General features: G+C 34.5%; 8 protein-coding genes and 1 long non-coding RNA gene across 9 annotated transcripts; 4 read left to right on the plus strand and 5 right to left on the minus strand.

Moving 5' to 3' along the window:
* The first annotated feature begins 1,927 nt into the window (after positions 1–1,927).
* On the plus strand, positions 1,928–3,115 carry LOC133309038 (F-box/kelch-repeat protein At3g06240-like). Its single transcript, XM_061509777.1, has one exon. The coding sequence runs from the start codon at positions 1,928–1,930 to the stop codon at positions 3,113–3,115; it is 1,188 nt and encodes a 395-aa protein (XP_061365761.1).
* Positions 3,116–9,874: 6,759 nt separating this feature from the next.
* On the plus strand, positions 9,875–10,785 carry LOC133309032 (uncharacterized). The gene is made up of 3 exons (XR_009751264.1): positions 9,875–10,151; positions 10,241–10,391; positions 10,511–10,785. It is a non-coding gene; the product is annotated as an uncharacterized LOC133309032 (long non-coding RNA).
* A 369-nt stretch (positions 10,786–11,154) lies between these two features.
* LOC133309031 (probable receptor-like protein kinase At1g11050) lies at positions 11,155–13,441 on the minus strand. Its single transcript, XM_061509772.1, has one exon. It carries the CDS (start codon positions 13,351–13,353, stop codon positions 11,440–11,442), a length of 1,914 nt encoding a protein of 637 aa, XP_061365756.1. The 5' UTR covers positions 13,354–13,441; the 3' UTR covers positions 11,155–11,439.
* Positions 13,442–16,219: 2,778 nt separating this feature from the next.
* On the minus strand, positions 16,220–18,100 carry LOC133308994 (probable receptor-like protein kinase At1g11050). The gene has a single exon (XM_061509730.1). It carries the CDS (start codon positions 18,098–18,100, stop codon positions 16,220–16,222), a length of 1,881 nt encoding a protein of 626 aa, XP_061365714.1.
* Positions 18,101–20,419: 2,319 nt separating this feature from the next.
* Positions 20,420–26,098, minus strand: LOC133308995 (putative transferase At1g60990, chloroplastic). Its single transcript, XM_061509731.1, has 12 exons — positions 25,793–26,098; positions 25,485–25,586; positions 25,011–25,044; positions 23,662–23,735; positions 23,471–23,536; positions 23,293–23,357; positions 23,056–23,143; positions 22,916–22,981; positions 22,211–22,376; positions 21,227–21,310; positions 21,017–21,144; positions 20,420–20,829 (listed from the first exon to the last, which is right to left on the minus strand). The coding sequence occupies exons 1-12, from the start codon at positions 25,997–25,999 to the stop codon at positions 20,644–20,646; spliced, it is 1,266 nt and encodes a 421-aa protein (XP_061365715.1). The 5' UTR covers positions 26,000–26,098; the 3' UTR covers positions 20,420–20,643.
* A 1,580-nt stretch (positions 26,099–27,678) lies between these two features.
* On the minus strand, positions 27,679–32,233 carry LOC133309085 (kinetochore protein NUF2 homolog). The gene is made up of 9 exons (XM_061509828.1): positions 31,813–32,233; positions 31,398–31,671; positions 30,813–30,902; positions 29,676–29,783; positions 29,080–29,133; positions 28,715–28,829; positions 28,254–28,411; positions 28,077–28,172; positions 27,679–27,753 (listed from the first exon to the last, which is right to left on the minus strand). Exons 1-9 carry the CDS (start codon positions 32,199–32,201, stop codon positions 27,688–27,690), a joined length of 1,350 nt encoding a protein of 449 aa, XP_061365812.1. The 5' UTR covers positions 32,202–32,233; the 3' UTR covers positions 27,679–27,687.
* Positions 32,234–41,757: 9,524 nt separating this feature from the next.
* On the plus strand, positions 41,758–47,254 carry LOC133309087 (legumin J-like). The gene is made up of 3 exons (XM_061509830.1): positions 41,758–41,953; positions 45,024–45,753; positions 47,042–47,254. Exons 1-3 carry the CDS (start codon positions 41,758–41,760, stop codon positions 47,196–47,198), a joined length of 1,083 nt encoding a protein of 360 aa, XP_061365814.1. The 3' UTR covers positions 47,199–47,254.
* A 9,133-nt stretch (positions 47,255–56,387) lies between these two features.
* Positions 56,388–57,105, plus strand: LOC133309039 (glutelin type-A 2-like; the record flags this gene model as incomplete). Its single annotated transcript, XM_061509778.1, has 2 exons — positions 56,388–56,800; positions 56,949–57,105. Coding segments are annotated over 2 exons (570 nt in total), but the record flags the coding sequence as incomplete, so codon positions are not given.
* A 7,878-nt stretch (positions 57,106–64,983) lies between these two features.
* LOC133309018 (probable 3-hydroxyisobutyrate dehydrogenase-like 2, mitochondrial) lies at positions 64,984–66,191 on the minus strand. Its single transcript, XM_061509761.1, has one exon. The coding sequence runs from the start codon at positions 66,148–66,150 to the stop codon at positions 65,215–65,217; it is 936 nt and encodes a 311-aa protein (XP_061365745.1). The 5' UTR covers positions 66,151–66,191; the 3' UTR covers positions 64,984–65,214.
* Between the last annotated feature and the right edge of the window lie 5,898 nt (positions 66,192–72,089).

The following is a 72,089-nucleotide window of genomic DNA, read 5'->3' on the forward strand; positions in this document are numbered from 1 at the left end:
TTTTTTTCCTTTCAGATCTTATAGTACAGTTGTTTCCTCTTATCTCGGAAATTTTACATCTTATATCAGATAAAATGATAGGTTCTATTACTGCAGATATTAGATAAACATGCTTATAAATAAAATTCTGAGACTAAATCAAATGTCATGTTTTTTTTTTTTTTTTTTGGTAAACATCAAATGTCATGCTTTACTAATATAAATCATGCTTACAACTTTATGAATTTATTGACATAAAACTTACTTGTGGGCTAAAGTTTTTACTCGGTTAGATATTATATTCCGAGGGCTAATTCAATAACTATTTAATTAAAAATGAATCCTTTGGCCTTTACCCCCAATATGGGGGGGGGGGGGGGGGGGGGGGGGGGGGGTTGTGTGACTTTTGGGTTTTGAAGGAGGATAAGAGGAAGTATTCCATCCTTTCCCTTCGTTAAAAATCTTACACTATGGGTCATTTTCCCCTTCCATTCCTCTTCTCATCTTCATCCAATCAGTACATTGTGATTAGGGCTCACTAGTTATAAATTAACTTTGAGACTACTTGGGGACGGGGACGTTTGGTAAAGGAGAATTTTTTTTTTGTCTGAGAATTTCGATTTTCAAAAAAATAATTTTTACATTCAGTTTACGATAATATTTAAAATTTTAAAATTTAAAAAAAATCAATTTTCCGAAAACCCTGCCAAAAGCCACGTACCAAACCGCCCTCAGTTTACTTGTGGCATTTACCTCAATGACATGAAATGCAACGATTGTCATTTTCGAAGTGGTTGGTTTGTTTAGGCTTTCTAACATTTTTATAGTAGTTTCCGTTGTATATTGACTCTCAAATTATCTTCAAATGAGTTAAGGAGTTTGTGAATTATTTAACTTGTTAAATGTTTAATTAAACTTATTTATCTAACTAAACAAACAAGTTTAGATTTGAATTTAAACTTGTATATATAAATGAGTTAAGAAGTTTTATAAATTTGAGATCAAAAGTTTGTAAATAAAATGATCAACTTACTCGGAATTTTATTAGATGCAACAGTTAAGAATGGGTACAGTGGTGTAACTGTGTAAGTTAGATATTTTCCTCTTCAATTACAAAATTTGTAACTGTGTAACAGTGGCATCACTTATTTCCCTCCTGCAAGTTTCCTTTATTTGACTTTGGGTGTTATCATTTCCTATTGTCCTCAATTCCTTTACCTACCGCGGTGACGTCGATTTGGGCATGAATTAAATTTTTTTTACAATTAATTAGGATAAAATATTTCTCTGAAATAAATTTATCATGAAAAAATTATGGATATTTTAAAACTTTTGCATTTAGATTCGAGTCATAAAAATGTAAATGAATTGAGCCGAGTTAAGTTTCACTATAAATTTAATCTGACTTATATTTAAAAATTAATATGTTTGACTTATGACTATTAATTTATTTAAGCCCATTAAGTTTTATTAATTATAAAAAAATATTTTATATATATATATAAAGTAATTATTTTATTAATTCATATTATATAATTATTTATTTTATTTTAACTAAAATAAATAATATGATAAATCAAGGTGTAGTTTGTAGACCAAATTTTATTAAAATAAGTTATGACTTATTTTTTTAAACAAATTTTTTTTTTAAAGTCCAAGCTTATTCGTTAGTTCTGGAATTTAACTATTGTTCCTGGCTAACTTTGTTGCTGTAAACAGACATCAGACATCGTACATTAGTTGTTCAAATAGTTGTTGGTTTTTTTTTATAAATATATTCAATTTTATTAAATATATTAAATGATGTCAGACCTTATATTATATTATACGCTCTATATATAACGAGATCTTAACATTATAACCAACCGCCTAACCCATCCTCTCTCTCTCTGTCTCTCTCACTGTCTCTATTTAGCTCGTTATATTCGCCGTAGTTGCTAGCTAAACAATGGACATACGTTCCGGTACATGCGAAGAAGAAATGCAGAGTGAGAGAGGAACAAGAAGCATTGAAAACAATACTCTCTTTCTGTTTCTGTTTCTGCCGAAGGATTTGTTAATTCAAATCCTGCTGAGGTTGCCCGTTAAGTCTCTGCTACGTTTTAAGTCTGTTTCTAAGTCATGGTTTTCTCTCATCTCTGATCCTCACTTTGCAACTACTCATTTTGAATTATCTGCTTCATGCACCCAAAGACTTGTCTTCTTACCGTCTTCTTCTGCTTCTGAAAGTCTATCCACGATGGACTTAGATGCATCGCTTCTCGACGATTCTTCTTCTGCTTCAGTAAACCTTAGTTTTTTCCCTCTCCAACCTTCTTGTTTTTTTCCTATTCTCATTTTGGGTTCCTGCAGAGGGTTTCTACTTTTGGTTTGTGATCAATTTTTCTATCTATGGAACCCATCCACCGGTGTCAATAAACGAATATGTTTTCCTCCTTTTACACCCACTTTGAATTATTCTGTGTGTGTCAAATGTTTCTATGGTTTTGGGTTTGATCCATCAACTGATGACTACTTGGTGGTTCTTGCTTCCTTTGACCCAATTGATGTGTCAACCCACTTTGAGTTTTTCTCATTGAGAACTGATACCTGGACAAGAATTGAGGCTACTTTTCCCTATATGAACCCCTCTATTAATAAACCTGGGTCAGGCTCACTCTTGAATGGCGCTATTCATTGGTTGTCTCTTCGTTATGATGCATCAGTGATTGCTATTTTTGCCTTTGATTTGATGGAGAGGAGTGTTTATGAGATACCTCTACCAAACGATATTGACATCTGCTTTGCATCTTGTGATTTGCTGGTACTTGGAGGATTTCTCAGTTTGTGTGTTAAGGGGAATCGTACAACTGATATATGGGTGATGCAAGAATACAAAGTGAAGTCATCTTGGACTAAGTCTATTGTTGTGCCTATTGGCACTCCTAATCAATACTTTTCTCCGATATGCTCTACAAAGAGTGGTGATATTGTTGGAACAGATGGTGGAATTGCATTCGTGAAATATAATGACAAGGGACAGCTTCAAGAGCGTCGCTTGTATTCTGTTAATCCACGAGGATGCGATGCAGCTATGTATACAGAATCTCTGCTTTCACTCCCTGGAGACAATGACCAAGCTGAAGAAGATGAATGACAATAACAAATTAAACAAGAAGAATTAGGTTGTGAAATATTCCCCTATATACCTTTGTCATTTTATTGATACCCGTCTTGTATTGTGAACTCTTATGGTATTATGGTAATAGGCAGAGAGTGATGAGACTACTTGGAGACATAATATAGTATGCACTTAGGTTTTGGATTAGTACATGAACTTTTAGCATCTTTATCTTATTTCATCTTGATTTGTATTTTTTGCGTTGTTTGGACGAGTATTTCATCATTATGTTATTACTGTGTTAATGTTTGCAATTTGTTTCCTTCCACTCTTCTACAGTTTTTTGTAGCTTGAAGCCTTAATACTGAATTTATTGCATTGCTATTGCTAGCATGACATGAAGTCAAGTTGTAAATTGTGAGGTTTATTAAATATCAAACTAAGCCTTAATTCTTGTTTATTGTGCATGTTAAGGTTTTTAGATAGGAGTAATCATGCGTCAGAATGAACCCCTTCCCTTCTCTGTTGAAGAAATCATGCCAAAAAATGCTTTACAATTCTGTTTCCCCCTATTTAACCACCTAGCGCTTGATTGATTCACGAGACGGCTCCTAACTGACCCATGTGAATGCTTCTAATCATACTAACCCATTTCTTCATCAATATTGTACTATTTCAGATTCAAAATTCTGGATGGTTTAACCGACACTACTCTGTCTCTCATCAATTTTCTTATATCGAAAACATGTTCCCACTTACCCATACTTGCATGCATTTTTGTCAGGAGAACATGCCTTCCACTTCGTTCAGGCTCAAATTCTATCAATTATTTCCAAACTTTTGTCCAATTCAACATGACCATGCATTTAGACACCCATTGAGCAAAGACCCATATGGCTCCATCTGGTCCATTGTGCAAATTTCAATCCAAATTATTAGGTGATAGTCTTTTTAATGATCTATTATTCTCTAACATATCCCAAAAGTTCTTTAAATTTGAAGCGTGGATATTGTATAGGTTTAATTTTTTTTACGTTATGCTTATTTAATTTCACTTGAAAGTGAGAGCAGTAAGATCAAAATCATGACCTTATGGTCATTAAGGTTTTGATATAATGTAAAGAATCATGGCCTTGAAGGTCGTAGCATGTGAGAGGAAAAAACAAAATTTTTCATATGCGGAATTACACATGCAATCAAGAATCATGCTTTATGGCATGTGATGTTACCTTTGTTTGTGAGTTCAAAACTCCAAGACGATCAGTGTTAGGTTTGAAGGGTTCAAACCCTCTAACGTTGATCCACACCACCCACGTCAAGATGCAAGAACCCTTTCTTGAAAGCCACCAATTGACCACCACAGAGAGGCTTGGTATGCGCTCAATAGGTGAAGAAGGAGGCTAGGTATATGTGTTTAGAAGAGTGAAGTCTCCATCATGAAAACTTCACAAGAGTGAGAACGATATATAGAAGAATTGGCTAGGTTTTTTTGAAAAACCTTAAGGAGGAACTCAGCAACTTCAACCCAAAACCTTAAGATATCGGGTGAAATTTTTTTTAATGATTTATATTATTCTCTAACATTTAAGGTTTTGGGTTAAAATGGTTCTTTACATGATATTTAGTGACAATAAGGTCACGAGTTCGATATTCACCGCTCTTACTTGTGGAATTAAATAAGCATAAGGTAAAATAAAATAAAAAATTGAGCTTATGCAATATCCACGTTTCAAGTTCAAAGGACTCTTAGGCGATGAAGTGTGTTAGAGAAAAATATAAACCACTGAAAAGATTTTCACCCGACATGTTAAGATTTTTGGTTGAATTAATTTTTTATTAATAAACGCTAATGCTTTTTTTTATATATATATAAACCATGTGTACCCTCTACACAGTCAATTTTGTTCGAACAGAAAACAATCTTGAACCCAAAATTTTACGGAATCCTCGTATGTTCAAAATCACTAACTGCATGATTTTTTTATTTTTTTGGTGAACTGCCTCTTTATTTTAATTATTTGTTAACAAATGGCCTTTGTCACGAATCTCATCCACGTTACCGCTGCCTGTTTGAATATGTAAATTGAATTTGAACTTAAAGGATAATAAACTTTTAAACTAGATTAAGGGTAGCCGAACAAAATGCAATGGTGAATAAAAATTTAAAATTTAATTCTTAAAAAAAGTGATAAATTATAATATTTGTTTAACTTATAATATATTTTGTATAACTTAATAATTTTGGTGTTAGTATAATTTTTAAAATTTATATTGTGAAACACCAATGATTGTTAAAATCTCGATTTATTAATGTGATTTTACTTTTTTATAATTTTTTTATCAAAATGATTTTACCAATATTTCAAATGTTTTTACGATTTTATGATTTTTTTACATTATAATTTTACATTTTACGATTTTTTAGTCCCTTTCTGATTTTATTTAAAATTTTGATTTTAACAATATTGGAAACACCTTATTGAAAGTAGATTGGAACTGTGAAACAGAATTAGCAATATGGACTCCAGTATTTTACGTTTTGGCCATGGTAGGCATTCCTAGTAAACATGCTACTAAATTTACAGAGTTATCTGTTGCTATTAAAAATCATAATGGTTTGCAAAACATAACTGCATTTGGTCATCTCCTGTGATAAAGACAACCCAAATTCAATTTGATTCACGTCTTTGCTTTTTTTTATTATGGTTGTACATGTCCCAGTATTGGTATATAAGTCTCAATTGTTACTCATTTTCTGCTGAATCTTCATGCACACAATAAAGGGCACTCCTATGCATAAGAAGATTCTGCAATGCAAAAAAAAGTTACCCATGTTTTGTCTTTTTTTTTCCCCCTCCTACGGGCTCGTATAGTCCTCATACACTGTCATATATGTGTAGAATATAAATTTATATTCTATAATATGTGTTATGGAATATTTTCATATCCTAACCACCTACTCAAGGATCCCTTAAAAGATAACTACCCAATTATCTTATTAATGTAAAACAGTAAGGCTCCCAACAGAAAGGAAGTTAAATCCTACTACAACTCGGATATCTACACCAACCCAAGAGGTAAGCTTTATAAATAAGAGGTTAAAGACCCCATTACATACTCTGAACTCATTTACTACTTCTGCCCACACTGTGCATACACTCACGTCTCGGCTATAAGCCTATTGCTTGTGCGCAGTGACGGGGATATTGGCTATAAGCCAACCAAGATACCTATCCATAGGATATCTCTGAGCGCATACCATTGAGGTATCATTATACGGTTTAATAGAACCGAACATTGGCGCCGTCTGTGGGAAACCGTAAAGTTCGATTCCCACTCAACTATAGTGAGCACGCAGAGCACAAGCGTAAAGCCACGGATAATCACCGCGGTAGCAAGAGAAGCGCTGCCACAATCAAATCTTAATACAATGGGGCTCACCATGAAATAAAAAAGCATGAAAGGCGATTGTCGTGCAAGAAGCTCAAGAACCCTAATGCCAACGAGAATCTCCGTCTCTACAAGACCACGGCATAAAAAGTCGGGTTCAGATTAAAAAAGCCTCCGCGAAAGAAGCGGGGCTTAAATTAAAAGATCACGGCGTAAAAAGTCGGGATCAGATAAAAAAGCCTCTGCGAAAGAAGCGGGGCTCAAATTAAATGACCACGGCATAAAAAGACTTTGTTCTCCTAATGGGCAATACTGTAAACCAAGCTAGAATCCAAATAAAAATGAGAAATGGACAATGAGATTGAAAATTCCGAAAGTTGGGGGAAAAAAAACGAAACGGAAATTGAAGAAACGCGTGTCACTCTAAAGAATATAGTGTTTGGGGTTTCATCATCACGTTCCCAGAAACCCCAAAGAAACGCGCCGTTTCGTCAACACGTTTTGCTTCACGAAATTATCTGCTAAGGTAAATTTCCCTCTCTCGAAATACATCGTTTTGATTCCATAATTCAGTTTCAGCTGGAATTGTTCACAAGCTATGAATAATAGTAATTTCTAACATAAATGTAGAGTTTCAGTACCCAATGTCTGTGTTAACGTTGTCACCCTGTTATGTTCATATTCACGGTTTGTTCTGTTTTCCCAACGTTTTCAAAAAACCTAGTCCACAAACCCAAATGGGGTTCGAATGTATGTGGATGATCTTGTCGTAGCACGAAAACCCAGTTCATAGTTAACTAATTTAGGGTCTGTTTGGTTGTCTTCTGTTTTTAAAACTGTTTTGTAAAATAATTATGGAAATAATTAATTTCTATATTTATTTAATTTTAAAAATTAAGAATCAAAACAGAAAACAAAAACAACTACATGTTCTCTAAATTTGATTCTAAAAACAAAAAAATAATTATAGTTTTCAAAACATTTTTTTTTTACAAAACAGACCTTACCAAACGAGTTTTTAGTTTTTTTGTTCTGAAAATTAAAAAACCATTTTTCAAAACAACAATCAAACAGAGCCTTAGATTCGAAATTTTTTGGTGGAAGAAGGGGGGCAACAAAATGTTTATGTTGTTTCGAATATGAAACCACTCTCGTATGTGTTGCACATGATCATATCATGTTTTGTTGGCACATGAGAGGATCCATTTTCTGACGGAGATCTGGATCCTCTTATGTGAAAATTCACATGTCATGTAGAGAATCATAACCATACAAAGGTGGATCATTGGTGAAAAAGGAAGAGAGAAAAAAAGAAGATAAAATAAGTAGTTATGAAATCATAACCGTTGATTTACCTTTGTATGTATGGTTGTGATCTTTTCACATGATCATATCATGTTTTTTTGGCACATGAGAAGATCCATTTCCTGACGGGGAGGATCCAACCTACATGGCAGCTTAATAATTAAATGTTAGTGTGTAAAATAAAATCAGATCAAAACTTAAATATGCTAAATATGGTTAATATTAAACAATGATATTGATAAGTTTCAAGAGCTGGCATCTTGAGTTCTTGTAATGATCCAGTACCTGAATATTTTATCTTCAAGGGAGTTTGGCTTGGTACACAAAATTGCAATCTCATGCTATGCTAGTGGAATAATGTATTTTAATATAAATAGTTTTGTCTTTCCATTACGCAATTGGTGTGTATATGTGAAAAATAAGACTTTAGAATGATGCTACGTTGTTTCCCATGTCAATGAAAATCAGCTTTTACATAATTCGAAATACATGGGTTAATATAATAAGGATTTTAGGCTGTTTGTAGCAGAGCATTCATGTGCAATTGGTTTATCTTCTTCTTCTTTAATTTGGATTTAGAATCAGATTTTATTCAAGAACACTCGTGCCTTGCTTTGTGTTCTGTTCAAAAACGAGTGTCTATTCTCAATGGTTTAGTAATATTATTTAGGTTTTTAGATTATCATGTTACATGAACACTATTCATCATTCTTGTTGATACATCGAAAATCTCAATTTTCTTTATTTTTTTTTTCTTTTTCTTCTTTTAAAGTGGGCCACCAAAATCTCTTCTCTGCGGTATTACTATTTATTTTTCCGATAACATAACAAACTAAAAGCCCATATTATTTTAGAAAAAAATATTTATGACAATCATTTTAGTAAAAATTCGTGTTTTTATTTAAAATTTAAATTAAAAATTAACTTCACAATTTTTCCCATCATGATTTCTGTTTCTCTCACCATAAAATACAGTAATTTTGACTAAAATGACATAATTTTATGTCATTTAAAAGGACAAACACTAATTCCATTATTTTAATTATTGAATATCTAATAGACTTAAATGAGCTAACAAGTTTAGGATAAGATCTTCGGTATTTTAAATATGGGAAATCATACTCTTATGTTGCATGAGATTGATCTCTCATGTTACTCTCACTTCAAAAAATGTACCTCTCTTTTTATTTTTTATTTTTTCTAAAAATTAGTGAGGCCCACTTTATTTGTCTCTTCACATGAGAGAACTTCACTCATACTACATGAGAGAAGTAATCCCCTTTAAATATAGACCAAACTAGATTTATAATTTGGGCCGATATAAGGCTAACAAACCAGGTCAGACACAAAATATTTTACACTGAAGTAGAGGTATTTAAGTCAAAGTCGAGCTAAGACCAACTCATTTACACCTCTACTTAACACCGCTAGAAACTTAACTAATATTTTTGTTTTATCCTTCTTAGAAAAAAATAATAAACTGATGACAAAAATAAAACAAAATATGTTGAAAGTTTACAACACTTACATAAACAACTAAAAAGAAAAAAGGAAATTTTTTTTTTACTATCACAGTGGATAAAATTACCACAAACAACCCGAAGACTACGTGGTGTTTGAAAGAAATAATGAAAGGTATTTTAGTTATTTTATTTGTTTTTTTATTATATGAATTTTACAAAACACCATTTATTAATTTCATCAACCCTCAAAATGACATAGTTTTAAGATTGTTGGAGATAATTTTATTTCCTATAATAAAAATGATAAACCAAAAAAAAAAATAGAAGATAAAAAGATCAAATATGTCTAAATCCAAAAGAAAATTGACCAATGAGTCAATGACAAAAGAATAAAAGACAAAATATGTCTCTAATCTATTTTCTTTTTATTTATTTATATATATTTAGTTTTTTTTTCTTTTAATCTTTTCTGTAAATTTTGAACATATTTTTTTTCTTTTTTTGTTGTGATCGGTTTATTTTCTTTTTCTAAGAAAGTAAAATCGGCAGAGATTGGTTAAGTTTTCAACTGTATAAGGATGACTTCGGATGGAAAATATAATCGCCACGCAACCGGTTCAGGTAAGACACTTGCTGAAAAACCGGTTGAACCGGCCGAATTTTGTTAATCAAAAAACGGTGACCCGCTCTGAAGTGGAGGAAGAAAGCGTCGATGGTAGAAGAAGAAGACGACGGAAATGTTGTCGTCGTCGTCGAACACACAATATGGTGAGTTTAGGGCATCGCACATATTGATAAAGCACGAAGGTTCTAGAAGGAAGGCTTCGAGTTCGAGGAAGGATCCAGAACACCACCAGAGAAAGTGCCGTTTCTCCACGACGACATCGTTTTGTTGAACTGCATTGAGCTAAAAGGTCTTTGAAAACTAGTGATTATGGTGGATCATGGCTCTAATTATTTATTATTATTATTATTTAATGAAAACATGTTATGTTTTGTGTAGTATATATATTTGAATCTGTGGGAGAAAATGTTAATGGTTGAAATTTTCTGGAGGTGATGAAAGAGGCTTTTATCAAACAAGTGATAGACATGGCCCATCAGCTACATGTTTATGCTAGTACTACAGGCCATTGGGATGAGCATATCTGGAGGTCTGGCCAGCTGATTCAATACTTTATTATTATTATTATATTATTATTATTTTTATTTTGTGATGAACTTTTGTTTCTGATTGCTGACGCCTTAGATACATGTTTTTTTTATCTTGTAGAAGGAATGCAAGCAGCTGGTTTTTGACACTATTTGATCTTGAGTTGTAAGTATTTGATATGTTTTCATCTAAATTTTAAAAATTGGACCAAATCAACTTGAAAGGTTGAACAAATCAAGTCTTAAAATCTTTACACGTCAAGCAAGTTTAAGGGTAGCTAGCTCAGTATGCTTTTAACTGTCCCAAGTCACATGGAAGAGAGAGGGTGTTTGTGAGCTTAATTCGTGAATTTTATCGTTAAATGTATTTTACACTTGTGTTATTTATGTTAAAAGTGTGCTAAATATTTGTGTAATGATCTTGTGTAATTGAAAATATGGATTTGTTAAATTTTGTTATGATATTTTTAGGATTTTGAGTATGAATTATGGATTAATTAGCTTAACCAATAACTTACTAGTTTAACCAGTCATTTCATACCCTGATTGAGCCAGGTTTTATAACATTACTATTATTGTTATTAACATAAATGTGTTACACAATTTCCTTTAATCATATACTTTGTTACATCCTTCAATCATATTTTTTTAATCTACATACTTTCCTTTCCATCTTGATTAAATGACTAACTAGAAAACAAAAAGAAATCATGCACCCCGGTACGCAATGATAACTAAACTAACTCATGGTTGCCTCGTCCTTGAAACTACGTTTACTGTATTGGTTTGGGGGGCTTTAGGCAAAAATAGCTCCTAAGACATTCAAAGACATAACAAGTGCCATAAGATGCAGCATAATGTGATCTTATGTCCCTAGGAGACTTGTCCTTTATAACAGTTAGATTCTTAAACCTGTACTCATCAAATTTGTCTGTGTCTAAGCATAAAAAGGCTGCTAATTGTGGCTTTTAACAAATCAGAACTTACAAGTGCATGGACATAGAGCTGTACCTTGGTCTAACTCTTTTCTTTAATGCTCTTTTATCTCCTTCAGGCAAATATCTGGAACCCACATTCTGAGCTCATCCCGAAACAATCACCATTGGAAAACATATAGTTCCCAAGAGTCATTGGCCTATCTGGAATTGGTGGAACCTCGATATCCCCTTCTAACATCTTCAAAGCATCCAAAATTGTTGGCCTTGAAGCAGCCATCACATGAGAAGACAGAATTCCTACCAGCAAAAATCTCTCCATTTTGTTTCTAGTAGAGTTTCCATCTATTAAGATAGAATCATCAAAAGCCTCTTCTATGTTTCCCGATTTCATCAATGACCAAACCCAATCTGTGATCAAGAATTCAGGTGCTCCTGATGAAGAAAAGCTAAGAGCTTTTCTTCCACACATTATCTCCAAAACAACCACACCAAAGCTATAGACATCACTCTTCTCAGTTAGCTGACCATAGAGTGCATATTCTGGGGCTAGATATCCATGTGTTCCAGCAATTTTAGTACTTAGATGAGACCTAGTATCACTGCTCTCTTTGGCTAGTCCAAAATCTGCAATCCTTGCCCTCATACCTGCATCAAGCAGTATATTGGAGGCTTTGATATCTCTGTGATAAATTGCAGGTTTAACTCCAAAGTGCAAATAAACCAACGCATTTGCCACATCCAAGATTATGCTTTTTCTTTGAGGCCAAGTCAGCGATTTCTTTGCATTTTGATTGTCCATGGTTGGGAAGAGATGGTCTTCAAGGCTACCGTTTGGCATATAATCTTGAACAAGATACCTTCCTCTGTACTCAGAATTCTCATCCTCATTAACTACACAACACCCTCTTAGCGGCACCAGATTGCGGTGCTTCAAGTTGCTAACGATCCCCACCTCACTGTAGAACTTAGCATCTCCTTGATAGTCAGATTCTTCAATCCTTTTAATTGCAACCATTGTGCCATCGGGTAAAATTCCCTTATGAACTAACCCAAACCCACCTCTCCCTATGAAGTTCTGGGGTGAAAAATTGTTGGTGGCCTTCACAAGGTCCTCAAACTTGAACCAAATTAACCCTGCATATTGTCTCAAGCTTAGGCTGGGCCTTTGTTCCAATGGATCAGAATAGGCTAGCAAATTTTCAATATTTTTTCTCTTCACCCACCCACTGTACCAGAAATACAATCCTACAAAACAAGACATGATAACTAGGAGTCCAAGTGAAGCTCCAGCTAACCCAAATACAAGAGCATGATTGTCCTTTCTGGTATCAACTTGTGTGCTAACCGACAAAAGAAAAATGCATGACAAAACACCTTTGCTTTCAGGCCCAAAGTCATTCACAACTCCAGCAATATATAGTGTTGTGAAGTAAAAGCAATCTTGGGAATGTGAGGTATTACCATCAATAGCAGTCAGCATCTGCTGAGCTCTGTACCCCTCTGTCACACATGCATTGCAACGAGTAAGATCAGTGAGGTCTGGTTTACAGGAATTGTTAATCAGTGCTGTTGAAGTAGGACCAACCTTGCTGAGCCAATCTTGCTCAGATTGAATTTGAGCACAGATGTTGGGAGTGATAACAAATTGAAGTGGGTCAAAGCAGGTGGACACAAGGTTATTGGGAAGTGAGAAGGAAGTAAGATTGGATTGGAAGTCTTGAAGACAAGAGATGGAGGTAGGAAGGTTGGGAAGATGAAAAAGAGAATCTTTGTTAAGGCGTTTTGCAAGTGCTATGCCAAAGAGGGATAACAGATTTTTGCAACAAAAACTAGTGTGTGTTTCGTTTTTGGATGCCAAAGGTTGGAAGTTATGGCAGCTAGAGGAGTTCCAAGGGACAGTTGGCACATAATTCATGTCCAATGGGCACGTAGAATTTTTGGCAGGGGAAATGGTGGTAGAGGGTGCTGCTGAGCATGGATTTGGAGCCACGACAAAGAACAAGAGAAACACAAAAATAGATTTCATATTTGTGACTGTTTAAAATGCGTTGAAAGCTGGATATTTTCGGTCTATTTATGCATGTGGGTCGGCTAGAACGTGGTTTTGACCTTTGAGGAGCGAAGACAATAAACTACAGAAAATTCTTATGTTATCAACTTTGTACACTTAAATTATCATTTAAAATAGATAAGAGCATCTTTCAGAGACGTGTATTTCTACTGTGACCCACAAATGTCTTTATGAATGTTAAATGTTGATTTGAGTTTGTATGGTAAAAACTTCTTATCTAAAAATTTCTTATAAACTACGCATATAGAGGAATGAAAAGATGCTTATTTCTAAATCATACCATGGTTTTACGTCTGATCAAATCAGTTTTCGTTATTAAAAAAAAGAAAAGAAAAGAAAATATACATGGGCTGGCGCAAAATGTCTCACTGCTGACACCAACGTTGAAAATCTGTTTCAACTCGAGTTATAGAAACCTTTATTGACCAAAGTATGCAGGACTCGAGGTGTACTTTCTAGAGGGTGATCGTGTAATGTCAGTGTAAAAGATCCTCGGATTTGGTCTTCCATCACGGACCCTGGAAAGGGAACGGGAACGGGAATATGTCCTTTTAGGCTTTTTATTATCTTCCTTCAAGATCCTCTCTTTCTTCTTTTAAGAGGTTTAGAGAAGCAAAAGACTATTCTATTTCATTTCAGATGTGCTAGTATGTATAAGAGTAAACATCCTTTTTAGTCCCTGACAATATTTATGAAGTCCTTTTCAGTCCCTGGCAATAAAAAAGGACCAAATTGGTCCCTGAAAGTACAAGAAAAGGGCCACTTTACATAGTTGGGAGTTGACATAAGGACTAACATGACCTTTTTTTGTAATTTCAGGGACCAATTTGATCCTTTTTTATTGTCAGGAACTAAAAAGGGCTTCGTAGATATTGACAGGGACTAAAAAGGATATTTACTCTATTTATAAATTAAGATTGTTCATAGCAGAAAAGCAATTAAGTTCATCAAATTAGCACCAAGCATGTGAATCAAGTGACACATATATCTGTATTAAAATTTTGGTAGATGAAACTTTGTTTTTTTTTTTTTTTGTTTTTTTTTTTTTATAATCCTGCCTAGTTTGACCAAATTAATCAATGAAGATAGAGAAATCTCAAAAGAAAAAAAAAATAAACTTCCTTTCTCAACATATAACACACGGAATTTTTATTTTTTTTTTGTCTTTTTTAATCTCTTTCCATGTCTCATTAATTAAATTCAAACATCTCATTTAGAAAGAAAAAAAAAATCTGGCAATCATAAATTTCATTCTACAAAACTCTACATAAATGTGACAAAATGTTTCTAAATAACGAAGTTAAACTTAGACAATTTGAAGTGTAAATTTTTTAAAATTTTTAGGGCTTATAGCCTCTCCTTTCACAGGAGAGAGGATCCAAATTTTTCACAAAGAGAAACAAGTGTGAGATGAGATCCATCATATTTTTTGAAAAAAAAAATATGGCACAAATTTTTGTGAGTCTATAACTACATAAAAACATTTTTGCTATTGCAGAAAAAGTGTTTTACCCTAAATTTTAAGCAGTAAATTTTTTTACTCACGCATACTAGAGAAAGACAAAAGTGATCAACCGCAAAAGACTTTGTTGTAGTTAGATGACAACTTTAACATTTCATGTAACTATGTAAGATGGATATGAATAATTGTTTCTCGTTAATATCAGTTACTAATTTTAAGCAGCGTTATCTCGAAACTTTATTTAATCATACAACAATTGAGGAAGAACTAATATTAAATGGCACACACTAAGAAAAATGTCTTAGTCTAGATAAATTCTAAGGTAGTCCCTCTACGGTTGAAATGTGATTTAAAATTTGTGAAATAATATTTAAATTTATTTTGAATGTATTTGAAAAAAGGGAAAAGTTCACCAATGTCCCTGTAGTTTGCTTTAGAATCATTTATGCCCCTGTGGTTTTTTTCCTATCACATATGCCCCTGTGCTTTGTAAAAAATAAGAAACCACAGGGGTATATGTGATAAAAAAACATACCCTTTTACAAACTACAGGGGCATATGTGATAAGAAAAAAACCACAGGGGCATAAATGATTCTAAAGTAAACCACATGGTCATTGGTGAACTTTTCCTTGAAAAAAATCCTTGTATGATTAATTTATGTCATGTTTTCATTGAATTAAGTGCAACACTCTTAAAGTGCATGAAAGTTTCTACGGTTGTAGAGAGAATTTAAGAATTTCTTATTGAAGAGGAGATTCATTTTAGATTCCGCTGTTCACTTCTTAAGCTGATATGTTAGCCCTGGTCTAAGCAAGATGGTGATGATAGTAATAATAAATTACAGAATTTACTTCAATCTTATACTTTTACATCCTTCAACCATTTTTTACACTTTTAAGTTTGAGAATTTCTTAAAAGAGTACATCACCTAATAAAGTTGAAAAAAGAAAGAAAGATAACGGTTGAGATATATAAAACTATTAAAAAGTCCTCACCCACTAGCTTAAGCTTTTGGATTGAATTGGTTCTTTACATGGTATTAGAGCCTCGTGTCCCGGGTTCGATCCTCACCGCCCCCACTTTCTTTCAGGTGGAATTTCTTTGTTCGCAAAGGTAGGTTGGCCTGTGCATTGTCCACCCTTCAAGCCCAGTGGACTCTCGTGTGAGGGAGCATGTTAAGATATATAAAACCATTAAAAAGCCCTCACCCACTAGCTTAAGCTTTTGGGTTGAATTGGTTCTTTACATTAACTAACCCAACTATATTTATTCTATCCACTCATTTCTTTCTTATAGTCACCTAAATTTCACTTATTTATCTCTTTAGTACATACACAAGAGTAATCCTTAAATTTCACTATTCCATGGAAAGACCATTGAAAAACATATGGTGCCCATGACTCATTGGCCTATCTGGAATTGGTGGAACCTCAATATCCCCTTCTAACATCTTCAAAACATCCAAAATTGTTGGCCTTGAATCAACCATTACATGAGAAGACAGAATTCCAACCAGCAAAAATCTCTCCATTATGTTTATATTAGAATTTCCATCTATTAAGATAGAACCATCCAAAGCTTCTCCTAAGTCTCCTGATTTCATCAATGACCAAACCCAATCTGTGATCAAGAAAGTAGGTGTTCCTGCTGAAGACAAGTCAAGAGCTTTTCTTCCACACATAATCTCCAAAATAACCACACCAAAGCTATATACATCACTCTTCTCAGTTAGCTGACCATAGAGTGCATATTCTGGAGCAAGATATCCATGAGTTCCAGCTACTCTAGTATTTAGCTGAGACCTACTTTCACTGCTTTGTTTGGCTAGCCCAAAATCTGCAACCCTTGCCCTCATACCTTCATCAAGTAGTATATTGGTGGCTTTGATATCTCTGTGATAAATAGCAGGTTTAACACCAAAGTGCAAATAAACCAATGCATTTGCCACATCCAAGATTATGCTTTTTCTTTGAGACCATGATAGCCATTTCTTTGTATTTTGACTGTCCATGTTTGGAAATAGATGGTCTTCAAGGCTACCATGTGGCATATAATCAAGAACAAGATACCTTCCACTGTGCTCAGGCTTATCATCCTCATCAACCACACAACACCCTCTTAGAGGCACCAAATTGCGGTGCTTCAAGGTGCTAATAATCTCCACCTCACTATAGAACTCAGCATCCCCTTGAAATTCAGATTCTTCCATCCATTTAACTGCAACCATTGTGCCATCAGGTAGAATACCCTTGTAAACTGACCCAAACCCTCCTCTACCAATGAAGTTCAGAGGTGAAAAACTGTTGGTGGCCTTCTCAAGGTCCTCAAACTTGAACCAAGTTGAACCTGTATCTGGTCTTAATCTTATTTTGGACCTTTGTTCCTCTGGATCAGCATAAACAAGCGAATTTTCTTCATCTTTTCTCTTCACCCCCCTTGTGTACCAAAAATACAATCCTAACAAAGAACACATGATGACAAGGAATGCAACTGAAGCCCCAATCAACCCAAGTTCAAGAGCATGATGTCCCTTTCTTCTGGAACCCAATTGAGGATTAACAGACAATTCAAAAATGCAAGACATAACACCTTTGCTTTCAATGCCAAAGTCATTCACAACTCCAGCAATATAAAGTATTGTGAAGTAAAAGCAATCTTTGGAGTGTGAAGTGTTACCATCAATGGCAGTAAGCATATTCACAACCTTGAGTCCCTCCTCCACACATGCATCACATTTGGTAAGATCACTGAGGTCTGGTTTACATGCAGTGTCAAACAGTGGTGTAGGACCAAGCCTATAGAGCCAATCTTGCTTAGATTGAACATGAGCACAAATGTTAGGAGTGATAACAAATTGAACTGGATCAAAGCAGGTGGACACAAGGTTATTGGGAAATGATAAGGAAGTGAGCTTGGATTGGAAGTCTTGGAGGCAAGAGATAGATATAGGGAGATTGGGGAGTTGGAAAAGAGAGGTTTTCTCCAGGTTTTGTGCAAGTGCTATGCCAAAGAGGGATAACAAAGTTTGGCAACAAATACTCGTGTGTGTTTCATTTTTGGTTGCTAAGGGTTGGAAGTTAAGGCAGCCAGAGGAGTTCCAAGGGACTGTTAGTACATAATTCATGTCCATTGGACACTGAGAATTGTTGTTGGTAGGGGAAATGGTGGGAGAAGGTGCTGCTGAGCCTGGATTTTGAGCCACCACAAAGAATAAGAGAAGCACAAAAATAGTCTTCATGCTTATGATTGATATAGCTTGACATTTTTTGGTCTATTTATGCATATTGGGAAACAATAGGGACACTCATTTTTATATCATATAATGGTTAATGTCACGTCTGATATTTAATTCCCTATATATTAATATGCAAATGGGACCAACAACAACAAGAACATTAAGTATAAGACTTTTGTTAATTGCTATTTCCACATATGAGAGATAAGGCAGCATTAAATTCAGTCATATACAGTGACACAAGTGGTTTGAAAAACGGTTACAACCAAAAAGGAAGAATTGATTGTGGTGAACCTGAGTCTGAATGGAAGGTCTCTAGAAGAAACGTGGTCTTGGTCTTGGTCTTGGTATTTTATCATTGTTCCTAGACTACATACAAATACAATAACCAAAAAAATCCAAAATGAAATGGGATCCACCAGCAGCCACAATGAAATGGTGAAAAACTGAACCACTGGAGAGGAAAATATGAAGGAAGTAGATAGTAGAAACACCTGAGCACAGATTCAGAATCAAAGGAACCAAAACATGGTATCTTAATTACTATATACTAAAGTAAGATAAAGAAAATAAATGATTCTTTTTAAAGCTTCTACTTGATTCCAAATATTTTATACTTCTGAATGTTTGATAAATTAATTATGAACATAAAAAAAGTTAAGAAGTTAGTAGGTAAGTAATAAAATATAACGCTTTTTTATTTTTATTTTATGATTCATTTAATGAAAGTTCATTACATTATTCAAGCTTGCATGCCGGTCAATGTTGGTTCATGACTTTAATGCAATGAATTTAATTCTTACGAGTTAATAGCATGACCCACTCTTAAGATGGGTGTCATTTGATGTGGACAACGACCATACATATGGTTAGACTTGAATGAAGAATTCCCCCACCGTATAGATATAATTTTTTATTTTATTGTATTTGACTTTTTTGTTTTGTTTTTTTTTTTAATAAAACGTGGGTTATAAGTAATGTTATTAAAACCGATCTGGTTATTGATCCGGTTAAGGTATCGAATTACTGAGTCATTACTTTTACTGGATAACCCGATAATTATATGTGATCCAATTTTGTCGAAGAAGAGGACATACGCTGATTTAGAGAATGAAATTGAGATGAAGAGTATCTATGAAGAAGTAAATTTATCTTTAAAGTAAAGAAGTATAGATGTGTTTATGTTGATTTAGTTTAAATACATTGTAATTTAAAATATTATTTATTAATTATCTAAAAAGATGTGAACAGTAAAATGAACCTAGTAATTCAATATACTTCCTTTCTCAAAATATAAAAATCGACATAGATGTGACGAAAAGCTTCTTGATAACGAAGTTAATTATTTTCACCAATAAAAATGCTAATTAATAACAAAATGTCAACTCGTACGCAAGTTCTTATCTTAATTTACTATAACCAAAAATCACTTTTATTAAACAACCAACCAATAAAAAGCATGATAGAATTTTTAATGATAAAATAGAGATAAGTTATCCTTATCACTTTTTATTTTTTTTATCAATTCTTATTATTATTGAATCAAAATCAAATCATCGATTATAAAATAATACCAAATAAAAGTCATTGATTTAACTTTGATCTAACGATAATAAAATTAGTTGTAAGTGGTAAAAAAAAAGTTGATAAATAACCTCCCCAATAAATATAAGAACTTATAATGAAATATCACCTTTGCATATATGTAACTAGGAAAATAAAAAATTGTACAAAAATATAATGATATCTAAGAGAAATATATAATTAAATTTGATTAATGAGACTTATTTAATTTTTTATTTCCCAAAGTATCATCCAGCCAACAGCCGAAGACTAATCCTTTCGAGTCAGGAGATCACATTAAGTGGGTAAATCTCTCCCAACAAAACCTTCTCCATACACACGGCCAGAAATCGAACCCCTATCAGCATACTTAAGGAACCAGCTATCTACCAACTGTGCTGGACTTTGTTGGTAAGGAGACTTATTTCTCAATAGACCAAAAGGTTTATTCAATCATACAATGTCCCAAGCTAATATGGTTACCATTAAATGGCACAAAGTAAAAAGGCAAATCTTACGCAGGAGAAATTCAAGATACTTCTTGTACAGTAATTTTTAAAGGTAATTTATACTTGCAATATTTTTTTATCTTCCAATCACTTTGTTATTGTTAGATCAAAATTAAATAAAAAACTTTTACTTGATGTCATTTTATAACTATTTATTTAATTTTGATCCAATGATAACAAAAATAATTATAAGAGATTATAAGGAAAAAGAAGTTGTAGCTATAACCTCCCTATTTTTTTATGACTAAAATTTGATTTTAAAACTTATACAATAATATTTTAAAGCTAATTCAATAGCCTATAGTATATGGTTATGCAATGCATGCGTCAAATTATTATATGGTTATACATGTTTTACACAAGAATTTTCCACCCACCGGAATTACATAAGAATTTCACATTGAAGAGGAACTATTTAGGACCTTTGTGGGTGACATCTAAGGCTGGTAAGTTAGCCCCGGTCAAGTAGATGTGTCAAGAAGTTGAACTACCAGATGGTGGGCGCTGCTGAGAAAGAAAAGGAACTTCCACCACTGTTCCATTGATGTTGTCTCCAACAATTACAGTGTCTCCTTCTGAAGCAGCTTGCCTCTTAATGTAGCCTAATCCAAAGTGTTCAGATTGCTTCCTTCCAGACGCGTAACTAGTAAGCTTTCCAACCTGCACAGTTTGCAAAAACTATCAATTTTCTTCCAACCCATTTAAGGGGGAAAATTAAGATTATATTATGCAACACAACATTACGAGCACTATGTTCAACTGGGAGTTACTATGTGAAAATGTCTATCTTCCTCTTTTTATCCATTGAAAAATAAAGTGAACTTTTTTCAAAAGAAAATGCTAGAACCTTTTTCCCATCAACTGTAATAATGCTGCCAGGTTCTGCGGCTGCAGAAAGATGAAATCCCCATAACCTCTGCTTGACTCCATCATATGTTATGAGCCTAGATATAGTTTCCTGTCCTTTGTAACAACCTGAGAAGACCAGAATCAGACTAACTATCAAGCAAGTCTCAACATTTTGTGTAGTTTGGCAGTAGCAAGAGAAGTTGCACACCCTTATTTAGAGAAATTGAGTTCCATAGACAAGCCTCCAGGACATTGAATTCTTTTGTAAGCTCCATTCCAGGAGCAGGCCTTCCTGAGAAGTCAAGTTCAGGTCAACAGTGGACAAAAGAATCTTAGTTAATGAAAATATATATATATACACACAAACCTGCATTCCTAATTATTTCAATAATTGTTTTTTCCCAGTTTCATTATCCGGTAGAATAATGCCATTAAACCTCAAAACAAATATTATATGCTTACTAATCTTCTAGTGACAGTGAACACCGGCTATTCTTAAATAGAAGGCACATTGTGCACTCCAGAATTGAAATTCTTACAAATTAAGAGCAACAATATCTAAATGCAATTGTGTTCTTTACTGCACTAAAGCCGGCTTGGGCTTAAAGCATTTTTTACATATATACTTGAAGATTTATGTTGAACAATATCTTTATTTGAGAAAATTGCTCAATGCCAACTTCCGGACACGGCTCCTCTAAATTAAGCAAGTATAGGTGTAGAGGATCAGTGGCTCCAATGCATAACAAAAAAAGGCATGACTAATCCACAAACTGCAAGTGTGGCAGATGCAGACAGGGTATTTGGGAGGGAAATTTTGTTATGGCTAGTAATGATATAGAATGAGAGGATGACAGAGACAGCCGGCAGGAAAAGAGTGGATAAGGTTAGGGAGAGAGAACAGGGGCCTCTCGGATGCCCTGGGTATCCTAATGTCAGGTCATCTCTGCATTCCCATTGTAAATCCATCTTACAGTACTGATATCACACTGTTATTGGTTTTGAGTCTTTTGACAGTTGAATAATACAACATGCATACCTCATTTACACTTAGTCCGAACCAATTTCTATCAAATACATAACTACACTAACAGATCATCATACAAAAGCATCATACATGCTAAGAAAGCAGAAAGAAATAACTACAAGATATTAACCTAGAAATATGCACATAATGTAAACAATTCAATACCTTGAATAACCCGTAATTTATTCCATGCATTAGAACCCATAGGGATAGCCCCTTGAGTAAGAATAGCTTTCCAGACAGATGGAGCAGCCGCTGGAGACATCAAAAATGAAAAACCACCTTCAGAAAGGATATTTCCAACCCCTATAGTTACAGGCTGCTTATCAACCTACAAAATTAAAAATATATTTGAGAGAATTTCTTCAATAATATTAATGGATTATGTTGGTCATTAAGCTTTTCAACAAAAGGGAAAAACAACAACAAAAGAGAGATAATAATATTAGGTATTGCTGTTGAAAATTTACTACTTTCAAAGCAAGGTAAATTACTTATTTTATTTTAAATTTGGAAGTTTATGTAAAAGATGTAACCATGGGAACTTGTTGCCAAAAACAAAAGTCGTAATTTGTTATTATATATAATTATTGACAATGTAAACAACCTCCATTTCTTACATTAAGAAAGTTATCTATGAGAAACAAATACAAAAACCTAAAAAAAAGAACATATGACACGATTGAGCATGTAAGATGTTTTTTGACAAAAATAAGAAAGGTTTAGGCAGACATAACTATGCAGTCATCACTAAACATATATGAACAGACAACAGTTATATCTTGTAGTGGGTAACCATTGGTGAGAAGAAAGACAGCTAGTAATCAGCATACATATTTCACAAAGAATAACAAATTTGGTCAAGCTTACGGTAAAATGTTGATGTGTTCCATATGATTTTCCAACAAGATCACCAAGGTTCAAGTTCTCCATCACCTGTTAAGTTCATTATATTGAAAATTACCAACTCTATCATCTCAACACTAAATAGGTATAATAATTTCTCTTACTTGGCCACTTTTGGGTCCCACCAGAACAAATAAGCTGGTTTTCTTAGTAATGTCTTGAACCTCAACCTTATCAGCAAAAAAAATGTACCTTAAAAACATTACATATAAAAGATTTAGTTCACGTATTGGATAACATTCATGAGGAAAGATAACTATTTGAATTCTCTCTCTATCCTTTTTTCAGAATTAACTTCGGTGGGTGAACTCTTACATTACAATAAACAAGAAGTTACCTACTTGTTCAGCATTTCAGTAATGGTCCTACAAGTCTCTGGTGAAACCACTAATGTTATTGCATTTTTCTGTCAAAGCAACAAGAGAATGTGGTAAGCTACATGAAATTTAGATATCATTGCATTGTAGAAAAGACAACCACAAACGGATTTTGAGAGAGGGATGTAGGAAAGAAAATTACCATGATCCATGCTTGTGCAATATCTATTGTTCGGGCTGTTGGTGTTACAAAAGCAGTGTCACATCCCTAGGGATTTCAGTTAGAGATCCTATTACTTAACCCTGTATTATAATATGAAATATAAAAATAAATTGACAAGAACATGCAATACATAAATGCAGTCAAATATGCTACTTTCTACCAATACGTACTTGCCCTGCCTGTAGACATTCAAAGTTTGCCGTACTCTGGTTGTGAAGGAAATGAATGCGATCTTCTCCACCGACTTCATTTCATGTGTAGAAAAATATTTGCATTAAAAATTAAGAAAACATTAAACCGTGTCAAGGATCAACTCTCCCAATAGCTTAAGTTGTAAGGAGAAGGCTTATTATACGCCACTTCACAAGAGCCATTTGGGCTTTAAGCATGGCCAATGCACAAACCCACCCTACTTGTGCTTAAATTCAACATCATCTCATGGAGGCCCATCTGAAGGACCAACTATCATATTAGCTTAGGCTATTAGGTGAAGGCTCATGATTGATTTTATATCTCTAACAAACCATAAACACTATCGATTTCTCACTTGATACAGGAAACTAAGTAATTACCATAAAAGGAAAAATAAAAAGATCAAAACTCAAGCCACTGCTAATTCAATGCGAGTGATAATAAGGTGGCAAAATAAACTTGTGTTATATTTGAATAAGAATCAGCTGTTGTAACATATGAATTAAAGTAAATAATGTGTATGAAATATTGAATAAGTATTGGAATTAAACCACCTTCAACCATAGCACACGCAAATGCATAGGTTATTCTTTATACCATGGCACTAGTGAATTTTTAAATCCGAAAATACACAAACATATATTGTACATCTGCTCAGTAAAAAATTCAAACAAATGAGTAGCAACATGCTTTTCCATCTTCAAATTTAATAAGAGCTAACCTGCATGAAAAAGGGCAACCCGGTGCTTTATGTACAGCTAGGTGTAGAATCTTTTGATTCTGTTTCACAGACAAAATCATTACCTAGTTTTTTAGGCCCAAATTAGTCTACAGCCTTTACTCTACAGTTTTTTTCCCCCTAATTCCTTATTTATGCTTCCATCGTGTAATCAATAGAATAAGGCAAATACAATATTTCCTTTACCTACTTTCACTTTCTGACCCACTCTTCAAATAGAGAGAAGACCCCCATGGACATCCAAAGCACCCTTCAAGGTTAGTATTTCACTGGGACTGCAGTTCTCAATAGGATATTACTAATGATATGCTGCAAATTAGGAGAACCCTAAAGCTCTCTGTCCGAACATATTTTTCATGTGTGGCTTTAGCTCTGAAACAGTTGCTCACCTTCATATTCTATCTAAGAGACATTTTATACAACAACAAACTATTGACTTAAATTAAAAGAAAAACATTTCTACCCTTTTTTTTTGTCGGTAGTTCTTTTATACATGTTTGCAACGTTTTTACTTTATATAATCCCAACATGGCTGAGAAAATGCTTTGCTCCTATGTAGAGAGGCAACAGTGTAGAAAAAGCAAGTACCTCTTATCCGGCCAAAGTGTGAGAGATCCACAACCTATGCCATTAGATGCCACAAAGAATTAAACTAAGTTAACAACTAAATCCCACATTATCTAACAAGTTATCAATGTATCATAATAAATTGGTATTGAGCTATAAGACTTCAAAATAGGATTAGCTTTTACAAAACTCGATAGCACGTTACTTCAAAGTAATCTGTAGAAACTTCAAAATTACAATTCAATAATCGACAACCATGAGCTCATAAAAGCCATGTAGGCTAGTTCACTTGTTGTAAAATTGGGCAGTACAAAGTCAGAGTTTGAAAACAAAATTAGATGCAAGAATAACAGAAGTAAGTGCCAACAAAATAAGCAGGCAAGATTTACTACAATGTAGAGAACATAAATTAATGAATTCAATTCAAGGAAATAGAACAAGTAGAGAACATGCATTAAGCTAAAGCAATAAATATTAAATAAATAAAATGCATACCACAACCCCATTGTCCACAGCATCCAGTGCTTCATCATCATTATGAAATGTCTCAATGATCCCTTCCCCAGAAACCTCAGCGCCAGCACTTTTGACAGTGTCCTGCAACGACACAAAATAATAATTTGACATTCAAAAAGTTTTTTTTGCCACTTTTTCTATAGCAATATCATATGGGGGTATTTTTAAAAACTAATTATATGGGTTTTTTTTTTAAAAAAAAAAAACCAAAATCATGTTTATCTATCATCATAAGCAAAACCAAGAAAATAAAAAAATGAAAGTTTCGTTGAAGTGTTTGAAATTACGAGGAAGTCATGGTCGATGGGAGGAGGGGAAAGGTCGAAAGGTAAGGCCTGAGCTGAAATGGACCAAGACGTTATCTTCTTCTTCTTCTTCTTTATCATCATCATCATCTGCTGGTGGGACCAAAACGCAGCGTTTCTGGGCAATAGAGACAGACGCCATGCTTCGTTTCGAGGGCTGAAGCAAGTTGGTAGTGACACAGTTGACATTTCGGACTAGATAATTCACAACAGAGTTGGAGACACACACACACTCTCTCTTCTCTTTTTCGAATTACAATAATAAGAAATTTAAAACGAGAAAGACATTGGCTCTATGTGGAATCTTGAAAGTTGAGTGCATCGAAGATTCGCAACGACAGAGATAAATAGAGAGTGATCATAAAAAGTCCAAAACCAATAAAAATATATTTTAGTTTTGATTAATTTCTAAGAAAAATCGCTTCTTTTTTCTTAATAAGATTATAATTATAAGTATGTTTTGAATGCGAAATAAGTCAAGTTAATCCAAACAAAAACTGAAAATATCATTAGTAAAAATGAAATGTTTTAATGGTTCTAACATTTTAAACTGTAAATGGTTATTTCTTCCATGATTTTTCAATTTTACTCACCAAAAGTATAGTTTTCAAGGAGAAAAACTTTAATGTAAGAGAGCACCGAATTCAGTCATGGAGTTAAATTTTTCTCATTTTCAAGACATAAAAACGTAAACCTTGGGAAGCGAGATTTTAACAAATGTAATAAACTCTTTAATCGAATTTCTTTTTTCATTTTGTTTGATCAGAGGGGCAAAAATAGTATAATAAAACAATTAAGTGGCTTCCTATAGATCAGCTAGAAAGTTTTCGAATAGATGCTTTCATATTTGAGTTAACATGACGTTATATGAAATGATTTTAATTAATCATTTATAGGTAAATTAATGGTGATGAGAAATAAAAGAGAAAAAATATTAAAATAAAAAATGACAAGATCATCATAACCATTAATTTATCTATAAATAATTAGAATTCTCTTACGTTACATGATCATATTAATTAACACATAAGAGAATCCACTCTGTGGGATTAATTTATCACCGTACATGTACACTCCTACACAAATAATCTAAAAATTTCAATGTTATCATGCCTAGGAGGTTCACCAAATCTTGGCCGTGATATCTCACATATCAGGACATGGGAACAAAAAAAATAAAAAATAGTTTAGGCCATCAGAGAAAGCACCACCTAAGATCCATAATAAGAATGAACTGAACGAATTGATAGATCAGAGCCAGGGGCTGCTTTCAGCTTGTTCAAAAATCTGTGCAAGGTTGGCTACCCTATGGATCATCAACTACTGTCTCCTGGTCCATTTTGAGGCATCTATGGATAGAATCCAGACTTTCACCCCTGCCCTGGAAGTCAGGTCCGTGTTACTTAATCCTTGGTTCCGTGCATTCTTATAAATGTATCAATTAATCCAACCACGTGTATATATATTAAGTGAGATTATTACCTTTGCTGAATTAGTGAGATGTACTTGCAATTGACTCTGCTTAGTGGCTGTATAAGCACCTTACTAGTAAGGGTTTCCAGGAATATAAGCTGGAATGATACCATTATAAATAGAGCCAAGTATATGCACTACAAGCAAATTTTCATTCACCCAGAGACTTTATCACCTAGAACAAACTATTGCGTTAAACATTGAAGGAGCCTGAAGTGGGAAGTTTAGGCACTCTATGCTTCCCAGCACTAAGGCATTGCAAATACATATTTACATTTGTGTCTCAGCAAAGGAAAAGATTGCACTGTAAATTCTTTAGAGTTTTGATGCTAACATGTACTCAACTTTGCAGGGTAAGTCTAGTCCATAATTAAACGGGATTTGAAATGTGAAATCCACCTCCTTCAATAGCCTTGACTCTTTGGCCCAGATTCGATCACACGTGCAATCGAGTTTGCATACTTATGAAACTGCAAAAATCCACTCACAATGTTTCAGTTATTTCTCATTCACTATTACAGTAAGCAATGCACGAATCATCACTAAAAACTTACAATCAACATGGCAGAGCTGAAAGGAAGTATTCAAGCTCGTTCCACATAATAATTAAACAGTAAAAGAAAAGTAGAATCTATGTGAAAGTTGTAACTGTTATAAGCCAACTTTCGAAACTGATTTTCATTTTCGTTTTCCTTTCATGAAGGAGGATCTATGGGTGCAATTTGAAGCTATTTAAGCCAAGCACGGCAATTAGACCATACAGGTTTCCAAAAGAAGATAAATGGCCATGTACCTCTTCAACTATCTCTTCACATTTGCGATCTAACTGTTCCACTTTAACTGCTCCATAATCTTTTACTGATGTAATTTTACTATTTATGGCATTTACCTGTCAAATGCAGACAAGAAATAACAATTTAGTCTTTCATCAAATTTTCTTGATAAATAATGAAACTTAAAGAAATGGCACCTCAGATAACACAGCCTCAACATTTCTCTGCCTCGTTTCCATGGCACATCTCTTAGATTCCACCTCTGATTTTTTACTACTTAGGTTTTTAGTTGCTTCCTCCCACAGAATATTGCACTCTTTCTCGAACTGCTTACTCAATTCTTCTTCCTGCTCAACTGAGGAAGCGAAAACAAAAATTTGAAGGTAAAACACAACATATATCTATGTTTAAAGAGTAGTGCTATATAGCGCAAAAGTTTTTCTACAATAACCTAACAAAATAGTACATGCAGTTGTGCTGCTTTGCAGTCAACAAATGCTTTTGTTTTTTTATAGGAAAACTAAATTATTGGATGGAAATCATGCCAGGTCATTCGTGAATGGCTTTTGTAGTAATGAGTTTCGGAAAAATTACCATTACTCATCCTTAACCATCTATCTGGAAATGGAGACACGGTGTTGCTTGCACAAGAACGTACCTTTTTTTTGTCTTTCAACCAATTTGGCATCGAGTGACTTCTCCAGTACTTCTTCATCACTAAGTTTAGCTTTTAATGCTTTAAGATCCTTCTCAATAGATTTAGCAGAATTTACCTATAGGAGGTGCTACTGACATCAAACAAGAGATTTTGCACAGTAATAATCTTTGAAGGAATAAAAAGAAAAACTCCTCACTAGATCTCATATCTCTAAGACAGCATTCCAGTTATAAATTCCATTCAAATTAAAAATAGGAAAAGAAAAAGTCTTTTCTCTCCCCATTATACAGGGAGAATTCATAGTAAATTTTCAATCATTATGATAAATGCAGAGCAGAAGTCAACTGACAAGAGTATGTTAATACCTGTTCTTGTATAGCCTGCATCTGCTTGTAGTGCTTTGACATTTTCTTGTAAACCTGAAATTAAAAAAAGAAAAGAAAAAGATAAAGTGATCTGTATTAATCATGGCAGAAAATTATGAATATAGCCATGTGTTCCTACATTTATTTATTTATTTGCAGTTTGCTTTCTGAAAATGATAAGTAAATGGCTAGGAGATCAGAGCATAAATTACTTGACCATTATAAATAAAATTGAAGATAGAACAACAATATCTATGGTAAATTCCGTAATGCAGTTTGAGTACTCCCACTGGCCATGCTATGTTGATGTTTGTTCTTTCAGCCACTTTATAAGGGACAATTCAGCTTGCATAAGCCCAACCCAGCTTCAGCAACGGCACCAACTAATTGGCTACTGAGTTAATACATATGCAATGCAACCCCATAGATTTCGTAAAAGCTCAATTGCAGGAAACTGCATCCTAGAGTAAATTTTAAGTAATTAAGGTAGAAACTCATGATAGCCAAACAGAAGTGTATTAATATAAGTAGATCTCTTTACCATGACCTGAAAGGCAATTGAAGGGCAAAAAAAGACCTAGCCTGTGACAAAATACCTTGGAATAAACCTCATCAAGGGCAGTCTTCTCATGGAAAGTTTGCATTGCTAATCTTTCAGCATTTCTTGCCTCCTCTCGAGCTAATTTCTTTTCCTCTAAAGCCCTCTTCATGCCACATTAGAGAAGCACACTAACATGAGTAAAGAGGCAGAGAAAAATATCCTAGATCTCTATACACAGCAAATATATCTAAACCATGCATGCAGTTTTAGTTAAACTTCATAGTAATAAAAGTTTTATGGTTGAATTAAACTTTAGTCCCTATAGTTTCCACTTAATTTCAATTTATTCCCTACAGTTTTTTTCTTTTCAAACCAGTCCTCACTTTCAACTACAAACATTTTCAAAATAGTCCCTTCTACCATTTTTCATTATCACATAGTCAATCACAGAATCATAAGTTAATTTTATTGTAGACAGAACCAGAGCCCAAAATTTACTTTCTAGGAATATGTAGGATTTTTATCGATTGATATCCCAGTTTCACTGGATATCATCAATGTCTAAAAGAACTTCATATTTCTTATTTTGTAAAAGGAAAGAGTACTTATTTTCATAGATGTGATCTAAGCGTATGAAATATGTAAGTACACTTTTTAATCTCTGAAAGGAATTATGCAGTAGTAGCATTATGCAGAAAACAGAACAACATATGAGATACATCATGAACGCAGCTAATTTTAAAATAATTTGAATCGAGTAGTAGCATTAAGCCGATAACAGAACACGGAAGTTATTTTGTTCAAAACTTTTGGTGAACAACAACCAATTAAGTGCCTACAACAAAATTTTGGCATTACAAAAGAATCATCATTTCTTATATTTAGTAAAAATCCACGATGAATCAAAGGAAAAGGACAACAGTTTAAAACTACCAATGTTTTCCAAACTAGTATCTGACCGTGGTACAAACATAAAAAAGTAAGGTAGTCCAATAATTGCCAATTCATATTCACAAAAGCAGCTCGGCTAGAGAAATGCAAAGTACACCCCATTTTGTAGCTAAGAACATAAAACCATTATTAACTTTGGTTATGCCTACAATGGAATAGCATAACAAACAACATGAATGAATTTGATTCACAACAGATTCTAATGAACTAATGATTGCTGAGAATCAAATAAATGTGGTACCTGTACTTTATCAGGTGATTGAGCAATTTTTGAACGTAGATTTGCATTTTCTTGAACATTTTGTACCAGTGTAAATTCAGCATTAGAAATCTGGGTTAAGAAAAGGAAAATAGGAGTTAGAATGATTAATAAAAAATATATTCTATGCACCAAGTACCCACACAAAGTAGTCCAACTGGAGTAGGGGGGATGGAAGTGAGTGGACCAAGAAAAGAATCTCAATCACCAAGCTGAAAACAGAGCTAGTGACAAGCAGACCACTATGTAACATTCATAAGAGTAAAGAACGCCAACCATAACTCAACACAAATGAAGAAATGCTTCTATCCAACTAAATATAGTAGAAATGATCTGCTTAAGCATTAATTGCTGATTGTTATAAGCAGAAAATGAACACCGAATCCGCCAAAAACCAAAGCTTGGTATATATTTACAAGCTTCAACTTTGTAAGTCTAAGTGAATTTGCTTACATAAACTTTCACTGTGCTGTTGTTTCTTTTCATACACTATCCAACATCACCAACATCAAGATGTAAATTTCAATAACTCATAATGCTAAGCTTACATTGTTGGTGAAAGCTCACCTTCTCATCCATTTCCCCAATCTTATCCTTCAACTTCTTTAAAGAAGTCCTCAAAGACATCTGGTTGTTGTTGAGGGCCCCAATAGTTTGACGCAGTTCTTTAACTTTTGCATCCACCTCCTGAACAGCAGGCATCTCCCTTTCCTTTGCTTCATTGCATTCAGAAATCTCCGATCTCAACTGCAAAATCTTATGCTCTTCCAACTCCGTACGCTGCAACTCTAGAGCGTTAAATTCATCCACAATTTCCGATACCGAGTTCATTCTTACCTCCCTGAGAAAAGAAAGAAAGAAAAAATTCAAGTGAACCAGTGCTCTAGAATTATAGTCTATTATGATAATTTTGGATAAAGCAACAAAAATAAGAATTAGGTAATTTTGGTCTTTCTTTTTTTCATGAAGAAGTGAGAATAACCTGTCGAGACAGAAATTGAGAAGAGCGCCAAGGAAAAACTCTGTTCGGTGAGTATCAGGCATAAGAAGATCGGTGAAGACAAAATTCTTAGGGCACTCAAGCAATGCGAGGGCGTCCTTGATCTTAACGTAGAGCTTGATGGCGCGGACAGATTCGAGGTGAAAATCAGGGTTCTCGAGCTGTTCTAGGGCATCAAAGTCAAGCTGCTCGTTGTCTTCCTCGAGGAGAAAGTCGAGACGAATAAGGATGCGAGTGTACAGGTCCGAAATCAAGTCAGGGTTAGGGTTCACGAGATCCTGCTCCGTCACGTTCGCTATCTGAAACTGCCCTAAGATTGCTATTATTTCCGGCCGCCGCAGCCTTGGATACTCGTAATTCGACACCGCCATCTTCTTCTTCTTCTTCTTCTTCTTCTTCTTCTCCAAACACAACACACAACCCAAAAATTCTACAACGCGCCACGATAATGAGAAAATTAAATTAAATAGTGAGCAGTTTTCCCGCCCAGAAAAATATTTTTAAAAATATTAAATACTGATTAAATATGCTTTTAAATTTATCTAAAACTAATATTTTTGTAATAATATTTCTAAAATTGTCAATAGTACAAATATAACTTTTTATTTCGAAACAAATGCATTTTTTTAATACATTGAGGGGTCATGTGGTGGACAAATTAAGATTAATAGGAATAAAATCTCAAGACTGAACAAAAATAGAATATGATATAAGTTTATTATGCTTATATTGTTTAATACGCACTAGATAAGCGGTTTAATAAAATCATAATAACCTATCCTATATATTTGAGATGAATGAAACAGTATCAGAATATGATATAAATATACAAAAAAAATATATTATTATGAAATTTTGTATAATTTTTCTTGATCGATTTTCATGATATTGCATTCTTTTCCTAAGTTGTAAATATGTGATCTAGTTTTTGGACATCTGGACAAGGATTTATGTTCCAGCGATAGGCTTACAACATACTGAATTTGTAAAGGTAAATAGCAAACTGATCAATTGTATAAAAGTCCAATTCCACCATGCATTCCAAATTTGTTTCCCTGAAAAGAAATATATTACACAAAACATGAGGAAACATAATTCCTGCTAATTCTTCAACAAGTGCTTGATCTTCTAAGTTCTATCCATGTGCTCCAAAGAAAGGGCTTGTTCCAGTTCTTAATGATGAACTCTGGAGTTTAGAGGGTTTGGAGGGAGAAAGGAGTAAACTTAGAGGTGGTGTGCAGTAGGGGTGTTCGCGGTCTGGATTGGATCGGTTTTGGAAGCAAAACTCATCCGATCCAATTCCTTCGGTTTGATCATGTAATCATCCATTCGGTTTAGATTTTTTTTCAAATCCGATCTGATCCAATCCAATTTTTTTCGGTTTGGATTGGATCGGTTTTCGGTTTTTTGAATATCCTAAAATTAGTTTCAAGATTATTGTGCAAATAACATCTTTTGTATATATTGGCTTCGTAAAAAAAAAGAGTAAACACCCTTTTTAGTCCTTGTCAATATCTACGAAGTCCTTTTTAGTCCCTGACAATAAAAAAGGATCAAATTGGTCCCTGAAATTACAAAAAAAAGGGCCATGTTAGTCCTTATGTCAACTCCCAAATATGTAGAGTGGCCCTTTTCTTGTACTTTCAGGGACCAATTTAGTCCTTTTTTATTGCTAGGGACTAAAAAAGGTGTTTACTCAAAAAAAAAATTGAAATACAAAAATATCAGTAAACAATATTATAGTTTATGAGACGTGACTAAGTTTTTTTTTGGGTTTAGTTGATGAGTTAATGAGTCTTGAGTTTAGAAATTTGTGGGCTATGATTGGAGAAAGGACAAGTAGGTAGAGAATAATTAATAGATTGGATCGGTTTTCATCAACCCATCCGAAAACCGATCCAATCCAATTAAAATTTGCAGTTTTCTTTCGATTTCCGATTTTTCGGTTTTCGGTTTATTCGGTTATCGATTTTTCGGTTCGGTTTTCGCGGTTTGAATCGGTTTGGATCGGTTGATGAACACCCCTAGTGTGCAGTTTTGACGGTTCTTGTTGAAATTAATTTTTTTATGAATAAGAAGTTTGACGTAAAAAGATGTGTTATTTCGTCGATAAACGCATATGTCGTTTCATCAATACACGAATGTGTTGTTTTATCCTTGAATTTGTGTCTTTTCAATCATGATCTTACATTTTCTATAAATACATAGACAACCAAAATTTTAAATATAGTTTTTTCGTTGCATTTGCATTTGTATTTTCTACTCAAGTATGATTGGTCAGGTATAAGCTAAGTTCAATGGGCTATTTATTGTGGAAGTGTCGCCATAAGAATAGAGGAGGTAATTCATTCTATCATGTGAGACATTTATCTGCAAATCTTGAGCACCATAGAAAAGAAAATATTGTCTTAAGGACGCAATAATTTTCCTTTGTTCGTTCACATATTTTCGTACAATATATCTAAATTATGTTGTATTACGTGTTTCAGTTTCTTTTTTTTTTTTTTTTTTGGAGTTACCCAATCCTAATTATCTCTTTGAGACGAGTTGGCTCCCTCCGGTATCCCCACGTGTTTCAATTTCTTGTGTGTATGAATTGTGAATATTGTCAAAATAATTTTTTTTAACACATATTATTCCCTCTTAATAATTTTTTTTTATTATTTTGCTAACAATCTTAAGACAATATTAATTTGCTTTTGATATGTGTTTAGAAATCACATGTATGATTTTATTTCCCAAATTATTTTTCAAATTGGATATGTGAATGTGACTTTCGTTTACGTCATTATAATTAGTGACTGCACACATGAGAAATGCCTGATGTGATGGTTTGTGCATTAAATAATGTTTTAATGCTTTGCTTCAATCACTGTGCGTGAACATTTTGTCAAGAATGAGCGTTTGTCTTTTTACAATGCATTGAATGCCTCATGTGATAACGACAAAGGTTGAATTGCGCGTGAGGCAGCTTTATAATAGAAAAATAAAATAAATAAAAGGATTTACATTCATCATTTAATATGACACAAAAAAGTATCTATATACACAATATTTTGTGGAACCCACATTTTTGGAAGCAAAAAAAATAAAATTACGGCACGTAAAATGAATCTCTATAACATTACACAATCATTTTACCTCCAACATAACTCTTATTAAACCTATAAATAAATAACTGTTTTTTTTCCTCTGTGATGAACCGATGCCGTGATGCATCAAATACAGGTGATAAATGAATCAGGGATCTCTATCTCGACTCGTGAAAGCTTGAATTTATATATATAAAATTGGTTGTTAAAATCAGACTTAGACTTGTATAAAAGTTCATTTAATAAAAAGATCTCAGGTTTCAATTCAAAAGCTCGATCTTAGAGCCTTTCAGGGTGACCTAGTATATTAATTTTTTTTTATTTTATATTTTTTATACTACTTGTAATAACTCTTGTTCTCTTCTCAATCCATTTCACCTCATTTTATTGGTTAAACAAATTTTTTGAATGATTTTGTTCTATATTATGTTGTTTGGATATACATTGAATTTATGAAATTACTAGTGTTGTTGATTGTATATTCTGTTTGGATAAATTTTTATTGTCTTATTTTATTAAAACATGCTAAATCAAGCTTTTATTTTTTGTAAATAAGTCAGGTCATAAGTCGATAATTGTATTCATAACTAGAGCTGTTAAAACAGGCCAGCCCGGCCAATTTAGCCCTAGCCCAAGTGGGTTAGGGCCAAAAATCCCACAATAATATAGATCCACACTGGCGAAAGCCCTATGGGTTAGGGCTAGCCCGCGGACCTTCAAAAAATTTTATGTATTTTTTACACTACTAAAAAGATCATATTTTTTCCGAAAAATCTACGTTGCAAACGACAAAAAATTTCGTCAAAAAAATATTTTTTAGTTAGAATACTTTTCATTGAAAGGCGACAGAATTTTTATACGATGAAATTTTTTACAAAAATAAATTTCGTCAAAATTTTCGACCGAATTTAGTTTCAGTCAAAAGTTTTGACGAAAATGATTTTTTAAATATTTTCGATAAAAAAATCCCACCCAAAGTTTTGACGGAAAAAAGAATTCCGTCAAAAATTTTTGTCCAAAATTTTCGATGAAAATGTGTCCGAATGAAAAATTCGACGGAAATGTTTTTGTGAAACTTTCGACGAAATTTAGATTCCGTAAAGAATTTTGACGAAATATTTTTTTGCCGAATTTTTTTACTTAAATAATTTCCATCGATTTTGACGAAAATGTATTCTGTTGAAAATTTTGATAGAAATGTTTTTTATCAAAAAATTTGTCGAAAATATTTTTCGTCAAAAATTTTCTATGAAAATGTGTTTCGTAGAAAATTTAGACGGAAATTTTTTTCGTCAAAAAGTATAACGAAAATATTTTCGTCGAAAACTTTTGACGGAATTTAGATTTTGTAAAGAATTTTTTCGAATTTTTTTTACGTCAAATTTTTTTACAGAAATAATATTCGCCAGAACTTTGTACAAAAATATTTCAATGGAAATGTGTTTCGTTAAAATTTAAAGGGAAATATATTTCGTCGAAAATTTTGACAAATATGTTTTTTTGTCAAAATTTAGATTTCGTAAAGAATTTTGACAAAAAAAAAAATTCCTGTCAACAATTTTTACAAAAAAAATTTCGTCACAAATTTTTACGAAAATATTTTTGGTCAAAAATTTTCACTGGAAATGTGTTTTGTTTAAAATTTTCATAGAAAATTTTTCCGTAAAAAAAAATTGGCAAAAATGTTTTTTGAAATTTTTTTTTACATAATTGTTTTCTATCAAAAAATTTCGACAGAAATATTTTTCCTTGAAAAATTTGACGAAAATCTTTTTGTTGAAAGTTTCAACGGAATTTAGATTCTATCAAGAATTTTGACTGAATTTTTTTCCGAAATAATTTATGTAAGTGATTATGGCCAAATCTTGTTTCGTCTCTATTTTTGACGTAATGTGATTTTTTTCAAAAATTTCATCACTATTTTCAACGAAATATTTTTCGTCGATAAATTCTGTCAGTATTTGACACTTTTCTAATAATGTCACATTTAAAAATGATTCATATTTATGTAATTTTCAAATTTTAATGCTAAGGATAGATATGTCACATTTAAAAATAATTCATATTTATGTAAATTGGGTTGAATATTATAGCCCGCGGGCCAGCCCCAACCTAACCCTATAATAAAAGGGCTTTAAGAGGATGGGGTTAAAATGGCCTCATTACATAGAGGGCTAAAATTTTATAGGGCTTAACATTGGGCTACGTGGGCTGGCCCTAGGGCTTGAGCCCTTTTTGACAGCTCTATTCATAACAGGCAACAGGCTTGGTCAGGCTGACATATCTAAACACAGACTTAATCTTTTAAGATCAAAGCTCAGCTCGGCCCGGTCCATTAACACCCCTATTTGTGGAGAAAGATTTTGAATATACGTCTTGAAAGAATATAGTTGTTCTTCCTAATACAACTTGATAAAGATATTCATCAGTTTTCCCAAAAAAAAGATATCCATTATTGGGCAAAAAAATTAATATATTATATTTTAAATAAAAAAATTACGCATTTATTACAGTTTCGCTAAAAATTACGCATTTATTGCATAATGTCATGCCATTCTTGGACGTCACGTCCTGGTGGGTCACGCACAAACCTGGCGTGACATGTGACGCCCAAAAAGGGCATCACTCAGTTACCCTATATAAACCCTCATTTTTACCATTTCACTTTCACTATAACCTCTCTCTAACCAAGTTGTGCTCTCAACCTTACGTGGAATTTTCCGTAGCGAAGCTCTGCTAACTTAGGTAAGTTCCTAATACCTGCTATGTATACGTTTAAATTACAGTGCTACATTACGAATATGTTAGGATTTATCGTAGATCAGTGACTTAGAAAATAATGATAGTGACTTAGGAATTTTGTACCATGCTATGAATGTTGTAATGACTTAGTAATTTTTTTGTTACGTAGCTATTATTATTATTATTATTTAATTTAGCATTGGGGTTTAACGTATATTAAAGATTTAGAAAATAGTGATAGTGACTTCGTAATTTTTGTACCATGTTATGAATGTTGTAGTGTATTAAGAACTTTTTAGTGACTTAGGTGTTATTATTATTATATAATTGTGAAATTATTAGTGACTTAGGGTTTAGTATTATGTCATTACGGTTTAATTAGTGTCTGAGGTTTTATTATTATTTCATTACAAATAAATTAGTGTACTACGTATTAATATTATGTCATTAATTACAAATGTAGTAAATACGTAGTGTTTACGCTTATATAATTTTGATAGTAAATACGTATTAATATTTTGATAGTAAATATGTAATGAATAACACATCATCCCCTGCATATGGTGATTAAAACATCTTAATACAAACATCATAAATCAGGTATATAAAAATTCTATAAATTACCTTCATGATGATTTCCTAATTGTGCGAAGGCAACGTCATGCATTTGCGGGATTTGAGCGCCCACTGGTTCATGGTGTACTGGGATTTGAGACGCGCTCATATCACCACCTTCATCTCCTTCTGAAGCACTAGCATCCTCGGCCAGAAGACGTTCTTCCATTGCGATATTTTCATCGTCATCGTCGTCGTCTTCGTCATGCATTTCCCAAGGCGGATCATTTTCATCTCCCTCAGAAATGTTACCAACTGGAGAAGCATGAGAGACAGACGTTGATGCAAGACGAGGAGAATTTAAATCAACTGACCTCACCGGTAATGGAACATTCTTCGCTGTGGCGATGTCCACATACAATTCCAGAAAATCTTTCCTTGGCTGGTTGAAAAATTCTTCCATTATCATCTCCACATCTTCATCGTCAACCACTTGCAAACTAATGTATTGTTCAGATTGTCATAACCTTGTGGTGATCTGAGTGATACATTGGTTACCTTGAAGACTTAACTTCTGACGAATTCTCTGATGCAGTTGGTCAATGGTTGCGTTGCATTGGATACGTGTCGGCCTTTTTTCACCTTCAAACATGACACCTCGTCGATCTTCTACCTTCCTACCATTGTAATATAACACAACACGAACAGAATCAGAATGTGAACTCATTTTTAAATGAAATAACAAATAAAATAAAAATACTAAATTAAAGATAACAATTGTGTATGTAAAATGTAAAAATTGATGGTAGAGAAGAGATGTAAAGAGTGCATAGAGTGGTAGAGGATTATATCGAATTTTTTGACCCATTCACTCCCAGGGGGCATCAGGGCTGCATGTGTCACGCCCCATTTAGGGGGACAATGACCATATTGCCCCCTTTTAGGAAAAAATTTATCGGATTGCCACGTCAGGAAATTCTTTTGCCAAAATACCACGTCACAATCTCACTGGTCTGACAAGCGGGAATGAATTGGACACGTGACAGCGTCTGAATGGTCAACCATTCTAGCTGAGCAGCCTAGCGTGAATGACAGAATGCTAACACGTGGCAAAAGTACAGGTATCATGTACTTTTGCAGAGAATGCCTGGTTTCAATGGTCTGGAACCGCCTTGAGTCAGAGCATTTTGCAGTTGGAGCAGCTTTAACCCATGGGTCTTAAATGGAACAAGGTGGAGGTGTACCTGCAAGACACTCCGACGCTAAAGTCAGATTTGGTTCAAGCAGGTTTTAATTATGTAGAAGAAGATGTGTATCTTTGTGTTATCATATATGTATTTATAGTAGAGAGATGACCAGCTTGCAAGTGGTGAGGCGGCAAGTCTTCTAATTGGTTACTGTAGGTGGCTGAGATAAGCTTGACTTAGTGATGAAATTGGTTTGTCTTGGTGTCAAAGTAATATGGCTGTAATATTTAATATTGAGGAGCTTGCTGAGATAAACTTGGGAGATGGAGAAGAGTAGGGGTGTTCATCAACCGATCCAAACCGATTCAAACCGCGAAAACCGAACCGAAAAACCGATAACCGAAAAATCGAAAACCGAAAGAAAATCGCAAATTTTAATTGGATTGGATCGGTTTTCGGATGGGTTGATGAAAACCGATCCAATCCAAACCGATTCAATATATTAATTATCCTCTACTTACTTGTCCTTTCTCCAATCATAGCCCAAAAATTTCTAAACTCTAGACCCATTAACTCATTAACTAAACCCAAAAAAAAACTTAGTCACGTCTCATCAACTATAGTATTGTTTACTGATATTTTTGTATTTCAAATTTTTTTTTACAAAGCCAATATATACAAAAGATGTTATTTGCACAATAATCATGAAACTAATTTTAGGATATTCAAAAAACTGAAATCCGATTCAATCTAAACCGAAAAAAATTGGATTGGATTGGATCGGATCGGATTTGAAAAAAAATCTAAACCGAATGGATTGGATCGGATGAGTTTTGCTTCCAAAACCGATCCAATCCAGACCGCGAACACCCCTAGAGAAGAGGTAGCAGCCTTTGTTGACCAAAGTTTTGTTTAATGGTGAAGACCTTGAATGTGGGTCTCTTTTATGTAGGTCTCATATTAATATCGAGATCATTATTATTATTATTTATTTATTTCTTTAAATAATTAAGTTCTTAAAAGAAAAATTGTTTATCACTTCTTCGCCGGTGTCTCTTCTATCAACTTTTTTATCATTTTTATTTATCGTATTTATTTATGAAAAAATTCTTTACTATTACCGTAGTAGTGAATACATTATACATCCTTTATTAAATTTAGATAAAAGTAATATAATCAATTTATCTCATTTTACTCACTCTTTTATGGTTATTGTCATCTAAATTCTTTTTTTCTCTCCCTATTTTAAATAAATGAGAACATACTTCTATAATACCAAATATGTTCTCTCATTTATGGTGTTACGAGTAAATAAGTATTTATGAATACTAGGACTATAAATTTAAGTTATAAAGTTATAAATCAATATATAGGTAAATAAATTTTAATGTTAAATTTCTTAATTTTATTCAATAATTTAAAAATATTTCAATCAGTTAAATTATATATTTTCTAAGAATCAACTTACATTAATAATTATTACGTGAATAATGTATACTTTTAATTTTTTTTATCCTTGTGAATTTATTCATTAAAAATAGAATAATTTTTTTTTTCAAAATAAAAAATATCATAATATGTAATATATTAAATGAAAAATTATTTTATGGATTTATAAGTAATCTTGCAGGACTAAGTAATATTGCAGGACACAGTAAAACAGAAATTTTTGCCATATTAATTGTGTCGTACGTGGTCCTTTTTAACAAAATTGTACAATATTGTGTGCCCGAGTCTTCTACATTAGATTGGTGTTCGGAATTTGCCGGGGGTTACCAAGAAAACTCAGCACTAGTCATTTTCAACGTTTTTTTTTTTGGGATAAATTACCAAGAAAACTCAGCACTAGTCATTTTTTGTTTTTTTTAGTATTCCAGCACTAGTCATTTTCAACGTTAGGTAGGTCTTTAATTATTTGCATGTGTGGTTATGGCATGTGAACTTAATATACCACCTCATCAATTGTAACAAGAAAAGCGAAAATGGTATTCTCTTCTCAACTAGTTGTTGAGAGTTAAGATCCATATCACCGTACCATTCAAAACTCTATATATAGCCCTAGCTAGTTCTTCATGTATTATACAGTGTGAGCATTGACGCATCTAAATCCCCTTATTGCTGAGTTTGTTGCTTTTCATAGTTTCTTATTTGTATTAAATTAATACTCAGGTATGACTTCTATGAATTTCTGGTTTTTCTAGTCTTAGTTGTAATACTATGAGGTATAAATTTGTACGCTAGCTTACACTCTGAGTGTGAGATTTTCATTTGAGAATAAGATTTGACAACCAATTGGGACACTAATTTATTTGAAATGATTTTGAAGAGCAAAGGGAAAATCGAATAATTAAATGGAGTTGGACTTAACACCGAAGACAGCAGAAGCAATGTTTGAGGGAGATGGTGGGGGTTACTACAGTTGGTCAACTTCTCAAATGCCTCTCCTGGCTAAGGCCAATGTGTTTGCTGGTCGGTTTCGGCTTCATCCCCAGGGCTTCGCTCTTCCTCATTATGCAGATTCAACCAAAGTAGGTTTTGTCATTGAAGGTCAGAGCTCTATCTTTTTAATTCTACCTTATTTTTTTCTTTCAGTAACATACAAGTCTATCTTGAATCTTATAAAATTATTTGATTTTAAATATATTTATGGTATATAATTTAATTATCAAATTTACCTATATTTAATAATTATATATTATATGTCAAAATTAAGTTATACAATATTGTTACAAAATTAAGTTATACAATATTGTTTTAACTCTAGTTTTAAATTATTGAAAAAATTTATTTCCATGGATTTTAGCGTTTATATCAGTGTTTAAAAACTCGGCCCAGCCATCGACCCGGCCGAGGTCAGGGATCATGGAGTCACGGGTTCAACCGGGGGGTCACGGGGTCACTATGCTAACTTGACTTTATATATTAAAAATATATAAATATATATCATATTTAAAAATATGAAAAAACAAACCACCAATCATCGAAGATTCAAAATATACTTAACATATAATTCACTAATTATAACCACAAGTCAATATTACATAACCTAATTAAAGTATCAAGATACCAAAGTACAAAACTCATATTCTAATGGGATCAATATTCTGACCCAGTTCTGCCTCTTTGGATAAGGTCCTTGACAAAGGAAAATTTAAAGAAAGTAAGAATGAGTTTTTGTTTTCCATCGACGACCGTAAGGATTTCATTTGAATAGGTAAAGATCTTACCTTTTCTAGAAGATTCACGTCTGCGAGGTGAAGATTGAAGACATATAGGTTGCTGGGAGAGAAGAGAATGATTAGATTTAGATTTGCAGGCATTTTTATTTTTATTTTTTTTTAATAAAACGAAATTGTTTCATGGAATTTTTTTTTAAAAAAAAAAAACATGCAGTGACCCCCTTTGACCCCTCTGACTCGGGAGTCACTGAAACTCGGCCAGGTTTTGTGGATCAGAGGGGTCGATGTGTATATAGGGTCCAACTTGTGACCCCAACCCTTAGAGGGGAGGGATCCGAGTTGACCCGGGTCAACTCGGGGAACGGGGTGGAATTTTAAAACACTGATTTATATAATGGGTCTAAATGTGTCATAAACCCACAAAATAAATACATTTTTACCTTATTCACAAAAGTTAACATAAAAAAGGAAAAAAGAAAAAGAGGTTTCAATAGGCTCACGTACTTTGGAAACCCTACAAATTTCCATTTATTGCAATTAACCAATTAACTTACAAGACACGGATCTGGACGGTATGTGTTTAACAGTACATAACAGGTTTTTTTTTTTAGACTTTTTTGCCATTTATTAATTAATTAATAATTATTTTACCCCTTATTCAAAACTATATACCAATCTGCCCCTCTTAATCGATTAACTTGAAGATTTAATCGATTAAATGATCAAAACTGACAAAAATGGTTGACTTGAATATTTAATCGATTAAATCTTTAAGTTAATGGATTAAATCTCCCAACAAGCAACAAAGGTCAAATCTCCTCCATAAACAAAAGCAGATTCCATGCATATGAAGCAAATCAATAACCATAGATAACCAAACAAACAAAGAAACCAACAAAAAAAAAAACGATTCTTGGAAACTGGATTGATTTACATGAACTGATTTTGTTACTTTCCTTTTGATATAGTACGCCAACCTATTAGGTTTTAAAACATGATAAACAAGCAAATCAAAGAAACAAAAAAACCGCCGAGTACGCCAACCTCCAATCAGTTTTCCGTGTATTGGAGGTTATTTGAATTTTGAATTTAATGTAATAGGAGCTGATTGCGATTTGTATTTAATAAGAGCTGATTGCGTTTTGTATTTAATAGGAGCTGTCGTTTTACGAGTTGGTTACAAATTGTCACCAATTCAAATTTATTTGTAATTTGTAATTCTGAGCCCATTTATGGGCAACATTTCAATGAAATGAGTAAGAGTGTACATACCAATTTTTATCTTGGTATCACTGTAACCAACTCGTAAAATGGCAACCCCTAATAAAATGCAATCAGCTCCTATTAAATACAAAACACAGTCAACTCCTATTAAATACAAAACGCAATCAGCTCCTATTAAATACAAAACGCAATCAGCTCCTATTAAATACAAACCGCAATCAGTTCCTATTAAATACAAATTGCAATCAACTCCTATTACATTAGATTCAAAATTCAAAATTCAAAATTCAAATAACCTCCAATATCGTGTTTGTCTCATTCAATCAATGCTTTCACGCTCATTTGGGATATTCAATTGATTAAATATAAGTTTTAATCAATTAAATCAATTAAGAGGGATATTTAATCGATTAAGAGGGATATTTAATCGATTAAATCTTCAAGTCAACCATTTTGTCAGTTTTGATCATTTAATCGATTAAATCTTCAAGTTAATCGATTAAAGAGGGGTAGATTGATAGATAGTTTTAGATAAGAAGCAAAATAATTATTAATTAATTAATGAAGGACAAAAGGGTCAAAAAGCTATACATAACATGTTATTTGTTTTACTTATTTTTCAATTCATTTATGTTAGATCAACCTCTCTCTTTTTTAATTATATTAAGTCATTTTGAATCATTTAATTAAAATGAAATCTATGCTAGATATTATTAAATTCGATATTCTGATACTGTATTAATTATTCCGATGACCATGCACGTACCAATATATCAAATAAGGTAATTATCTAATTTGTTAAATAAGTGAAATATTATTACAGAAAAAAATGATATCGTGCATCAATTTAAATTAGTATAAAAATGTGTACCAAAAAAAAAACTCTAGAGTTGAAAAAACCTATCACGTAAAGAATAATTAGGGTAAGTCCGTAAGATTATATATGTGCATAGATTTATATTATTGACCGAGATATACATACAATTCTATATGTAAAAATTTAAATCTATGTGCATCACACACAAGAATTGTTGGTCTAGTGACCTAATTCAATTTTTTTAGAGTTGTATTTTTTGAAAAGAACGAAGATGCTCAAACCCGAAATTGGATCAGTGAGACCGGCTTTACACGATATATTTTATTAAATCTCCTTGTATGTTTCAACCATTTTATTAATTTGGTCAAATTCCCTCAATTGTGCAACATAAATGAAGGGACGAACGGGATAGTTGGGATGATACTTCCTAATTCTGGAAAAGAAGTGGTTTTGAAGCTCAAGAAAGGAGACGTGATACCTGTTCCTATTGGAACTATATCATGGTGGTTCAACGATGGAGACTCAGATCTTATCATTACTTTTCTTGGTGAAACTTCAAAGGCTCTTATTCCTGGCGAAATAAGCTATTTCTTTCTAACTGGGGCTCAAGGACTCATTGGAGGTTTCTCCACTGAACTTACAAGTAAAGTATATCATTTGAACAAAGATGAGGTGAACAAGTTCACAAAAAGTCAAACTGGGGCTTTAATAATCAAGCTAGAAAAAGATCAACCCATCATGCCTAAACCTCATATGAACCTCACTGAAAAGCTGGTCTATAATATAGATGTTGCACGTCCTGACAATAAGGTTGAAAATGGTGGATTAGTCACAACATTAACGGAGGCAAATTTTGCTTTTATTGGGAATGTTGGATTAAGTGTAATCAAGGTAAAACTTCAACCTCATGCTATTAAGGCACCCTCATACTCAGCCAGCCCTGCGGTTCAGTTAATTTACATTGCTAGAGGAGGTGGCAAGATTGAAATTGTGGGCCTGAATGGAAAATCTGTATTGGACACTCAAGTTAAGGCTGGTCATTTACTTGTTGTGCCACAGTTCTTTGTAGTTGCTGAAATTGCAGGTGAAGAAGGAATGGAGAGCTATTCTATCCTAACAACTACAAGGTAAATGCCCTCAAGATTCCAACAAATAATATATGGGGAAGGATCCGTTTACAAATTTTTATTACAAATTACACTATGTACTCCCGGGAAAACATAGTGTAGTTTGTAAGAGTTTATAAACAAAAAGTTTGTAAATATAACCCTTCCCATAATATATATATATATATATATAGGGGAGGGATCATTTGACTCCAGAGTAAGATTTAAAAGTTTTACTCCTCATCCCAACCCTTGATTTCCGTTCATCCAACGGTTAGCATTTATTTAAAATTAATAATTAATTAATTGTTGTAACTTATTAAATGTTAACCGTTGGATGAACGGAAATCAAGGGTTAGGATGATGAGTAAGAATTTTAAATCTTACTCTGGAGTCAAATGATCCCTCCCCATATATATATATATATATATATATATATATATATATATATATATATATAGAGGTAGATCATTTGGCACCGGTGTCAAATTTGAAGTTTGACACCTTATCTGAAAGCCGTTAGATCAAAAAAGATTAATGATATCACATGCTTACAAATCAGAGTCGTTGATCTTTTTTGATCTAACGGCTCTCAGATGAGGTGTCAAACTTCAAATTTGACACTAGTGTCAAAGGATCCTACCCCATATATATATATATATAGAGAGAGAGAGATAGGATATTCTTACACCGGTGTAAGAGTTAGAAGTCTTACATTATTAAAAAATTTGAACCTTCAGATATAAGTAGGATCAACGGACAAGATTGAAAGTGTAACTTACACAAGTGTAAAATGATCCCTCCCCGTATATATATATATATATATATATATATATATATATATATGACATGTAATAACATTTTAAAAATGAATGTTTCTATTATTTAAAAGAAGAGTGTTGATTTTCTCCAGTTGTAGTAGAAATCATCTCTTTCTTACATGCACATCGGAACTTGAGTTTCTCTGTTTTTATTTTTGGTAATACTTCTTTCATTTAATACGAGAGAAGTTTTTTTCCTACACTAACAAGAATGTGGAGCTCAAAATTTAAGAAAAATAAAAAAGAAAAAAAATTGCAGGCACATTTTTTTATGTCTCACTAACATGAGATAGTTATCTCCTACAGTTGGAGAAAACAATTTTCCTTTATTTTTTGGTTTTGTGTAGTGTTTTTAGTTTGTGGATCCCACATAATTTTGTGAGTGGAGGGATGGAGTTTGTTTTTCCCGTAGAAACAAATACTCCTTAAAAGAATGATACAAGAAAGTTATAATAAAAATAATCGGATATATATTTCTTTCTTTGCAGGCCTTTGCTTGAAGAGTTGGCGGGCAATGCATCCGTTTGGAGTGCCATATCACCTTCAGTGCAAGAAGTGGCTCTTAATGTGGATTCTGAATTTCAAAAGCTTTTCATATCCAAGGTCAAGGAGACCACAAATCTCATCTCCCGTACTACTAATTAGTTTGAGTTGTTTATGTACGTGTGTGTGTTTTAAACAATAATGGAAGCACAAAGTTTGCTCAACGAAATAAACAATATTTAATGTAATAATATGCATATTTGTTTTTGGTCATTAATTGGCCACGGCACCTTAATTTCCTAATTGGTTGCTGAACTACATATGTAATAATTTTAATACGCTGGTTGCATATTTCAATGGGATTTCCCTCTATTTGGATTTGCTACTATATATGCTTCACTCCCTCTATTTGAATTTCCCAAGGGTTTGTGAAAATTGATTTGGTTTTGTTAGTTTTGGTGCATCAAGTAGTAGTTTGATCTGTGTTTAGCATATAAAACAAAATTTGGAAAGAACCGGTTTCAAAAGATTTGATTTTTTTATGGTTTAGTTCTATGATGCATCGATACTTCAAAAAACGTGACGTGTCGTATCTGACACTTTCCGACACTCTTCGACATTCAAACACGCGTTGCAGAAACTCAAAAGGTTCAAAGGATGCGTTGTATTGCGTTTTTAGTTCCAATATTAGATTCGTAGATTATAATTATCATTTTATTGAGTTTAATATAAATATTTGCAATATCTTATGTTTCTTTGCAAAATTGATAGGTATTATTAATTTAGCTTCACTTTTTTGTAATGTTGTAAAAATCAAACCGGACCGACTGGGTCGACCCGGAACCCGGTGAACCGGTTATTTGACCAGTCCGGTTATCACATTGGATTGGCCAAGTACCAGACTCGGTGTGATCCGACAGGTTTTGATGAAAACTGGTGACCCGGTCGGTTAACCAATGACTCCGCCTGAGTTTTTTTTTTTAAATTTCAAAAAAAGCATAATTGACATATTTGAATGATCTATTACTTATTGACTTACATAAGTTATGTACCTACAATACTAATATTATCTCAATTATGTACTATGCAGATAAATTTGATTTGATTTATAGTTAGAGATATCGTTTACTGAACCTGAAACACTAATATCACAAGCATTAAATGTTTGTTTGATCTTTTATTGGACAATAATGTATAATTTATTATTTTTTATATTAAAATATTTAGAATTTATATTATTTTTTTCAGCTATTTGAGTATGTTTATAGATTTATATATAATCGTCGGGTCATGCGGTTCAACCAATGACCCACTGGTTGCAAAGAATGACCCAATGACCCGGCACTTTGACCGGGTCAATGACCGGATGGTTTTAATAATATTTTTTTGTTAAATTATTAAATATTAAATATAATATATATTACATAAATTTAAAAATATTTTTTAATATCAAGACGTATCCTACTATGTCAAAATTTAACATTTTTTAAAAATAACATTTCGGATTGTCGAATCGTATAGTATCTGTATTGGTATCGATGCAATATAAGTTTGTGGTTTAGTTTATAAGCTAACACACACTTTATCAGCCCCTAATACGGTCACAGCAAAGTTACTAATTAACACACACACACGGTCACAACTTTATTAGCCCCTAATACGGTCACAGCAAAGTTACTAATTAATCGGCAACGGTCACAGCGAAGTTACTAATTAATCACCAAGGTGTATATATATTTTTTACAGCATAGCGGAACAAAGGGGTTTAGGGTAGGCAAGGCAATTGCCTCTCTAAACTTTGCTGATTTTGAATTAATTGATAAAGCCATTTATTTTTTATGCGTGGGTTTCCATATCTTAACCTTTCTTTTACAATATTTTTTTGGCTCATCATTGTTTGAGAGAGGTCCAACCTGGTGCAACCAATTACCAAGCCCATTCGGGTCTAAACATTTGGTAACCTGTTGGGCTTTTTGACCAAACTGGAGTAATATTTTCAAAAGAATTAGTTTGGAAAGATAATATCAATTTAATGTAATAAATCCTACATATTATTCATACGAGATTAGCCTCGCACACTCCAAAGTGGATGAGTAAAAAACAAAGCATTTATTCCATTGAAGATAAGCCAAAAAATATTCAGACAATCCAATACATTAATCATGCCTTAAGCATGGATATCCAACCCATCCATAGATCCTGAAACTTATATGCATCTTATATATATCATTAAAAAATTACAGTTTTTCAGTAATACTATTGGGAACAGTCGAATTTTATATTTAATAATAGTAGTAACTAGTAATAATAATCTTAGCCTTTTAATATAAGGTCTATTAATCCTATTTCAATAGAAATATAAAAAGAATAATTAAATTGATAAAAACTTTTAAATATGTATAAATAGTAAGCAAATCAATAATATCACATTCACATCCAAGGACCGATCCATGTTATGGAGAGTGAAAGGCACATTATTTTTTTTTGTTAAGTTTTTTCCTATTTTTATCCACTTGTTAACTAATTTTGTTTCCGAAATTTATCATATATACTAAATTAAAGTTTATTCTTTTAAGAGTGATTAAATATTTGAGTGCAATCTTGCTTTAAAAAATAACACATGCAATTTTTAACTTTTTTTCTTCTAAATTTCAAAATTATTTTTTAATTGATTATGTACGTATCTTTATAATTTTAAATAATTTTATTTTTAACTTGAATTAATTAAGCATATTTTATTTATAATTTTAAAAATATTCTTAAATTGTCCATAAATGTTTACTAATTACTTCTAATTTCCTTCTACTCCCATAGTTTGTTGAGTAATTTAATGACACTAACCTTTTCAATATGAAGGGTAGACAAAGAAAAAATATAAAATTTGCCAACTTTAGTTTCCCATAAACATTATTCACGAAGCCATCTTTTCAAAATTTCAACTCCCATCTTCATTGTAGCCATCATTCAAAATTTCAAAGTCTTTTATTACTTATCATAGCTCATCCATAATATCCATTAATAATGTATATTAATAAAGGTATTCAATGGTTGGATTAACCATCGGACCTCGGTCCGAACCGTGTTAGCTATGGCAGCTTCAATGGACCTCGAGATAGAACAAATGGACGTGGAGACAGCATTTCTTCACGGTGATTTAGAAGAAGAAATTTTAATGGAGCAACCTGAAGGATTCCGAGCTCCAGACCAAGAAGACTTGGTATGTCGGTTGAAGAAGAGCCTCTATGGCTTGAAGCAAGCACCTCGGCAGTGGTACAAGAAGTTTGAATCATTCATGACTGATCATAAGTTTGAGAAGACAAAAGCCGACTACTACGTATTTGTGAAGAGGTATGAGGCCGGAGATTTTCTGATAATGTTGTTATATGTTGACGACATGCTTATTGTAGGGAAAGACAAATCGAGGATAGCCGCCCTGAAAAAGGCGTTGAGCTCGTCCTTCGCAATGAAGGACCTCGGCCCTGCAAAGCAGATTCTCGGAATCAAGGTCATCCGAGATAGACAAAAGAAGCTACTGTGGCTGAGTCAAGAGAAATATATTGAGAAGATTATGAAGAGATTCAACATGGAAAAAACTAAAACAGTGAGCACCCCCTAGCCGGACACATAAAGCTGAACCAGAAGCAATATCCGAGATCTGATGAAGACAAAGATGAGATGATGAAGGTCCCGTACCAATCCGCCGTTGGAAGCTTGATGTATGCAATAGTTTGCACTAGACCCGACTTGGCGTATGCTGTTGGAATGGTAAGATGATATCTGTCAAACCCCGGCAAAGAGCACTGGGAAGCAGTGAAGTGGATCTTCAAGTACCTCCGAGGTACGACCAACTTATGCCTCCGATTTGGAGAAGGAAAAGCCGAGTTGCAAGGATACTTAGATTCTGATTTAGGGGGAGATTCCGACTCGAGAAAGTCGACGACTGGATACATGATGAGACGAAGGAGCTGTCTCTTGGCAATCAAGACTTCAGAAATGTGTTGCACTATCGACAACTGAAGCTGAGTACATTGCCGCTACTAAGGCAAGCAAAGAGATGTTGTGGATGAAGAAGTTCCTCATGGAACTCGGCCATGATCAAGACAAGTACGAGCTGGGTTGTGACAATCAAAGCGCAATCCATCTTGCGAAGAATTCGATCTATCACTCCCGCACTAAGCACATTGATGTGAGGTATCGCTGGATTCGAGATGTGGTGGAAGGTGGAGAGCTCGAACTCGTCAAGGTGCACACTAACCAAAATTGGTCCGACATGATGACAAAGCCGGTTCCAGCAAGAAAATTTAAAGACTGCTGTGAAGGAGTCGGGTTGATGCTGAAGCCGACGCATTGAAGTCGGAGGGGGAGATTTGTTGGGCTTCCTCCTTCAATGCTAAGCCCAAGCCCATTGAGGGGTTTCCCAAAAATCCTAAACCTTATACCCTAAATTCCACCTCCTCTATATATTCATTAGTTGAGGGTGGATGCTAGGTCAGATTGAGAGAACGAGAGATTAGAAATTTGAGAGAAAATTGTTTGAGCAAAGCTTTATGCTTTGTATTTGAGAGATCTCTAGAGAGAGTTTGAGTGAAACATCTCTAGGGAGGTTTGATTATCACCATTATTGGAGAGGTTGAGTTAACCACCACATTGGTGAATCTTGATATTTGTAACCATTATTTTCATAGTGGATTTTTGATCTGGACTAGGTCCCTTGGGTTTTTATTACTTCTTCATTGGAGAAGGTTTTCCCACGTAAAAACTGCTTGTGTTCTCTCTCTCCTTCTCTTCTCTCTACTGTTTACGTTTTTTATTTTTTCGCTGCGCTGCCCGACCTGGTAAAGTTCAGGCAGAGGTATTGCCGAGATCCGAGATCAGGATCTTGTTGATTGATTTCCGCACAAAAAGCCCCTGAGCCGATCTGAGGGAACCAAATTCCCAACACGGAAATGATTAGCTTGGGCTTATCTTTGCAAGTTGTTTGCAAATGATGAGACGCGAAGCTTTCTAATTGATTCTTGTAGGAGGCATGGATAAGTATTGCAGAGGGAGTTGAACACGGCTAAGGTGTAAACACCCAATTTTGACCGTGTATGTTCTTATCTTATATTATTTTGTGTAGAGGCTTGTGTTTAAAATAATAATATCAAAAATATAATAAAGATACGGAAGATATGATTAAAGGGATTAAATAAGGGAGTAGTTGAAAATTAAAAAATGTATACTTGAAAAGGGTATTCTAATATATTATAGAATTGTAAATAATCTGTACAAAGGGTTCTCTATTTATAGAGAATATTTGACCTACTTTTAACCTAATGGGCTTGGCCCAATACAACAAAGGGCTTGGCCCAATACAACAATAAATGACTAAATAAAAACTAAATAATAACTAAATCAATATTATTTACAACACTCCCCCTCAAGCTGAGGAATAAATATTTATCATTCCCAGCTTGCTAGTAAGTTCTTGAAATCTGTCTGAAGGAAGCCCCTTTGTTAATAGATCAGCCAATTGACGCCCAGTGGGAATGTATGGAGTGGTAATCAACCCGCTATCAAGTTTCTCTTTGATGAAATGGCGGTCAACCTCAATATGTTTAGTCCGATCATGTTGAACTGGATTATGAGCTATACAAATAGCGGACTTATTATCACATAACAGCTTCATAGGTCCCTCACATTTTATTTTGAGATCATCAAGAACAATTTTCAGCCACAGTAACTCACAAATGCCTTGAGCCATAGCTCGAAATTCAGCTTCTGCACTTGATCTGGCAACCACATCTTGTTTCTTACTTCTCCATGTCACCAAGTTACCGCAAAGAAACATGCAATAACCAGTGGTAGAACAACGGTCAGTCACGGATCCAGCATAATCAGCATCTGTGTAGACTTCTAAAGATAGATTGCCATCACGTCGGAATAACAATCCTTTACCAGGAGTACCTTTAAGATACTGAAGAATTCTCTCTACTGCCTGCATGTGTTTTTCTTTTGGATCGTGCATAAACTGACTGACAACACTAACAGCATAAGCTAGGTCTGGTCTAGTATGGGCCAGATATATCAATTTCCCAACTAGCCGTTGATATTGTCCTTTATCAACTGGAGGACTCTCTTCTTCATAGCCCATCTTGTGATTCTGCTCAATAGGAGTATTAGAGGGTTTACACCCGAGCTTTCCTGCTTCTTTGAGAAGATCAAGAACATATTTCCTCTGGCTGATAAAAATTCCTTTGCTTGAATGAGCTACTTCTATCCCTAGGAAATATCTCAATTTCCCAAGGTCTTTGATTTCAAACTCAGAGGCAAGCCGTGTTTGCAGAATCTGTCTCTCCACAAAATCATCACATGTGATAATAATATCATCAACATATACAAGGAGCACAGTAAGCTTCCCATTTTGGGAGTGCTTGAAGAAAAGAGTGTGATCTCCTTAGCTCTGTCTGTATCCTAAGGTCATCATAACCTTAGTAAATCTTCCAAACCAAGCACGAGGTGACTGCTTCAATCCATACAAGGCCTTTTTTAATCTACAAACTTTATTTTCCCCCTTCGCAGAATCAAAACCAGGCGGGATTTCCATGTAGACTTCTTCTTCTAACTCACCATTGAGGAAAGCATTTTTCACATCAAATTGATTTATATCCCAATTGTAATGGGCAGCAAGGGATAACAAGATTCTCACTGTATTCATCTTTGCAACTGGAGCAAAGGTTTCTTCATAATCAATGCCATAAGTTTGAGTGTAACCTTTGGCCACTAATCGAGCCTTATATCTCTCAAGAGTGCCATCAGAATTATATTTCAGGGTATAAACCCATCTGCACCCTACTGCTTTCTTTCCGTTGGGTCTATCAATAACCTCCCATGTTTTATTTTTCTCCAAAGCATTCATCTCCTCTTGCATGGCTTGAGCCCAATTCCTATCTTTCAAGGCTTCATGTACTGATTTTGGGATTGCAATAGAATCTAGTGCTGAAACAAAGCTTTTATGCTGCACAGAAAGATTAGCAGAGGAAACAAAGTGGGAGATAGGGTATTGAGTACAAGAGGGACAGGAGGAACAAGTTTTCTTGTGACAAGATCTTTTTCCTTTTCTAAGAGCAATAAGTAAGTCATCAGAAGTAGAAGCAATGGGTAAGTCATTAGAGATATCAGAAGAAATAGACAAATCATGAGAGGAAATAATATTAGAATCAGAAACAGGAGATTCAGAAGAAATAGGAGATTCAGGACTTACCAGTGGTTCAGACGATTGAGGTTGCTGGTGAGACAGTATGGGTTGTATCTCAGGTGTATTTGAAGGTTCTGACACACCAGGAGCAGACACACTAGGAAGAGAGAAGATTGACCCAGACTCAAAGAAGGAAGGGGACGAGTCTTCTGAAGAACTATTCTCCCCCTGACGATGAGGACCCAGGAAATAAGATTCAGATTCTTGAAAGGTGACATCCATAGAAACAAAAAATTTCCGACTTGGTGGATGATAACACTTGTACCCTTTTTTATAAGGGTTATAACCAAGGAAGACACACTTAAGAGCCCTAGGATCCAATTTACTCCGATGTTGTTTATGAACATGGACAAAGGCAACACATCCAAACACTCTTGGTGGAAGGCTCTGCAATATGGGAACAAAAGGAAAGAAGGAAGTCATGGAATGAATAGGACTGATATTGTTTAGGACCCGTGAAGGTAAACAGTTGATCAAAAAAGTTGCAGCTAATACTGCTTCTCCCCAATAAGAACTAGGAAAAGATGTCTGAAAAAGTAGTGCTCTAGCAACTTCAAGAAGGTGACGATTTTTCCTTTCAGCAACCCCGTTTTGTTGAGGGGTATCAACACATGTGAGCTCATGAATCATACCTCTGTCTGAAATGAATTGTGACAGGCGTTGATTGACGTACTCAGTACCATTATCAGATCTGAGTCTTTTAATACCCTTACCAAACTGAGTCTCAACCATGTGATGAAACCGAATAAATATCTCTGGTACTTCAGACTTGTCTTTCATCAAGTATATCCATGTTATCCGAGTACAATCGTCAATAAAAGAAACAAACCACCTAGCACCTGAAACACTGTGCACTTTAGAAGGGCCCCAAACATCAGAATGGATAAGAGAAAAAGGTTCTCTGCTTTTAATAGTGCTAGAAGGAAATGACACTCGATGGTGTTTTGCAAATTCACAAACATCACAATGAAAGGTCTCAACCGACTTATTGAGAAACAGAGAGGGGAACATAGACTTCAAAAGACTAAATGGTGGATGCCCGAGACGCTTGTGATGGAGCCAAATCATAGACTCTGCAGTAGAAGGATGACATGTCATTAATAACTGATTTTTGCTAGCATGGTCTGGAAGGAGATGATACAACCCATCCTGTTCATTAGCAACTCCAATTGTCTTCTTCGTGGTAAGATCCTGAATAAGACAATGAGAAGGAAAAAATGTGATAGAACAATTCAAATCAGTTGTAAGTTTTTGAGTGGAGATAAGATTAGTAGAGAGCTGAGGAACATAAAGAACATTTTTAAGAAACAAGGAAGGTTGAATTTGAATGTTACCAGAACCAATAACTGATTTATGGGATCCATCAGCTACGGATATAGTATGACTACCAACAGTAGGATGATAAGAACAAAATAACTCAGTACGACAAGCCATATGGTCAGTTGCACCAGAATCCAAAATCCATGAGGTTTTAAAATCAGTGCAAGAAGCAAGAAGAGATATAGAACGTGTGCTCTTACCAGATAAGTTCGAAGAACTATCATGCTCAGCCATTCTTTAACAAAAAAAGTTAACAACCAGCGATAAAATCAACCAAACAGAATATCAAATGACCTCTAATCAGAAAAATAATTACAGATCCAGACAGAAGACAAGAAGACGAGAAGAATGGTGGTGGTCCGGTCCAAAAACACGGCCGCACGCGCCTCCACGCGCCGGAGAAAGGAGCTGCGTGTGGGATTCACTCGCCGGGAAAGGGGCGGCGCGTGGATGGGCTTCGCCGGCTGAGATTTTCTGGTGTGGTCGTCCGGTGAGCGCACACCTGTCTGTGGGTGGTCGCGGTTGAAAAGTCGCCGGAAAGTGGTCCAAACAGTGAAGACAGATCTGATTGGAGGCGATCGGAGGTGTTTCGGTCGTTTGTGGCGGAGGAACACTGCGTAGAATGATAGATCGGAGGAAAAATAAGGTCAACAATGGTCCCCTTGGTCCAAAAGGTCCCCGGAAAAATTTTCCGGTGGCGGCTAATGGCGGCAAGAGGCAAAGAAATTAGGGTTTTGTTAAAAAAGAAGATAATATGTGCGGAAGCAAAGCCCTCAGATCGAGAGCTCTGATACCAACTTGAAAAAGATCAACCCATCATGCCTAAACCTCATATGAACCTCACTGAAAAGCTGGTCTATAATATAGATGTTGCACGTCCTGACAATAAGGTTGAAAATGGTGGATTAGTCACAACATTAACGGAGGCAAATTTTGCTTTTATTGGGAATGTTGGATTAAGTGTAATCAAGGTAAAACTTCAACCTCATGCTATTAAGGCACCCTCATACTCAGCCAGCCCTGCGGTTCAGTTAATTTACATTGCTAGAGGAGGTGGCAAGATTGAAATTGTGGGCCTGAATGGAAAATCTGTATTGGACACTCAAGTTAAGGCTGGTCATTTACTTGTTGTGCCACAGTTCTTTGTAGTTGCTGAAATTGCAGGTGAAGAAGGAATGGAGAGCTATTCTATCCTAACAACTACAAGGTAAATGCCCTCAAGATTCCAACAAATAATATATATATATATATATGACTTGTAATAACATTTAAAAAATGAATGTTTATATTAATTAAAAGAATGATACGAGAAAGTTATAATAAAAATAATCGGATATATATTTCTTTCTTTGCAGGCCTTTGCTTGAAGAGTTGGCGGGCAATGAATCCGTTTGGAGTGCCATATCACCTTCAGTGCAAGAAGTGGCTCTTAATGTGGATTCTGAATTTCAAAAGCTTTTCATATCCAAGGTCAAGGAGACCACAAATCTCATCTCCCGTACTACTAATTAGTTTGAGTTGTTTATGTACGTGTGTGTGTTTTAAACAATAATGGAAGCACAAAGTTTGCTCAACGTAATAAACAATATTTAATGTAATAATATGCATATTTGTTTTTGGTCATTAATTGGCCACGGCACCTTAATTTCCTAATTGGTTGCTGAACTACATATATAATAATTTTAAGAGGAATACATATGTTATGTTGTAGGAAAATACTTAGCTCATACTATAGACACAATTAATGTGGACCTCATCATTTTCTTTTTATTTTAAAAGTGATGAGGTCCACATTGATTATATTTATAACATAACCTAAACATTTTTCTACCACATGACATATGTATTTCTCTAATTTTATTACACTGGTTGCATATTTCAATGGAATTTCCCTCTAATTGGATTTGCTACTCTGCTTCACTCCCTCTATTTGAATTTCCCAGTGTTTGTGATTTTGTTAGTTTTGGTGCATCGTCCTGTATATAAGTAGTTTGATATGTGTTTAGCATATAAAACAAATTTTGAAAAGAACCGGTTTCAAAAGATTCGATTTTTTATGGTTTGGTTCAGTTTATAAGTTCAATTCAATCGGTTTATAACTTTGTCCCCCCCCCCCCCCCCCCCCACAACCCTCCAACTTTATTAGCCACCAATACAGTGACAGCAAAGTTACTAATCGGCAAATTCTCCGTCTAATTGGTGTGTCAATGACCAAGGTATATATATATATTTTTAGAGCAATAGTGGAAAAAAGGGGTTTAGGGTAGGCAATTGCCTCTCTAAACTTTGCTGATTTTGCATTAATTGATAATTCTGTTTATTTTTGGAAAAAAAAAGTATTCTGTGTAAATCTGAAAAGTTATTATTATTTATTTATTTTTACTTTCCAATCACATCGCTGACATATAAAGTATAAAAAAAAATAACTATTCAAATTTACACAAAATATTACCTATCAAACTTTGTATAAATCACTAAAAAAACATAGCTTATTTCTTTTTAAAAGAAATCCACTTAACCCTTTATTTTTTATGCGTGGGTTTCCATATCTTAACCTTTCTTTTACAATATGTTTTTGGCTCATCATTGTTTGAGAAAGGTCCATCCTGGTGCAACCAAATCAAGCCCATTTGGGTCTAAACATTTGGTAACCTGTTGGGCTTTTTGACCAAACTGGAGTAATTTTTCAAAAGAATTTCTCAAATACAGCAGTTTGGAAAGATAATATCAATTTAATGTAATAAATCCTACATCTTATTCATACGAGATTAGCCACGCGCGCTCCAAAGTGGATGAGAAAAAAACAAAGCATTTATTCCATTGAAGATAAGCCAAAAAATATTCAAACAATCCAATACATTAATCATGCCTTAAGCATAGATATCCAACCCGTCCATAGATCCTAAAACTTATATGCATCTATATATCATTAAAAAATTACAGTTTTTCAGTAATACTATTGGGAACAGTCGTAATTTCATATTTAATAATAGTAGTAACTAGGAATAATAATCTTAGCCTTTTAATATAAGGTCTATTAATCCTATTTCAATAGAAATAAACAAAGAATAATTCAAATGATAAAAACTTTTTAAAATATATAAATATTAAGCAAAGCAATAATATCACATCCAAGGACCAATCCATGTTATGGAGAGCTCTGAAGCACGGACACGGTTTTTTTTGGGGGAAAATGTGTGTTAGACACGTGTCGGATACCGATACGTTCCGACACGCAGTTAATTTTTTGGGACACGTTGGCTAGGGGGACACATGATTTTTACTGAATTTGACACGCGGTCAACGATGTGGACACTATTTAGCATTTTTTGTAAAAAAGAAATAAAATTAAAATTTAAAGAAAGAGTAAAAATATTTAATAAAAATTAAAAAGTTTAGAACCCTATCCTATCTCGTTCACGCTAGACGCTGCTAGCCACTCCTTCTCTTCTTCGTTGTCGGTCGTCGCCTCTCGCCTCATCTCTGCTTATTGTCTCTTCTTCCTAGGCTCGTCGTTTACATCTCTGGTCCTAATCAAAAACCCGATAAGTCTCTTTCGATCTTGATTTCAACTGTTTCTTTCTTGTGTTGATGCTTTTCTCTCCTTTGAGATTGGATGCATTAGCGTGGTATTTCTTCCTTGTTGTCTCTGCTTGTTGCTTTTTCCATTATGGAAATTTCATCAGTGGCTGTTTTGTGTGATCCAAGGATGTTTTGCTGTCGTGATGTGAGGACCACGGTTCTCATATGATTCCTGCATTGATGAATTAGTTGGTACATGTTTTGTTTATTTCCTTTTTGTTTGTTTTTTTAATTGTTTTCATTTCATCCATTTTGCTTTATGGGATGCTATCTATGGTGTATTGTGAATGGCTATGGTTCTTTCAATTTTCCAATCTTGAATATTAATTTATTTTACAACCTCCGATTTAGTCTCTCATAAAGCAAAGGAAGCGTACTATTTTTTTTAATTCCTTTTATTTTGTGAATTTCATGACCAACAATGGATATTGTGAAGCTGTTGATGCTTTCTACTGTTCATTTTTCATGTTCAACTTTACTATTGTTTTCCTGTGTTATTTAATTTATTAAATGTAAACTATTTTTTAATATTAAAAATATTATATAATATCAAAACATGTCGCAACGTATCAAAATTTAGCATTTTTTAGAATTAACATGTCGGAGTGTCGTGTCGCGTTGTGTCCCGTGTCGGTGTCGGTGCATCATAGATGGAGAGTGAAAGGAACATGATTTTTTTTTTTGTTAAGTTTTTTCCTATTTTTATCCACTTGTTAACTAATTTTATTTCCGAAATTTATCATATATACTAAATTAAAGTTTATTCTTTTAAGAGTGATTAAATCTTTTAGTGCAGTCTTTCTTTATTTTTCTTTTTTGGTTTCTCAAGATATCATGAGGCCGATAGTCGAAGACTAATCATTTCGAGGTGGGAGATTACATTATGTGGGTAAACTTCTCCCAATAAAGCTTTTTTCATACACACAAACAATCTTTTAGTGGAGTCTTTCTTTAAAAATAACACATTCAATTTTCAACTTTTTTTCTTTTAAATTTTAAAATTAAATTTTTAATTGATTATGTACATGTTCCTTATAATTTTAAATAATTTTAATTTTAACTTAAATTAATTATGCATACTTTCTTTATAATTTTAAATATTTTTTATTTTAAATTATATTTTAAATATTTACTTAAATTTAAAAATACTCTAAAATTGTCCATAAATGTTTACTAATTACTTCTAATTTCCCTCTACTCGCATAGTTTGTTAAGTAATTTTGATGACGTTTACCGGAAAAAAAAAAAAGTAATTTTGATGACACTAACCTTTTCTATATGAAGAGTGGACAAAGAAAAATATATAAAATTCACCAACTTTAGTTTCCCATAAATATAATTCACGAAGCCATCTTTCCAAAATTTCAACACCCATCTTCCTTGCACCCATCATTCAAAATTTCAAAGTCTTTTATTACTTATCATAGCTCATCCATTAATAATGTATATTAATAAAGGTATTCAATGGTGGATCAACAACCTCACAAAACAACCTAACCCAACCCAGAAATCAGCATGTTAGTGTGGGTATATAGGTTGGATCGAGTAATAAAATCAGTTGGGTGAGTTACTCTATTACTCTATCAAGCTTGGCTTACCTTTTACAAAAGGTTTCTTATGATTATAAAGGTAAGGAGAAACCTTACATCTTTTTCTAGAATCTTTCATCATTAAAAATGTGGGTAGTATTCATTCAGGTGATTGTTTAAATATTAAGTCATGCACCCATAAATGTGATGTATGTTTAGTCACTAAACAATTAAACCGAGGAACTCACCCCAAACAATGTCAACAAAGTCGATGTTGACATATAATTGAAGCACCCTTCTTTGAGATTGTTGTTCCAATGTATCAATTATGCACTCAGTGCATGTTTGGATCCTCTTTTTTTAAGCTAGTAGCTACTTATAAATATAAGCTAGGCCAAATAGGTTTTGGGAAAAGCTCGTATAACGAAAAGCTCTTTTTTTTATAATGAAGAAAAAAGCTGAAAATTAAAAGCTCCTAGGAGGAGCTTTTTTTAAAGCTCTTATCTGTTTTTCTTGAATTATGTGTTTTTTTTTAAATGAAGAGTGATAAAGATAGAGAGAGAAATAATTTTCTTAAAATATGTATTTTTAAGTTAAAACTTTTATGTAATTTCCAAACAGTTTTTAACTTTTTTTTAAGCTCTTTTTTTTTAGCTTTAGCTTATGAGTAGCTTATAACTTAAAAATAAGAGGATCCAAACAGGCTTTCAATATCTTCGTCATCGCAAAATTGTCTGTCGCAAAATTTGTCATCCTCCATATTTAATCTATATGGCAGATAGGAAATAATTTGATTTGCTTGGAGGTTCAGTTTAACATGAATTTTCTTTTTTAAAACCATTCTAGCTCGTGCTATATTGGTTTCTATCCCGTTTTTTTTTTTTTTGGAATGTCATTTTGAATGTCCTTCGAATGTCATTTCTTCTGTAATTTCAAATTTCTACCAATATGACAAATACCAAAAATGAACTCATTTTGAAAGAGGAAAAAAGAGTAAAAGTTGATAGCAATTAGCAAGGGAGGAAAGTGAGTTAATTGAGAGTGGGTGTGAAAAGCGAGGCTACTTACAAGAAAAAGAGGATTCAAGAGTGAATGTTATGTGACACAGATGTGAAACTCTTTGTTCCATTAGCGAGCGAGGTGGAACAACGAGTTGGCAGCCCCTCCTTTTTTTTTTTTTCTTTCGTACTAACCCAACATATTGAAATGGTGATTTTGGGCTTTTTGACTCTTATAATCTTTTATTAATAATTAATTATCTAATTAACCTTGGTTTTTTGACCACTATAGTCTTTTTTTAATAATTAATTACCAAATTGACCCTATTTATAAACTATTTCAAAAATTTAACCTCTTCAGAAAACATAACACCAATCTGCCCCTGTTTGACCGTTGACCATGAAATCTACCCGGGTACACCCCTACCTACCCGGGTATATTTTGAAATTTTTTACCTACCCGGGTACACTCCTCCCTACCCGGGTATATTTCTTGAATCTGAATTTTTTTTGAATTATGTACCCGGGTAGATAGGGGTGTACCCGGGTAAATAATCATAACCTGTTGAGTGGTAAAGTACAACACAGATGCTTTATTGCATTCAGTTTCCGGGTTAATTTCTTTTTGCAATTTCTTAAACATCAGATCTACAGGTGGAAGAGGAAAGCTTGTGGCGTAACCCTTGATCCACGAAATCGGTGATGGGTTGGCAAAGTGGTGAACGAGTGTTCGGGCATGGTTAGGTTCTTGAAGGGAGAGAGGGAACAAGTAAAGAGCACATCTTTGGTGTTTCTTATAGAGCGTTATATCCAAAATGCCAATCTCACAGATGACTAATTATAGTAAAATAGATAGGTTACTAATAGATAGGTTAATGACCAAATTTCTTCGAGGGGACACTGTGAGTAGGGGTGTTAACAATTGACTCGTTTATATTTACATGCTCCATTCTACTGATATACATATAATTGTTTGAATAGCTTCCTGGAAAATCTCGGAACACAGCGAGTCCAACAAGCTTCAAAGTGAGAAACCAACATGTATAGTTCTGCACCACATAGATGGAATACAAAGTAATATCTGTATTCTCGAAATTTACCCGGGTACACCCCTCTCTACCCGGGTAAATAATTCAAGCAATTTCTCAGGTGCGAAGAACAATATCCGGGTACACTCCTCCCTACCCGGGTAGACAAAAATTTTCAAAAAATACCCGGGTAGAGAGGGATGTACCCGGGTAGGCTTGGTGGTCAACGGTCAAACAGGGGCAGATTGGTGTTATGTTTTTTGAGGGGGTTAAATTTTTGAAATAGTTTATAATCAAGGTCAAATCGGTAATTAATTAATAATAAAGGGTTATAAGGGTAAAAAAGCCAATTAACCTTCATTCTAAACTATTTCAAAAATTTAAGCCCCTCCAAAAATATAACACCAATATGCCCTGTTTGACCGTTGACCACCAAACCTATCCGGGTACACTCCTTCCTACCTGGGTATTTTTTGAAATTTTTTATCTACCCGGGTAGGGAGAGGTGTACCCGGGTATTTTTTTTAGTACCTGAGAAATTGCTTGAATTATTTACCCAGGTAGAGAGAGGTGTACCCGGGTAAATAATTGAAATGCGTGAAGTGTTGTTCTTCTTCGTTTGTAAAGGAAATGATTAATTGACTGAAGAAGGTGCTACTGTTTACCCGTCGTTCTCACTAAAAACGTACTGGGAGTTCTCTGCTTTCAAGAATCCAACAGTGGGTGCCGAAGGTTCGTGGTAGACGGCTGGATATTAAAACAAATGAAACTGGAATTTGTTTTTGGATATATGAAATGGTTTTCAATTCCTACAGATTACTTCATTGTGTTAAATGGATATGGAATGAAATAGCCGATGGGGGTTTATATTTCATCAAAATTTATAATGTTACTTGACATATATTTCGCAGTAATGATATTTCAACTATTTAGAGAGAAAGCTAACTATGCCTCGCTCTCTTCCTCCTTTCATGGATCCTCACTGTGAGATGGGAACTAAAAGTGGCCTTCATCAAATCTTCTCCAAAGAGCTTCGTGGTGCTTAAGCGATTTATCTTGGCAATAGACACCCAAAGTATCGTAGTGATTAATTCCTGAAAGGTGATTAATTCCTGAAAGGCACTGAAGAACATGGCACAAACTCAATATTTCTTTTACAAACGAAGAAGAACAACAGTTCATGCATTTCAATTATTTACCCGGGTACACCCCTCTTTACCCGGGTAAATAATTCAAGATATTTCTCAGGTGCTAAGAAAAATACCCGGGTACACCCCTCCCTACTCGGGTAGACAAAAAATACTCGGGTAGGGAGGAGTATACCCGGGTAGGCTTGGTGATCAACGGTCAAACAAGGGTAGATTGATGTTATGTTTTTGGAGGGGGTTAAATTTTTGAAATAGTTTAGAATGAAGATTAATTTGATAATTAATTATTAATAAAAGGTTATAAGGGTCAAAAAGCCGGTGATTTTGCTCTCCTACGTGTAAAGTGCTTTATACATGGGTAAATTATTTTCGACATATACTATTTGTATTTGTATTTTTTATTGCGATTTGTACTCGGAGGTCAATGGCTACTTTTGCGAGTTGAAGTTTATTGAATTGATATGGGCCAAAAATTTTAATGGCCCAACAACGTTTATAGCTTTTGCTTGAAAAGATAAATAAATTGGAACAACATAAATCCCTAGCGTTTGAAGGGAGATGCATTCCTCCTTCTGCCCTGCACGGCGTTTTTAATCAATGCTACTAATATTTAACTTTGGTTAACCATCTCTAATTAGTTATTGTTAACTCCCCATATTTAATAGTAGGTTTGGTAAACTTCTTTTATGTTGCTCTGCCAAAGCTCATATTAGCGAGGTTTGATACTAAAGAGCTTTTGCAAGGAAAAAACCAATTGATGATAGGGTGGAAGCTTGTGAAAATCTAGGTGGCACTCATCTTACTGCATAAATTGGTTTCTCTATCCTTTATTATGTTTATTTGTTTTCATTCATAACTTACTTCACCCCTTGTGCATGCATGCATAATCATACGTGTGCATACCGCATACATATTTGATTACAGGTGAATTCAATGACAGGATTGTAAAAACAATATGGGAACTAAATTTGGAGATTCGCCTAATATGATAGAAGCAGCAATGGCTGCTGTAGAGAAATTGTCCTCAACTTAGAAAGTTGTGATACATGGACCATCATGGCAAGTCATTTTGAGGTAGCATGACTCATTCTTCTGTATATTTTTCACACTTGACATTTATACCTCATGTTCCAGTTTTTAGAACATTAACAGCAGTACTATCAAGCATTAGCTGTCGGTTTTACACCACAAAAATGAATTAGCACTTACAGTAATAACAATACTTAAACGAAGCTATGAAAAGATAATACAGTTTAGTTTCCAATTTCAAATTTATTTATTACATATCACAAAGTTTACCATAGTGAGTTATATCTAACCATGCTTTAAGAGAGTATCAAATTTCATCCCCATTGATCCTCTCAATAACAGAGATAACACCCTGAGTGCCAAGCTTGCCATGTCCAATAGCAACCATACTGGAAAATAACTGTTTATACAAGGAAGCTCCAGGCAAGACAACAACCTTATTATCATCACTTTCCTCAACAACATCCACACCCATTCCCAAATCCTTAACCTGATACTCAACGAAACCACCGGGGCGAAAGTCTCTCTTAATCATCCTCTCCCCAAATAACTCCAGTGCCTTAGAACCCGCAGAACCATTTCTAATAGCATCGACGAACTGCCCCAAATCCAAACCCGCACGCTTCGCGAACACCAACCCTTCACTAAGCCCAATCAAATTGGCCCCAATTGTGATCTGATTCGCTATCTTGCAGCTCTGTCCGCACCCTGCGGGACCCATGTAGGTCACCTTCCCCATAATCCCAAACAAGGGCTTTAACCATTCCACCACCGACGCTTCCCCCGCTGCGAAGATGGCGAGTTTACCATCCCTGGCGCCGATGTCTCCGCCGGAGACGGGGGCGTCGACGGACCACCCGCCTTTGGCTCGCGATGCCGCGAAGATCTCCCTGGCGAGGTCGGGGTGTGAACTGGTGGTGTCGACGGTGACGGAGTTAGGGCGCAGGCCGGAAACGACGCCGTTTGAGGAGTCGAGGAGGATGGATCGAACGTCTGATGGGTGGCCGAGCATGGTGAAAAGGACGTCGGTGGATTGGGCGAGTTGGGCTGGGGAATCGGCGAGGGAGGCACCTTGGGATTGAAGAGCGAGGGAATTAGGGTGTGATGGGTTGCGAGCGTAGATGGTGAGGGTGTAGCCCGCTCTGAGGAGGCGAGAGGCCATGGCTCCACCCATTACGCCTATTCCGATCCACCCGATTCGGGTTTCCGATGGCGTGATCGGGTTTGGGTATACTGTTCCCATGAGAGGAGAGTGGACACTGAAGACTGGAGAGTGAGATGCTTGGGTGGTGTTCTTATTATTATAATTTAATTTTAACTAAGTCAAGTAACTTTCTTTTTTAGGTCAGTGGACTATTTCATTCGAATTTTTTTATTTATTATTTTGGGAAATAATCTTCTCATGTGTAATTTAACATGATCATGTCATGTTATGTGGGAGGATCTTAACCATTAATAATTAAATCAACGGTGATTATTGTGTAACTTTATATCCTTATATTTTTTCTCTCTTCTCCCTTATCACCATTAAGTCATCCATATATGGTTATAATTGCCTCATATGACATGGTCATGTTAATTAGCACATGAAAGAATCCACTCCCATTATTTTGCCCCTTTGTAAAGAATACGGTAAATTACACGAAACCATTGTTACGATATGATAGATCGTGAATGTCTAATCAGAGATTGGTAATTTAATATTGGATTTGTTTGTCCTCTCTCAGGTACCTATAGGAGAGGTACCCTAAAGATAAGAGGATCACTGTGCACTATATTATAACGACATAGTCAAGGCGTGGGGTGTGTGCACAGTGACAAGCTAAGAGAGAGGGTTTAGAGTGTGTGTACCTTATTGGTTTAACCCCTTATTTATGGATGGGTTACCTGGCAGGAGTGGACTTTTGGGCCTCTTAAGAGTATTGGGGGTCCAATTGTTGATCCATTGCTGCCGTAGTAGGATTCGTATAATTAAGGAATATTTCCTTAATTCCCTCTTAGCTGTTAACCCTATTTGGGCCTTCTAAAATGTGAGCTGCTTAGATGTCTGGATAAGATCGTCATTAATAGAAGATTCCCTTCCTGTTTGTGTTGTCCTTTATTGGACCTTCTAGAATATAGGCCTTTGTCAGGTCCATAACAGTTGTCCCCCAGCCCGGTAGTTTGGTTGTCCAGGCTGCCGGGGTGAATTGTCTTGCCTTTTGCTTCAGGTTTTCTGCTGAGCTGAGAGCGTTTGAATTTTTGTAAACTTTTTGCATATATGTTCCTTACATCTCAGGCTTTTAAACCGGGGTCCTCATTGCCCCTTATCTCGACGGGTTGATCATAAATCAAAGAAAATATTTCACGTATTCCTATACCGAGTTTGGGATGAGCTTGAGTGGTTGGGATCCAACTGGGGAGTTGCCCCCAAGTATCATTCCATACGCACACGTTCTGAGCTTGTAGCTTTCTTCTGGAACCGGCAATGATTTCCCTTTGTCAATTATGTGGACGGGTTATGCATGAACCCGACAAGATATTCAGCATGTGTAATTGGGTAACGAATGTGCTTGAGTAGTTGGGATCCAACTGGCGAGTTGCCCCCAAGCATCATTCGTATAACCTGGATAAGAGTTGTCGTATACTTGCATGTAATAGCAGTAATCTCTGCATTTGAATTTCAAGTTAGCAGTCGAATTCTTGCTTTGACTTGGCATCTTCATTGAAGCAATTTTCTTTGGGTTGGAACTTTCCTTTGCCGACTTAATTGGGTTAGCGATTGCAGTTATTATCTCTGTCATTCATTCAGCCGATTTTAGTGAACCGAGTATTGAATATGTTATTTATGTATTTCTCCCTCAACCTTTTTTGGCTGAGATGGTGCTTTGGTCAGGCAGTGTTTGCCTCCTTTCAACATCGAGCTCGGCGAGGCTTTCGCTTTGAGCCCAACTTCTTGTACTGTGGCTTTATTGATTCAGATTTAGCTTTTCAGCGTTAACTGAACAAAATGACCTAGCCAAGGTCTTTCATGCGGATTTTGCTTTTTGCTTTTAACCCAATTTTCTTAATTAGGTTTTCAAATTTGAGGCGTCATGGTGACTTGATCAAGGTCGTACTAATATGCCCCTTATTTTTCAAGCCTGATTTCATTTATCACAGCTTGTATGTTGTTTATTTTGACAACATTTAGGATTTAGAAGCGTACTTCTGTTTTCCTATGCCTCGGCTAAAAGCCCCAGTTCTGCAGTGTGCTTTTTATTTTTAATCCATTTTCTATCCAGGTTCTTGCACGTTGCTAGATGTAGGTTTTCAATACCTTGGCTTTATTTAACTCGGCTTCTTACCAGAGTGTCATTTTTTGTTTTCGACTTATTTCGCCGTTTTGACTTGTGAGCCACTTCAGATTGGGGTGTGATCCTTTTTCCAGGATCTCATTTCTTCAAAATCATCTTTATCCCGGATTGGAGTGTGATCCTTTTTCTAGGATCCCATCTTTCCAAATCCATCTCCATTCTTTATCCCAGATTTTTATCTTGGGTCTTTATACCGGATTGGGGTGTGATCCTTATTTCCATGATCACATCTCTCCAAATCCATCTTATTTTATCGCGGATTAGGGTGTTATCCTTTTTTCAGTACCACATCTCTCCAAATCGGTCTTCATTTTATCGCGGGTTGGGGTGTGATCCTTTTTCCAGGACCACATCTCTCCAAACCGGTCTTCATTCTATCGTGGGTTGGGTTGTGATCCTTTTTTCAGGACCACATCTCTCCAAATCTGTCTTCATTCTATTGCGGGTAGGGGTGTGATCCTTTTTCCAGGACCACATCTCTCCAAACCCGTCTTCATTTTGTCGCGGGTTGGGGTGTGATCCTTTTTCCAAGACCACATCTCTCCAAACTCGTGGATTCATAGATCCATGTCCTGAATCTGTGGATTCTTGTCGATCCGTGTTTCAAATTTAGTTTTTCTTATTTCGTTCTTTCTTTGGTGCCGGGCTTCATGAGCCGGGTACCGTGTATAATATTTCAACATTTCTCCCTCAACCTTTTTGGCCGAGGTACGTAGCTCGGACTAGTTGACCAGTCTTTTTGACTGTCTTACTGAGATCTTGAAGTATGAGGATTGTTGCTTTTAATTTTGGTTGCATTCCTGCACTTTCCCCCCAATTCAGTAGTCGAGGAATCCGGGTTGTCGAACTGTATTACTTTAATTCAAGCATCTTTATGTCGGAATACTGACTTGCTTTTGCAATTTTCCTTTTTCTGATTTGGAGATCTTTGAGATCCCTTTTCATTGATGTTGCGGGGTTTTGTTCCCGGTTCTCCGCATGTTTCGTTTGCAGAGTTGAATTTCTCCTTGCTATAATTAGCACAGTTTTATATATTGTAGCTTTATTCATTTGAGCTGGCTTTGCCAGAATCTCTTTGTGATATCGTCTTCCATTTCAATCCGGTTATACATACCGTGTCTTTCACAGATTTTGACTTGATCAGAATCATTCACCTTTTTGAGTCCGACTTGCATTGCCGTGACGTTCAGATAGAACGGGGTGAGACTCCCACGATTTTCTTTGTATCATCAATTTCATGCATTGGATGATCTTGTCTTTATACTCGCATCTTGAGTTTTTTGCCTCCCTGATAACTTAGATATATATTTTTTAAGTATTTCAGGTTTATTGGTTTGCCGAGTTGCTTGAAGTCTTTAGCATTTTTCAACACTTCTAAGCATTTGGCACTTTCTTGATTTGATAAGCAGATGTTGCATATCTGTTATTTAGGTTTGTAACTTAGACAATTTTCTAAGTTTTCTTAAACCTCATTTGTGTAGTCCCCCATCCAAGATGGGTTATTCTTAACAACTCGAATATATTATCGCTTTTGTAACTTGTGCATTTTACAAGTGCAGGTATATTGACCTGGTCGAGGTCAAAAAACATTATACGGATTCCGCTTTTTGTCACTCTCCGTGACACATGTTTGTTTTAACTTTAACATTTTGTTAAGTCAGCATTGACGAAGGTGATCATTGTCTCCTTCAATCATGACTTGGGTTTCGTAACCCGGTACTATCCAAGGTAAAGGCAGTATTGTCACATGTCCTACTTGGGTCTTTTGACCTTAGTACGGAGCATTTTGACTTGATCAGAGTCAGCATGACAAATTGCGCTTGTATCTCAGATCTTATGTTGATGCATCATAAACACAAGGAGAGGTAATTTAATATTGGATCTGTTTGCCCTCTCTCAAGTACCTATAGGAGAGGTACCCTAAAGATAAGCGGATCACTGTGCACTATAATATAACGACATAGTCAAGGCGTGAGGTGTGTGCACAGTGACAAGCTAAGAGTGAGGGTTTAGAGTGTGTGTACCTTATTGGTTTAACCCCTTATTTATAGATGAGTTACTTGACAGGAGTGGACTTTTGGGCCTCTTAGGAGTATTGGGGGTCAAATTGTTGATTCATTGCTGCCGTAGTAGGATTAGTATAATTAAGGAATATTTTCTTAATTCCCTCTTAGCTGTTAACCTATTTGGGCCTTCTAGAATGTGAGTTGCTTAGCAGTCTGGATAAGATCGTCATTAATAGAAGATTACCTTCCTGTTTGTGTCCTCTAGTTAGTGTTTTTCCAGAAAAGTACCGTTTATATATATATATATGGGAAAAACACTCAAGCACTTGAGATAGGTTTATCTCCGACCACCCCAAAACTACGTCGTTTTATTTATTTATTTCCTTATATTAATTGATTCACCTTTGAATGGTTATGATTTTCTCTCTCTTCCTTTATCACCATTGATCCATCTTTGTACGGTTATGATTTAGTAGCCGTAGATAAAATTATCTCAAGCAGTTTGAGAATATATATATATATATGGGGCAAGATATACTTACCACCAAAAAAGTTTACCATCTTTACAACCAACTTAATCACCGTTGATTTCTGTCAATCTAACAGTTATAATTTATTGAAAATTAATAATTAATTAATAAATGCGATCCTACCGCTATATATATATATATATATATATATATATATATATATATATATATATATATAGGGGTGTTCATCAACCGATCCAAACCGATTCAAACCGCGAAAATCGAACCGAAAAACTGATAACCGAATAAACCGAAAACCGAAAAATCGGAAACCGAAAAAAAATCGCAAATTTTAATTGGATTGGATCGGTTTTCGGATGGGTTGATGAAAACCGATCCAATCCAAACCGATCCAATATATTAATTATCCTCTACCTACTTGTCCTTTTTCCAATCATAGCCCAAAAATTTCTAAACTCAAGACCCATTAACTCATCAACTAAACTCAAGAAAAAACTTAGTCACGTCTCATCAACTATAGTATTGTTTACTGATATTTTTGTATTTCAAAAAAAAAAAAAATTTACAAAGCCAATGTATACAAAAGATATTATTTGCACAATAATCATGAAACGAATTTTAGGATATTCAAAAAACCGAAAACCGATCCAATCCAAACCGAAAAAAATTGGATTGGATCGGATCGGATTTGAAAAAAAATCTAAACCGAATGGATGATTACATGATCAAACCGAAGGGATTGGATCGGATGAGTTTTGCTTCCAAAACCGATCCAATCCAGACCGCGAACACCCCTATATATATATATTGAGATATTTCAATTGATTCATCACTTCGTGATTAATTTGATTTGAAACGGGTCCCGTAATTAAGATTTTAAATTCCTCCCAAAAGTAATACTCAGGAGGATAAAAAAACATTCTTATTTCCATCTGCTTATATCATCTGCCTTATATTTTCAATGGCAACAATTAACCCACTTAAACTATTGGGTTATATTTATCTCATTCAACATGAGATAACTCATTTTCCTAACACATAACAAAGGTGGGTCCCACTTTTTTTTCTTTCTCCAATCATTTGTGGGTCTCTCTTATTAATTTATTTCACTAACATAAGATAACTTATCTATATCACCATAAGAAAAATATTTCCCTAAACTATCACATGACAAGAATTAAGCACATTTAATAATTTTAAGACAGAAATATCCTTCTCCATACACTATCAAAGGGGCATTGTGTGTGTTTCACATTGTGGAAATGGAGGCTGATCACTTTGCTCATGAGAGGAACAAGTCGCAATAGTGATGATAGATTTGCAAGGCACTGAACGCACACAGTGGCACGA

The sequence above is a fragment of the Gastrolobium bilobum genome, unplaced genomic scaffold (genome assembly GCF_033153095.1).
Source record: "Gastrolobium bilobum isolate Gb01-03AN ecotype WA unplaced genomic scaffold, APGP_CSIRO_Gbil_v1 utg8041, whole genome shotgun sequence".
Classification (NCBI taxonomy): Eukaryota; Viridiplantae; Streptophyta; class Magnoliopsida; order Fabales; family Fabaceae; genus Gastrolobium; species Gastrolobium bilobum.

Coding starts and splice junctions, on each gene's coding strand:
- LOC133309038 (XM_061509777.1), top strand. CDS start 1,928: ATGGACATACGTTCCGGTACATGCGAAGAAGAAATGCAGAGTGAGAGA.
- LOC133309031 (XM_061509772.1), bottom strand. CDS start 13,353: ATGAAATCTATTTTTGTGTTTCTCTTGTTCTTTGTCGTGGCTCCAAAT.
- LOC133308994 (XM_061509730.1), bottom strand. CDS start 18,100: ATGAAGACTATTTTTGTGCTTCTCTTATTCTTTGTGGTGGCTCAAAAT.
- LOC133308995 (XM_061509731.1), bottom strand. CDS start 25,999: ATGTCAACTGTGTCACTACCAACTTGCTTCAGCCCTCGAAACGAAGCA. Junction 23,358..23,470: donor TTGCACAAGCATGGATCATG/GTAATTTTCTTT, acceptor TTGCTTTGACAG/AAAAATGCAATAACATTAGT. Junction 21,311..22,210: donor TAAATTACGGGTTATTCAAG/GTATTGAATTGT, acceptor TTGACTTCTCAG/GAAGGCCTGCTCCTGGAATG.
- LOC133309085 (XM_061509828.1), bottom strand. CDS start 32,201: ATGGCGGTGTCGAATTACGAGTATCCAAGGCTGCGGCGGCCGGAAATA. Junction 29,784..30,812: donor AATCACCTGATAAAGTACAG/GTACCACATTTA, acceptor TGTGGCATGAAG/AGGGCTTTAGAGGAAAAGAA. Junction 28,830..29,079: donor TGCAGGCTATACAAGAACAG/GTATTAACATAC, acceptor CACCTCCTATAG/GTAAATTCTGCTAAATCTAT.
- LOC133309087 (XM_061509830.1), top strand. CDS start 41,758: ATGGAGTTGGACTTAACACCGAAGACAGCAGAAGCAATGTTTGAGGGA. Junction 41,954..45,023: donor AGTAGGTTTTGTCATTGAAG/GTCAGAGCTCTA, acceptor ACATAAATGAAG/GGACGAACGGGATAGTTGGG. Junction 45,754..47,041: donor TCTATCCTAACAACTACAAG/GTAAATGCCCTC, acceptor CTTTCTTTGCAG/GCCTTTGCTTGAAGAGTTGG.
- LOC133309018 (XM_061509761.1), bottom strand. CDS start 66,150: ATGGGAACAGTATACCCAAACCCGATCACGCCATCGGAAACCCGAATC.